Genomic DNA, 67,354 nt, shown 5'->3' on the forward strand with positions numbered 1-67,354 from the left:
GAGCGCTGATGGCGAGGTACTGTTCAGCTGGTCATTAACAATGTTATTCAAACAGCCAATCGCATGGCAGCAACTCGACTCATTCAGACACAGAGACACGGCCAAGACGACCTGTGATTGGTTGTTGAGCAAACCTCTCCTCTGAATTTCTGCTGCGACATTCAGACATCTGCAGCAGCTGTTTGATGATATCATGATGATGTCATGTCAACATGGACCAGAACCTCTGAGGAATGTTTCCGGCCCCGCCTTGAATCTGAGCTGCGAAGAATCGAAGCAGCTCTGAAGAAAAGGTGTACCTAATATATTGGCACAGACCGTATGTACTCAAACGCCATGAGCCCAGACGTCTGTGCACGCCTGCGTCGCTCATCAGCTGGCCTCCAGAAGTCACCCAACCGGCAGAGAGGAAGGCGGGGCCTAAAGAGCAAAGCAGCTTGTTTTAAAGACAAAGAAGGATTATTTAAAGCAGTGAGTCATGCAAAGCTGCTGTAGGAGAGTCAGTTTTCACCGTTATTTCAACAGGAAGCTGCGGGACTGTGTTAGGGTGGTCAGGGTGGGGATGGGGGTGTCACGGGACCGCCGCAGCTCGCCAATGTGTTTATCAGACAGTTCATGTCTGACGTCTGAGAGAAATGACGCAGTGACACACTTCTACTGCTGAGGACGCCGGTGGAGCACACCCGGCTGTTGGAGTGTTGTAACGGCGTCCTGTTGTAACGCTCGCAGCTTCAGAAAAAAGGAAGCCCTCAGCAGGAACACGCCGCTGTGGTTTCATGTTGAAATATAGCAGGAACTCCACTGCAGGCTGCGTGAGCGCAGAGGTGTGGCGCTCATTTCAACACGTCAAGCTCACGTACGGCAACACCATCGCTATCATCATCGTGCTTTCACAGACAGAAAACTGCATCACGCTGCACTTCCTCTAATGTCCACTAGGTGAAAACACAGCAGCTTTAGCTCTGCTCGTCCTAACGCCAAGCGGCTCGGCCTGAAAGCAGACGCGAGGGGAACAGAGTCACACTGCGAGGACAAAAAGAGGAAGCAGAACAGAGCGCGGTGACCTGCAGCCGGCCGTGTAAACGCTGCCTTCCTGGAACTGTGTGATTAAAGTGTGAATCTGCTCTTTTATTTTTGGAGACAGTTAATCAGTAAGAAACCCGTTAGAGACACGAGATGCTGAGCTGGCGGCGAACAGCCTCACGCTTCTGCCCGCAGCCAATCGGGGGAAAGGGAGGAGCCTCTGTGATGTCACCCGTTGGTGGACTGCACCTGTGGAGACATTCTGGACGTCACCGTCTCAGCTTTGGGTAACAAAGGTTGGAGCAGGACATGGTGCACGCTCAGTAAGTGGAGACCCACAGAAGCCACACCCAGCTTTATCAAAAGTCTTGAGCCTCCCCCCCATTTGTTTTTTACCTTTTCCTTCCAAGCAGCCGCACAATGTTTGAAATGTACATGAGCAACGGTTTCTTTCTTTGGACATCGGCTGCTTTTTCACTCCAGTCCGGTCCTCGCACCTGACCACAGAGTTCACCCGCAACTCTGAGCTGTGACCCAATAAAGCACGACCAGCGTTGTGTCCACACACACAACTTAATTTTGTTACCAGCAGCCTGTCACACAAACACAGTTTGACATACAAACAGGATTTTTGCACCAACAAACTGATTCCGAGTGACACAGGAGCTGAGAGACCTTCAGGCTGATGGTCTACTGCTCACTGAAGCCTCATCAGAGACGTCCCAGTGAGGACGTCCCAGTGAAGCGTGGCTGTCGTGGGTCCAGCTGCAGGTCGTCAGTGTTGCCGAGATCTTTGATAAACTGAATTACAAAGTCTGATCCACCAGCAGGAACATCTGGAAACATCTGGTTATCATCAGCTGTGTTTTTTTCTGTTCTCAAACCGATCTCCCTGTTGGAGTTCAGTCTTTGTTCTCCTCGTCTTTCCTCGTTTTGTGCATTTTCCATTGTTTCGGTTCCGGGTCGCTGCTCATTGGTCGACCGGCCAGTGCTACCTAGCCTGACCGGTCTCCCCAATGTGATGTTTGTGTTTTGTATGTACGGTGGGCAGGGCATCTATCTTAATTGCCCCTTACAGTAAATAAAGTCTCTCTGACTGATCCTGACAGAGAACAGAACACAGGCAGAAACATCCAAAGAAGAGCTTTGAGTGATTCTCAGGAAGCCTGGAGATCCTCACAGAGCTGCTCACAGCTCAGATTCACTTTCATGCTCGTTAGCGGTGCATAAACTCTATTTACATGTGTCCATAAATCCTGTTTCCTGTTGACAGAAGTCATAGCTACATGTTCAGCTAGATAAAGAGGATGCACCTTTATGATTTTTGTAAACAAACACTGCAGGGCTGCAAACAGTCACATGACTTCACTGTCATCACCTCTAAAGCTCCGCCCACCTCCTGTAGTCTCACGTCTCCACCTGCTAGCCTGTCCCCTGCTGTGGAAGCGTCTGACGTTCTTGACGAGAGACCTCGGATCAGAAAAAGGGCTTCCAGACGAGGGAACAGGAAGTGCAAACTGCAGGCTGGTGTCAGGCAGAGGCTCGCTGCGTGCTGAGCTCAGCTCGTGTATCGGGCACTGACACAGAGCTCTGAAACACGCAGCGGCTCCATGTCCACTCGACTTCTTTACATTTGTTTGAGTGTGAGACTTCACGTTATGGAAAACTGTGGTGCTGTTCGCTGCCAGCCTCAGAGTAACAGCTGGGCTCTGGCGTCCGGCTCTAATGGGAAACATTTCTCTGTGGTGACGGTGACCAGCGGCCGCCGTCTCTTTTATGAGTGTTCTGGCTTCGGGTGTCTGTGTTTCAGGAAGTAACAAAGAGCTTTGGTTTCGTCTCGTCAGCTGTCTTCTTTTCTTGTATTTTTATTTTCTTCTGCTGGTTCAGAGCGAGCTTCCTGAGCCGCAGAGGAACTGAGCCTTCCCACAGCCGGGAACGTCTCTAAAACTGGAGCTGCCACTTTTACAGAAGTCCTCGCGGCTCTGTGGGCTTTTTCTGACTTTCAAAAATGAGAAACCCCCTGTGGCAAACACACCTGCTGCACAGGACCTCTCACAGCAGCAGCAGCAGATTGTGACACATCCAGGACAAAAAAGGGGAACTTGAAGCAAACGGGGCAGAGTACAAAAATGTGTCCTTGCCGTTATGAAGCAAGCGAACGCTGGCGTGCAGGTCAAACAGCTGCTACCACAGTGTCTCCGCTCCACGCCGCCCTCACCGTAAAAACACAGCAGCCACAGAAACATCCAGAGAAACTAAAGTGCTGGTTTTCCTGCTGCGTGCCATCAGTCAGCAGACGAACGTCTCTGCAGGACTCATCTCTCAGCTGCAGCCTTAAATTGTTTTATCTTTATGTTCTTTATAGACCATCATCATCTGATAACTGGGCTGTGGGTACTTGGTGGTTCTCGGGTGCGTGGCTGGATTTTCCGGTGTGGCCTGGGGTGGCTTCGACCTGTGTCGGGGGGTGGGGCTCTGCTGGGTAGTGGGCGGTTCTTGGGCACCTGGAGCCCTGAGATCCGGATCTGGGTTTGCACTGATGTGACCCCTTAGCAGTGCGCGCTCCTCCTTCCTCCTCCTGCTGCTGGAGTCGTCGCAGAGGCGTGTGGACTCAAGTCCTCGTTAATCTTGGGGGGGCCGTGGATGATCCATCTCTGTCTGCCTCTGGATCCTGGGGGGCGTCGCTGTAGCCTCCCACACACACACTGCTGTTGTTACAGCTGCAGCAGTCGGTGATGATTATTCTGTTCGCACTCATCTCTCAGCTTATTTACTCTTTATTACTCTTATATTTTTACAGCACTGGGACTAAAAGGCTGAAGAACAAACTTCCACCAGCAGAGGCTGTTGGGCTGCAAACACACATTTACAGCAGTGGAGAAAATTTCACCAAACTGGGGACAGAAACTCCAGAGAGCAGTCGAACTCCCCGGGATACTGAACCAAACCACACTGACAGCACAAACACAGAATACCAGAGAAACGTTACAGGCCATCGAGTCTCACCGTGAGCGCCCCTCCATCGGGGGAGAAGGGGGCGGTGCACAGTTCGTCCTCGCCCTGACAGACGCTCCGACTGCCAAAGAGGAACCGTCTGTGATGAAACCGAAACGGGAAGGGTTTGCCCGCCATTCTCTTCATCCAGCAGCAGCTGGTATGAAGGAAAAGTGTTCCCCGAAGCCGGCGTGTCCAAACTGTCCGCTTTCAGTCTTATTTGCACCCCAGGCTCAGAAATAACAAACTGCACCGAATCCTGGACCTCAACCGAACCTGCACCACCCAGAAATATCCCAGCAAGCATCAACATCGCTGCCCCAAACACACAACGACAGGCAGCGCCGAGCGGGACTACGGCGGCTGTAACATGTCCAGACCAGGTGAAAACACGTGTCCACGAAACACCTGAACGCACCAGCAGCACAGGGATTAACCCACACGAGCCCAGAACATCAAACAGACCAACATCACACCAATCCCAGGATCAAACCACATCAATGACCAAACAGCAGAGAGGTGGGTCAGAGGTGGGCCCGGGTCACGAGCTTCGCCGCACTGACACCGCCGCCCTCTGACTTCCTGTCTCAGTCCCGGGGTGCCTCGGCTAGCTGACTGTGATGTTTCTGTTTCACATCTGAGTGCAGCTGCCGATGCTCTGCGTGACGTCGTCGTGGACAAGATTAGTCGTGTTTTTCCAGCATTGACACAGATTTTTGTGACTTTCTCGCAGTGACTTTACCGTCTCACACTTTTGTAGTTTAGGTGACAACACCCGAGTTCCTGCTGCAGCTTCGATGTCATGAAAATTCAAACTGAAGAATTATAGCCTGAACTCTACATTAGGGCTGTGTTACATTAGTGTTTCTCTGCAGATACTTCCAGGAATAACTCATGAACCTCAGACGTGGAAATTAGTCTCTGAGATGGACGGTCAGACATCTACAGGTTAATGATGACTGGGATTAAACCAAATCGGGGCTAAAACAACCAAAAATATCAGCAGACTTAAAGCACCGGAGGCAGCAGACCCGGTTTGGGACAACCGAGCACCAAACAACACGTCACTCATCCAAGACTGTGAGAAGATTCAAGCTAAAACCGCAAAAAGCAAGATGAGCGCCGCCCAGCACGCCAGCTCAGACCAAACTACAGACGTTTGACTCACATGTGAAAGTCTCGCCTTCACCACCAGGCTTGGATGTGTGTGTGTGTGTGTGTGTGTGTGTGTGAGTGTCACTCCTCTGCAGTCTGATAACCAAGTGAGCTAGCATTAGCTGATAACTTAGCATGCTACCCTTTTGTCCAAATATGGTCACTTCCTGCTACAAAAATAACTAAAAACTCAGAATGTGAAATTTAAAAAAAACAAAACCCTGATGCATGACGTCAGAGGCCTATGTCCATCTTTTGTGTACAGTCTGTGTTGCCGGGCTCAGTGCGTAAAGATGTTTTCTTGGCTTGTTGTGTCAGCAGATCACTGATGTGTTCAGTTCAATAAACATCCTAAACTCTGATCTGCTCCTCACAGACAAAACTAGCCTGTGCAGGTAACATTAGTACAGGTACTGTTCCCCTGATAATCCATAATAATCTGAATAAGATGATGCTTCACACTGTGATCGTGGGCATGTCAGCAGCAGGCACACTGCGAGTGTGCTGCAGTAAGTCAGTCTTTACTCAGGTATAGTGCGTGTACACTGCTGTGACACTCTCACAGGGACAAACTTTGAGTTCAGTCATTTCAACATAAACAAGAGTTTAGCAGAACCAGCTGTTCAGGTATCGATCAGCACTGATCGTTATTGTTTCTGAGAATCTTTAACGCTACACCAAGTTCAAAACAAGAAGTGACACGCACACGCACACACACACAGGGAGTGGTCGCACTCCATCTCCAGTTTCCTCCAAACATCAGCGCGCGCGCGCGCACACACACACACACACACACACACACGGGTTATCGATCCGCTGCAGGAGAAAAATCGATCAGCTGACGGGAATTAAAGCCGGAATCAATAACCCGCTAAAGTTTTGACAGAAGGAGGAAACACACACACGCACACACACAAACACACACTCACACGCACTCTCAGCTGATCCGGAGCTCGGAGCGGGTAAAGCTCAGGGACTCACCGGTCATCAGTGCTCCTGTCCGGGCGCGCAGCTCCGCTCAGTCCCGCTCCCTGTGTCGGTGTGTGTGAGTGTGTGCGTGCGAGAGGGACAGCGGATCTCTATCTCAGCGCGAGGCGGGCGGGCGGAGCTTAAGTAGAGGAGGAAGTCCGAGAGGCGAGCGAGAGGAAGTGGAGCAAGTTTAAGGAAGTTTACTCTGAGTGTGTATTTGTTGCGCGCGTGTGTGTTGGGTGGAGGCAACACCGGACTTCTGGTCAGTCCAGAGTTGAGAAATATTTGAAATATTTTCATCCTCTAAAAAAAGTTTCTGAAACAGCATGAGGGTTCAGCCCTGCCCACCTCCTGTTAGACAGACAGGTGTGCTGCACAGGTAAGACACAGGTCCACACTCAGCTGTTCAACAAACATGAACTCAAACTGTAATGAGGTGAAACACGGCCGGCAGGGACACTGACCTCCTGAGGCACAGTTTTTGTGAACTGTGGCAGTTTGTGCATGTAAATGGAGAGTCCTCTTCACACACTGAGGTTAATTATGGAGTTCCACAGGGTTCAGTGCTAGGACCAATTCTGTTTACATTATACATGCTTCCCTTAGGCAGCATCATTAGAAGACATAGCATACATTTACACTGCTATGCAGATGACACCCAGCTCTATTTGTCCATGAAGCCAGATAACACACACCAATTAGTTAAACTGCAGGAATGTCTTAAAGACATAAAGACCTGGATGGCCGCTAACTTTCTGCTTCTTAATTCAGATCAAACTGAGGTTATTGTACTCGGCGCTGAAAATCGTAGAAATATGGTATCTAAGCAGATTCTTACTCTGGATGGCATTACCTTGGCCTCCAGTAACGCTGTGAGGAACCTTGGAGTCATTTTGGACCAGGACGTGTCCTTCAACGCACATATTAAACAAATATGTAAGACTGCGTTCTTCCATTTGTGCAACATCTCTAAAGTTAGAAATATCCTGTCTCAGAGTGACGCTGAAAAACTAGTTCATGCATTTATTACTTCCAGGCTGGACGACTGTAATTCATTATTATCAGGAAGTCCAAAAAACTCCCTGAAAAGCCTTCAGCTGATCCAAAATGCTGCAGCAAGAGTCCTGACAGGGACTAGAAAGAGAGAGCAGATTTCTCCTGTTTTGGCTTCCTGTTAAATCCAGAACTCAAAATCCTGCTCCTCACATACAAGCTCTTAAATAATCAGGCCCCATCTTATCTTAATGACCTTGTAGTACCATATCACCCTATTAGAGCACTTCGCTCTCGCTCTGCAGGCCTACTTGTTGTTCCTAGAGTATTTAAAAGTAGAATGGGAGGCAGAGCCTTCAGTTTTCAGGCCCCTCTTCTGTGGAACCAGCTTCCAGTTTGGATTCAGGAGACAGACACTATCTCTACTTTCAAGATTAGGCTTCAAACTTTCCTATTTGCTAAAGCATATAGTTAGGGCTGGACCAGGTGACCCTGAATCCTCCCTTAGTTATGCTGCAATAGACGTAGGCTGCCGGGGGATTCCCATGATGCATTGAGTTTTTCCTTTCCAGTCACCTTTCTCACTCACTATGTGGCTGTGTCCCAATTAAGAGACTGCACGCTTGAAGTACGCATTTTAAGTGCGGTTACGTCACCGCCACGCGACGACGGCTGTTTTTTTTTTTAAACTTTATTTATCACATTATAGACATACAGTCAAGTAAAACAGGGATCATATAAAAGATAACATTGTGGTAGTACAATGAGGAACAGAAAGAGTGACAAAGACAGTGAGACAAAAGTGAGTACAAAAAATAAAATAAATTAAGGGGAACATAAATAAACAGAAGTTTGCAAGAGCCAAAATCAAGTTAGCAGTTTCAACGCGACGACGGCTGTCCCAATTCGAAGTGTACTCCAAATGCGCCGTTTTTTTTTTCTCCAAACTTTATTGAACTTATAAAGCGAACAGTCAGTCATTCCAGTTCAGTTTGTACAGTAGACATACAAGGCAAATAAGAGTAACAATATACAGCACAATGAAATAAGAAGGATAAATAAATAAAGGATAGAAAAGAAAAAAAGGGGGAATGTGACAGACTTCATAACAACTTTGTATTTGAAAGTTGTGACAGCTCATTCGTTAAACATTTCTGAATGAATTTCAATCAATGATAAACCTTTTTTATTGGAAGTTAATTTAAGAGAGTTTAAGTAATATTCAATTTCAATCAAAAACAAATTAAATGATGGGGTTGAGTTTTGAAATTTACATTTATGTGTGTGGAAGTTCCCTAATAAGATGGAGCGGCCGAAGAGTGAACTGTCAAAAGTACTGAATATGACGTCACTTATTTATGTGCGAATGTTTAATAATTAAAGTCAGTCATATATCCACAAACACAACAAGCTGAAAGTCAGTGATATATGTGTGTGTGTGTATATATATATATATACATACATATATATATGTATGTATATATATATATATATATGTATGTATATATATATATATATATGTATGTATATATATATATATATATATATATATATATATATATACATATACATATATATATATATATATATATATATATATATATATATATATATATATATATATATATATATATATATATACATATATATATATATATACATACATATATATATATATGTATGTATCTCATAATAATCTGACAATACTATAATATTGGCCATATTATATTTACATCACCACAGTGAGATGACTTTAGTCTCATGAACAACATTAACTAATTGTTGTTTACTAGCTGATCTGAAATGACTGTTCAGCACAGACATGAAGCCCAACAATCATGTTTACAGTCCCGTGGTCTCAGCCTCAGATACTCAACTAATCACAGTGATGTCATGACAAAAATGACCAACAAAACATTTTTCTGCTTCATTTCTGTCACACAAAGCTGTGGTTGCTAGGCAACCTGAACAGCGCGACGAAGCGTCCCATTTCACAAGCCTCTCACTTCCGCACTTCTCGTACTTATAGTACGAACCGTACGTAGTACGCGTAGTGTGCGTACTTCAAGCATGCAGTCTCTGAATTGGGACACAGCCTGTGTTAACAGACCTCTCAGCATTGAATCATATCTGTTATTAATCTGTTATTAATCTGTTATTAATCTCTGTCTCTCTTCCACAGAAAAACAGAAGCGTTGAGTTCAGGGCTTCTTAAAAGGAGGAAAAGTCACATGAAGTGAAAAAAAGCATTTTGACCTGTTTAAACTTTGCGTAGTGACTTACTGTCTCGTTTCAGAGCCACACAGTGTTTTCATCTCTGTTAATAACACAGACATTTTTCTTCCAGGCTTTATTCACTGTCAGACCTCAGAGCAGGACAACACAAACTCACGCTGACGGTTTTGTTTCTGCGGCTCCAGAAATGTCAGAGTTTATGTTTCTGAACTCAAAATTTAAACTTTATTAACAAAAGTGTTTAAGACAGGTTATAAAAAACATTTAAACTAGTGTTTGAGTCCATTCATTTAAAGTTCTACCTCAGCAACAGTACAATCAGCTGGTAACTCGGGTACTTTTAGAGTACTTTTACTCTGTGCTGCTCCTTCTGAAATATAAAGAAAGTATGCCGTATATACTGAGTACTTCTACTTTGGATACTCTGAGTACATGTTGCTGATTCTGAGTATTTTCACTCTGTTGGGCTCAGATGAAATATCAGAGTTTTCTTCTTCTGGAACTACTTTGTGTGGTGGATGAAGACGAGTCACTCGTTCACTTCCAGAGGCGGTAGAGTCCCAGAGCGATGGCGAGGCAGGAGAAGAGGGTGGCTGAGGAGGAGCAGAGCGTTCGATCAGCGTTACTGAAACAGTGAAAGTCAGGTCTTCATTCAAACCTCCAAATTAAAAACAGCAAAATTAGATTCTCGTGTTGCTGGAACTTTGATATAAATTCAGAGCCGACGTTTCTAAAGATGAGTTTGGTGTCTGAAGTTTGAAAGAAGCAAGTTCATCATCAGGTTTTAGCACGATAGAAATCAGGTTCTACGTGTGGTCGGAGCGCTGCGGCTCATCCACCTGTGGTGGCTGATGGGTAACAGTCCAGCTTCATGAGTGCTAACATGACGTGCTAACATGGCGTGCTAACGTGGCGTGCTAACGTGGCGTGCCACAGGGCGCGATTTTAGGACCATTTTTATTCCACCTTAAGGCGGCAGGTTTCAGGTTCCTGAGCCGTCAGTGCAGGAGCTCCACAGGGATCCGTTCATGGACCAAACTGTGATGGTTTTAGATCGTGTTCAGCCTTCAGTCCCATCAGGACGCGTCGCCTGCTGACATCACCGTACGATCTGTGACTTGTTACCTCACGCTGCATCATCAGATACGGCTAAACACAGGATGCTACGTCCTCTGATTTCACTGTAACGTTTTTATATGTAGACACTGAATCACACAGGCTGTACACAGCGTGTTGAGAAAGTATTTATACGCCGTGAACTTTGACACATTTAGTCAGAAAGTAGCAGATACCTGTGAAGTGGTACGAAGACGATACATGATGTCCAAATAAAAATGTGAAGTGTGTTTGTATCCAGCCCCTGTACTCAGTGCAATCAGCCCCCCGTAGAAGTCGCTTATTAGAGCAGCGGTCTCCAACCTTTTTTGCGCCACGGACCGGTTTATGCCCGACAATATTTTCACGGACCGGCCTTTAAGGTGTCGCGGATAAATACAACGAAATAAAACCAGTAAAACACAGGAAAACCGAGTAAACGATAACAAAATAACGCTGAAAACCAAACATTTCACACCTGAGCCTCAACTCTCGCGGCCCGGTACCAAACGACTCACGGACCGGTACCGGTCCGAGGCCCGGGGGTTGGGGCCCGCTGCTTTAGAGCACAGAGTCCACCTGTGTGTGATTTAGTCTCATTATAAACACACCTGCTCTGTGAAGGCCTCACAGGTTTGTTAGAGAGCATCAGTGAAGGCACCACACAGCTCAGGGATGAAGACGAGTTAGCTTATATAAAATATCCTGAGCTTTGAACATCTCTCTGTTCAATCCATCATCCAAAAATGGAAAAAGTTTCCTACAACTGCAAACCTACCAAGACACAGAGCGAGCACGGCGAGCACTGGTCAGAGAAGCTTCCACGAGGCCCACGGTCACTCTGGAGGAGCTGCAGAAACCCACAGCTCAGAGAGAGAGTCTGTCCACAGGACAACTGGAAGTCATGGACAGCACAGATCTATGTGGAGATATGGAAGAGTGGCAAGAAGAAGCCCTTGTTGACAGAAAGACATAAAAAGTCTCGTCTGCAGTTTGCCAGGAGTCGTGCAGGGACACAGCAAACTTGGGAGATGGTGCTCTGCTCAGACGAGACCAAAGCTCGAGGACTTGAGACTGGGAAGCCTCAACATACAGCAAGAGCTCCAGAGGGACCTGGATCAGAGTACTCGTGTTAGGACGGTCAAAGTCCAGACCTGAAGCCGACCGAGCGTCTGTGGCGACACTTAGAAACCGCTGTTCACAGACGCTCTGCGTCCGGTCTGGCTGAAGTCGAGCTGCTTTAAAACAAAGAACAGGCAGAAATGTAGCCTGCAGCTGCGCAGAGCTGGTGGAGACGAACCGCAAAGGAAACGTGGCTCAAAGTACGACACGGGCTGGATACAAACGCACACTGCGTGAAGCGTGCATCGTTTTCACACCACTTCAGTTATGTGCTGCTTTGTCACAGAAATTAAAGTTTGTGGTTGTAAAGTGACACAATGTGTAAAAGTTCACAGGGTAGCAACACACTTACACATGTACATACAGCTGCACTCTGTGTACTACAGCGCCCCCTGCTGTCCACACAGATAAGAAAACTGGTGTTTCTCTGAGGACAGATGTAAAATGTTGTGCTGACAGGCAGCGTCAGACTAAAGTGTTCGTCTTCACGCCATCGCAGACGCACAGAAGCACGGCTGCCGTCTCACCTGCCAGGTAGCGGATCGTCTGCAGTTTCAGGGACTCCAGCAGCGTCTTCAGCGAGGCCACCTGCAGGTCCAGCTTCCTGTTGATCTCCATGTTGTCGTTTTCCAGCTCGGATCTCTGAGCACGAGACACACGTGATGTGATGTCATCAGTTAAAACAACCAATGGCCCTGCAGAGCTACAAACCAACGGGTACTTTACAGCATCAGTACTGCAGCTGTTGTTTTCACCTTGTGATGAAAGTCTGACGTGGCCTCCATCAGCTTCTTCTCCTGCTCAGTGAACTGAGACAAAAACATGAAAGCAGCTTCAGAGACGCGTCACGTGCCCACCTTCCTTTAAATTTACCCAAACGGAACCTTTAAGCAGCCGAGGCGAGTGGCGAGCGGCCGGACGAACCGCCCGATGCGTTTTGCTAAAGCTCCGCTGTTCCTGTGGTAAATTCCTCGCGAGCCTCACCATGTCGGAGACCCTGCTCCTCTCCAGGTTGATGTCCAGTTTGGTTTCTGCCATCATTTTCTTGCTCTCCTCCTGGAGATAAAACACATCAGCAGACACGTCGTGTTACAGCAGGGACCTCACCCAGGGTCTGGATGTTTCAGCCTGGTCAAGCCCACATGGGATCATCACTCTCACCTTCAGCCGGTTCTGGAGCTGCTCCAGCTCTCGCTTCATTTTCTGCAGGAACAAAAAGATTTTTAGAAAGTCGGGACGCTGCAGAGACGATCCAGAACAACCTGCAGATGCTTTTGTCTCTTTGTTAATCTAAAGACTAGGACGAGAGTCCAGCACGTGTAACATCATCAGACACATTGTGGCTGATTGTGACGCAGAAGAGGACCGAGAACAGAGCCCTGTGGGACGCCTGCACCAACTCTTCTTCTTCTTTAGTCCTAACCCGGAGTTATGGTCCCAGGAACCAGAAGCTTCATTACGTCCATTAAGGTGCACTGACAGGTCGAAATGTGAGCTCCACCATCAGCTGATGAACTTCCTACAAAAACTTCCACATATTTAACAAATCCGAGTAACACCCTAACTGTGACAGACTCGAGGAGGTGTCCAGATGTTAGGCAGGAATAATGGACGATTGGAGAAACTGAGAAGTAAAGCCGACGTACCGTGTTCTCCGATCGCAGGTTAGCGAACTCGCTCTTCTCCAGGATCACCATGTCCTTCCTGACGGAGTCCAGGTGAGCCATGATCTGCTGCAGGGCGATCTCCTAAAGAAAGAAAAGTCTGTAACTCTGTGGAAACAGCTCGAGGGTGGAGCTCGTCTCTGGTTCCCACCTGATGGGATTTGGTCACCATGTCTTTGTAAACGACATCCATGTTGGCCGTGGCGAGAGTGACCAGAGCTGAGACGATCAACTCCGCCTGGTTCTTCTCGAAACCTGCACAAAAATATTCGATGAGCACTCCGTGCTACAGCCGGTACTACACGCCGACACGCCTGACAGTGACCTCACCGCTGCTCTGCAGCTCTGTGACCATGGCGTGGGAATCGAACGTCAGTTTGCGCTGCTCCAGCGGCGTCAGCTCAACCTTCCTCACATCGAAGGTCGTCAGCGGGGCCCCCACATGGAGACCTTTAAAACACACACACACAGGCCACGCCCCTAACAATGCAGACATTAAACTTTGATACAATTTAACCAGGTGAGCTAGATCACAGTGTAAACGCTTCTGGAGCTGGACTCTGATTGGCTGTCCTTCATTACTGACTGGGTCCAGATTTATGACCGAAGTATGAACTAGTAAACACAGAAACGTCACAGTGACCGGAAACCAGCGTGTCTGCGGTGATTTGGTGAGTCTGTCAGATTTTTGGGGTCCTCTGCTTCAGCCTCACCTCTCCACGTGACCACCCGCTGCCGGAAACACCTCCTCATGAGCACGTTCATCCCGGAAGCTGCTGTGATTTCAGAGTTTTTGTGACGTTTACTTACAAACTTTGAGTGTTTACGCACAAATACACACAGCGCTCACAAACCGGAAACTGTCACACCGAGGAAGGAGCAGGCCCTACCCATGCTGCATTCAGGGACTGTGGGTCACAGAAAACACCGTGACAGTTGAGGAGACAGCGCCCCCGGCTGGTGCAGACTGGTGAGGGTGTCAGCGCCGTCGGTGCTTCTTCAGTTTGAACTGAAGCACTCAGATGTTTACATGCAACAAACTTTATGCAAAAACAGTTAAAGATGATGAAATATGACAGATCAGTGTATTTGCTGGAAGTGTTCAGATATTAATTTGCCATGAGCAGGACGAGTCCATCAGAGGGACTGCTCAAAGACAGAGGCTGACGTGGTTTGGACATCTACAGAGGAGACAGGGTGGAGGCAGGAGGAGGAGAGGAGGAGCTCAGGGGAGGTTCATGGATGTAGTGAAGGAGGACATGCAGAGGGTTGGTGTGACAGAGGAGGATGCTGGGATAGAGGAGATGGAGGTGGATGATCAGATGTGGTGCAGAAAGAGGAACTAAGGGACAAAAAGTCTAAGAACATTTAAGAAAAGAGAAGTAAAATCAGAAATTACAAAACTATTTAAAAACAGAAATAAAGAGAAGTTTAAATAGTTTTCATTTTCTTCTCTGAAACTTAAGTTTTTCTTTTAATGAACTGAAAGGTTTTAAACGCGGGAGGAAACTTCAGTGTGTGACGTTTAAGTCTAGCACAGACGAAGCTCAGAATTCCGACTTTACCTGTCGACATTTAAAGCATCATTATAAAAGCGAACTTTTTTTTTTTTTACATAAATATCTAAACAAAACCGAAACAGGACTGAGGACTCTGTTCAAACTCTGTTAAAAAAAAAAACAACAACAACAAATAATTAAAGTTCACTGAGGAACTGTCCTCCTCGGCTTTGTCAATAAAGTTTGAAGCAGACGTCAGCAGGCCGACTGTCATGGCGGCGGACAGCTGCAGCTGGTTCTCGGCGTTAGCTGTGGGAGTTTCTCTGCTGAAGTGCTTCTTCATCAGCGCGTAGTGAGTCCCAAGTCTTCCTCAGTGTCACCGCGGTTATTAGCCACGTTAACGTCATTTCCTGTACGCGATAACAGTGAGGGGTCTGCGCGGGTGCGTGCGGGAAGCTGTGCGCGGATGAGATCGTTTAGTGTGACTTCGTGTGAAATCCGAGTTTGTTTGAACTTGAACCCGAGCCGTCATCAGCTGCAGGCTGGGCTTCAGGGATACGCCGTTTTTCTTTAGAGCTTCGTTTTGGCGCTGCTTGATGACGTTTCACACAGGTGATTGACCGTACAGGTACACCCGGGATGCAACGGGCGTCATAAGTCACTCTGCCGGGTCTACTGAGCTTTAATGAGTGTCAGGAGGCTCAGAGCCCGCGAACGTCTCATGAAGCGCAGTGCCGCGTCTGTGAGGACCGGATCCCTGCGGGAAATCTCCCGATTAAAACCATCGCGCGTGTCTTTCTGTGAGCACAGCGGATGAATCGGATCTTTTTAAATAAGCGGAGTCAGTTTAAAACACTGACACATTCGGCATGAATCCAGCCCAGCTAACACCTCTGTGCTCTGTAAAACACCTAATAAAGGGGTCCACAGTGTACTGAGAGGTGAGCCGGTGACCTTTAACCCTGAGACATGTGACCTTTGTGTCCATGTGAAGTTAAGAAATGAGAGTGTTTGAGTACATTAGCTCAGATTGATCCTCTGACAGTTGAGGTGTTACTGACAGAGCGCACACCTGCTGTCCTTGAGATGAACATGTGTATGGTCACTGTTGGTGCAGGTGGTGCTCCTCAGGTGGAGGTCAAACGTGTTTAAAGCTGAAGCCTCTATCTGTCCAGCTTGGTCTGTTAAACTGGTGTGTGTGTGTGTGTGTGTGTCTTCAGCCGGTCGACGGACTTTGAGGTGCACAGGAACTGGTTGGCCATCACGCACAGCCTGCCCGTGTCCAGGTGGTACTATGAGGTGAGGGAGGAGGAGCCCACACTCACCTGTAAAATAAAAGCACCTGTGGGAGGCGGTGGGAAAGCTCGCTGATGTTTCACGAGGCGCTTTCTCTCCTGCAGAACACGTCCGAGTGGACCCTGGACTACCCGCCGCTGTTCGCCTGGTTCGAGTTCGGGCTGTCTCAGGTGGCGCGCAGCTTTGACGCAAACATGCTGCAGGTGGAGAACCTGAACTACGCCAGCCCGGCCACGGTGCTGTTCCAGAGGCTGTCGGTGATCGTCACCGACGTGGTTTTCATCTACGCCGCCAGAGAGTGAGTGTGTCCCCGGGAAACAGCTGGAGCTTCTGACACAGCTGTTTCCTGCGTCCTGATTGGCTCTGTCCTCCTCCTCCAGGTGCTGCAGGTGCGTTCGGGAGCCAAAGGGATCTCGGGACATTTTGAGCCAGCCGTCCTTCGTCCTGGCCGTGCTGCTGCTGTGGAACTTCGGCCTCCTCCTCGTCGATCGTATCCTGCAGCTCTGCCTGTGCATTAAACTGCCGGCCTCCGCGCGGCGGCGGCGTGAACGCCACCCTGGAAAAGTTTTTAATGCGGTCAGAGGGAAACGGAGCTGAACGCGTCCTGCTCAACATCCACTAATCTGACATTTAAAGAACAATTAGGTGTTTGTCATGAACTCTTTACAGTGAAGCAAGGCTGTAATCCCACTAATTAAGTGTGCCTATGCCAAAAGGCACACTTATTACTATTGCTCGGATTTATTATTCTTATTATTATTAAGTGTGCCTATGCCAAAAGGCGAACTGAATTTCAGGTAAGACGTTATTAACTGCACTCTATTTGGGTCAGATATAAACCGAGTTTAGGTGTAGTTTATTTTCGTTGTGCTGACAGTTACAATAACTGTACTGCGTGCTAGCTAGCACGACGGAGTTTCTATACAGCTGTGCGCGCTAAGTTACTGATTTTGAACTTTATGACAGCCTCCCCTATTTTCAGGCGAGAATGTAGGGGTGTAAACTTCAAATATCTGCTCGTTTTATCAAGAAGTCCCATATTTTATCAAGAAGTCCCATATCTCTCACGATGTTACTGCTAGCGCCGCATGGCAGCTAGCTGGCTAGGGCGGCTTGGCTGACACCTAGGCCGGGCTGACTGATACCCAGGCCCGCTCACGCTCACGTTTCACCGCCGCATGGCAGCTAGCCGGCTAGCTGGCTAGCGCGGCTTGGCTGCCACCCAGGTCGGGCTGGCTGACACCCAGGCTGGGCTGGCTGACACCCAGGCCCGCTCACGCTGTCGTGTCACCCCTAGTCTTTCGTGATGACTCTTGGTTGGCTGCTGGACTTATTTTTCATTTATATGGGCTGGTGATTCAGTATGAGTGTCCGGTGAACTGAATGTCAGGTAAGACGTTATGTATATGTAAGGTAGTGACTGGAATAAGTCACAAGGTGTCGCTGTTGAGCTGCATATATGTTGTAAATTTTAGCAATTTTGACCATTTGTCCTCTGCAAGGACACCGTAGTTCAGATTTCTCGTTCGCGTGGGCGCCATCTTGGTTCAGTGTTTACTGTGATGTGCAAAGGTAAGCACTGTCAGTGGCGAACTGCATTGGTTTTGTTTAAAAATAAGTGTTCCACTGTGTAAAATAGCGGTTTGTCATTTAAGCCGAGCATATATTTTGTTTATTGAGAGGTTCAGGTATTGTCTGATGAGAGTATGAGACAAAGATATACTTTTCTTTCTTACACTCATATAAAATATTTAGCTTTTATTAAATAGATAACTGAATCTTACAACCAAAGTTTGTATAATAATACACAAGATTGGCTGTAGACCATTGTTAATCATTCAGAACACTGTGTAAAAATAACAAAAAACAAAAAGTGAATGAAAAGTGCATAAATATTTATTTTACGTGTTTGATGTGTGTGGCAGGGCGTGGTCTGCAGTGCCGCTGCAGGGGAGGTGGACCCACCTCAGCGGCATCTGCAGACCACGCCTCTCAGGTGTAAAGTCTGTGCTCTCTCTGCTTGTGTTTTTTTTTTTTTTTTTTTGTGTATGTGTCGGGCTGTGAGATGAAAAGCTACAGCCGGCTGTGTGGGTACAGCAACTATGTGTGAAAAGTGGTCCATAACGTAATGCTTCAAAGTGTGTTCATGCAAACATTGTCGGGTCTGCTTATGAACCTCTGCACACAGCGTCTACAAATTGGGGCTGTACGAAGTCACCTCATCTTTACACAAAACTGTAAGCTGTTATCTGTGAGGCGCGAGCGGTGTTTGGTTTTACCATAGTTCATGGTGGAGAATGGCTGCTCTGCTGAGTTTTGCTCTCTGTAGCCATTTGAATGGCAAACTATATTGATTAGCGGCGGCATAGGCACACTTAAAATTTCTTCAGAAATTTTCGCTTTCTAGTTACACCAAATCTATTTAAGGTGACAAAGTGACGACATTTACATGGAGCAATCCGTCAGCCTGAGCAGTTTCAGCCTGTGATAAAAAGCTCCATCGTCTCTATGCTTGTGTCGTGGATGTTGTGTTCCTAATGTTTTGGTCGAGTGCTGGTTTTTCCTTCACTCCCACCTCAGATATTCACTTCCAGTATAACGGCTTCCTGTTCGGGTTCCTGCTGCTGTCGGTGGCCAAACACCTGCAGGTACAAGCTGTGCTCACACTCAGCTGCCTTCATCCTGAGACTCTCCCAAGCAGCTTAGCGTGATTCACAGCTCAGAATAAGCCTCATTCTCTGTCTGAAATGAGCAGTTTTAGCTCCTCCCCCAAGTGGGTGGAGAATCTGTCCTCTCTCTGTGACATCATACAGTTCCAAGAGTAGAAAAAAGTGATTGTGACGCATCGCCTGTGTGATTCAGTCTCAGCACCTGCAGGGGGCGCTGCTGTTCGCCTTCCTGCTCAACCTGAAGCACATCTACCTGTACGTGGCCCCAGCGTACGGCGTCTACCTGCTGAGGAGTTACTGCTTCACTCAGGACAACAAAGGTGAGGTCCAGCCCATGGCTCCTCCTGCTGGTGTGAGTGGGTACTGCGTCTGTGCCGGACTACTGACCACGTGTTTATTTTGCAGACGGCTCCATCAGGTGGTCGAGTTTCAGCCTGCTGCGCCTGCTGGCTCTGGGCGCCATCGTGACCTCTGTCTGCGCTCTGTCCTTTGGCCCTTTCATCGCCATGGTGAGAGGTCACCGCAGTGTTTGTTTTTTTTGTTTGTTTTGTTTTTTACTGAAGGTCGCTCGACGGCGCCGTGACCTGACGATGCTCGTTTGCCTTTCAGGGGCAGCTCCCTCAGGTGCTCTCCAGGCTCTTCCCCTTTAAGCGTGGTCTCTGTCACGCCTACTGGGCGCCGAACATCTGGGCGCTGTACAACGTGCTGGACAAAACCCTGGCGGTGCTCGGTGAGGCTCCGCCCCCTCTGTTTACAGGACATTAAAACCACGCGTCATGATGTGGAGGAGGCGGATGGAGGTCTGAGCGCTCTGTTTTTTTTTTTTTTTCCTCCAGGTGTTCGCCTGAAGCTGCTCGAGGAGGCGGAGCTTCCCCTGGCGTCCATGACAGGCGGGTTGGTTCAGGAGTTTGAGCACTCGGTCCTTCCCTCCGTGACGCCCGCTGTCACGCTCGTCTGCACGCTGCTGTCCATCCTGGTGAGTCGAGCTGGACGCTGAGACCCTGAGCTGAACCCGATTGTGTTCACGTGTGGGTGTGGTCACGCTTTAACGCCCGATCTCCTCCTCTTCTCTGAAGCCGGCGGCGGCATCCATCTGGCTCCGCCCTCGCGGTGCTCGGGGCTTCCTACGCTGCCTGCTGCTCTGCGCTCTGGGCTCCTTCATGTTTGGCTGGCATGTCCACGAGAAGGCCATCCTCATCGCCATCCTTCCCCTCAGGTGAGCGCCGACCCGTCCTGTCACATGATGATGTCATCAGCTGACGGTGCGGTTTGAACGATTTCGCCTTGTTTCTCTTCCCGCAGCATCCTGGCGGTGGAGAACAGAGAGGATGCTGGGATCTTCCTGATCCTGACCACCACAGGTCACTACTCCCTGTTCCCGCTGCTCTTCACGCCCGCAGGTAAACAGGAAGTAGTTTAATCATTACGTTTGTTCGGCTAGCAGAAACGCGCGAGAGCGCCGCTCGCCAGGGGCTCCAGCGTGCAACAGACTCAACATTACTGCGTTTAGATGATGATGATGATGATGGTGTGTTTTTCAGAGCTGCCCTTTAAGGTGGCGCTCATGCTGATGTTCAGCATCTTCTCCTTCACTGCTCTCAGAAAGCTCCACAGGTAAACACAAACACTACTACAGTATCAGTGTAGTTACTACTTGGATACCTTAAAGTACTTTACTTTTAGTATTTTAGAAGTAATCGGATTACTCTGCCCTCAGTGCTCAGGGGTTTCTGCTCCATCCTCTGGAGGTTATCTACCTGCTGGGGTTGGTTGCCGTGGCGACCGCCTGTGAGGTTGTCTTCCCGCTGTCGCCGTGGCAGCAGAGGCTGCCCTTCCTCCCCCTGCTGGTGACTTCAGTGTACTGCGCCATGGGAGTTTGTTACGCCTTCCTGCGCCTGTATGCCAGCCTGCTGCTGCAACGGGAGGACAAGCCTAAACTGCTGTGACACGTCGCGGGTTCGATCCCCAATACCTCTGCCTCCGAGCAAGGCACCGACATGACTGCTCACGGGGACGGGTGGCAGGAAGTGGCTGAAAGTGAGCTGAGGATGCAGCAGGAGGCGCTCTGAGACGTCCTCTGAGCAGCAGTGAGAGGAGCTGAAGCTCTGACAGAGGCTGGAGCTGCGAGGAAGAACCCAACTGTTACTCCACCCAAAACTGCAGAAAGGGCGAGCGGCAGTGAGAGAGTCGTGTTGGTGCAAAGAACTCGAGTGGACCAAAAGCTGCACCCACAATGTTTTTAGCAGCTTTGTCTGATTGTTTAATAAAAAGATGAACAAATCTGTGTGTGTGTGTGTGTGTTGCACTCTGACTTTGATAAAGGGCCAAAGATTCAGATGTTGTTCCCTCAGCAGGTCTGAGTTTGGCATCCTGCTGTATAAGAACTCCTCGTTTGTGTATTCATTTGTCCAAAGGCACAACCACTTATCAACTACTCACAAAAGCACAGCGCTCATCTTTGATGAGGCAGAAACACGACCAGTTCAGTCAGTCCCCGTATGTATCTGCAGATTTACAACCACAGTAACATCAGCGCAGCTGAAAACTGTCGAAGACAAGAAACAAAACAAGTGACAGGATCACTTCAACATTCAAACATCTTTATACGCTAAAATATATAATCAAGCTAAAACATAATTAAATGAGGCAGAGGTGGGGAGACCAAAAAAACAGGAACAGGAAACTTTAAATGTGCACCAACAGCTGTTTCAGCACATGAACTGAATCCCCCACTACCAGGCTTTATGATATTTAAGCTTTAGCTAATAATCATCCACCCAGCAGGCTCCTGGGTGGTTCCTCAGGGGTTCCACTGGACTTACTGTAAATCAGAAGCTGGACTTCACCACGTTGGATTTGAAGAATAAAAAACAAATCTGCAACAGGCAGACCCCTTCACCTGACTCTCAATTGATTTTAATCATGTGCTTCATGAGAGACACAAAACTGAACTACTCATCATTATCAGTAAGTCCATCCAGCTGCTCTGAGATTGTAAACAGCTGGAGTGCCATCGCGTTATTGGATCAAAGTACAAAACTTTATTGTTTTTGACATTTTTGCCAGCAAAGTATCGATAAAGGTTCTTAAAAAATGAAAACACAGTGTTTGGGTTTTTTATACATTCTTTAATGGGGCTAAATGAACAGCACACAGTTTGCTTAAAAGATTTATTGATAAGGCAGCACAATACGTGAGTGGTTAGGACTGAAGATTTTACAGGACACATTTTCACCATAAAAATCTGTTGCACAGTAGGACCTGTTAGCTTAGCCAGACATCCTCAGACCCTCCTGACGTGGTCACACATGTCACCTTGTAAAAATAAAAACATTTAAAACATTCAATCGAGCGACCTGTCGCGCAAAACTAGGCCGGTAGTGTGCTTGGCCTTTAAACTTATAGCATATGTATTGCTGTGAGAGTCCACTAGAGGGTGCAGTGGAAAAAGTGATTTATAAAAAAAACCACCTGATTCGTGCAGCTGAGCTGATCATTATGCCGACCGTGTTTTGCAAAAATCGATAAAAAGGTTATGATCGATATCTTGTAGACTGTGCATGCAGCCACCTCTGTTTTTTTTCCCCTTTTCCCAAATTTTGCTTATGTCTGATTTATTTTTCACACGTAGGTGAATGCAAACTTCATCTAAACGCCTGCTGTTGGTGTGTATCCTGTGGATGGATACTCTTAATTTATGCTAACGTTACTCAGTGTGCTGACACGTCCATCATCCTGTTATTATACCTAATCCTTCTCATTAACCTGCTCTCTTCTTTTTGATTTATTATTAGTGCTGACTAGCTGCAGATGAACCACCACACAGGGAAGGCGGAGCATGAAGGTTGGCAGTTAGCGTCTTAGTCATCCTCCCTCACTGGTGTTACGTTTTGTTGCTTTTGTAGTTCTCTGTATTATGAGTTGAGCTGGGAGTTACCCACAGTCTTCAGTTTTTGGTTAGATAGGAAGCAGATGGTTGGTTCACAGCCTTCTTTGTCTTTTGTTTATCTGTTTTTCCTTTGAAAGTAACTTTATTTTCATTATTATAACAGCAGCAGCATGGTGACAACTCATATTAGGTTTTCTGTGTGCCTTTGAATTTGAAGTTATAACATGTTTGGGGGCTTGTCCGGGACACAGGACCTCTCATACCTTACAACACTGTACAGTCTATACAGCAGGTGTCTTCCTGTTTAAACTCTACTCTACCCCAAAGGTTTTTTCTCCTGAAATGACCAGAAAACTTGTTTTTGATATACGGTTTTAATAACAGTGATAAAATCATTGGATATGTTGTATATTTGAGATTCCTCTGTTGAACTGTCCTCCACCCTTCATTAATGACACATCCTCAGGTATAATAATTCCACTCCAAAATGGTGGAAATGTGCGCCTGTTCACTACGTTTAACTGAAGACAGCAGGGCATTCATCTACATAAACCTGCTGAACCTTTCAGTAGATTCAGAAGAAAGTGATCAGTGGGTAAAAAGTTGTTTCATCTGTAGGTAGTGCTACTGAAACCAGTGCAGGAATGAATAAAAGTGCAATTCCAACAATGGCCACTAGATGCCATCTCTAATTCGCATTCAAAAAGCACAATTTCATTGAGTCCTTTTTTGGTCTCTTTCACTAAATCTGAGGAAGTGTGCGGGTGCTCACATCTTCATTAATATCATGTTGAGGCTTTGATGTGTTAGCTTGGTTCACTGGGAGGAGTACAAAGCTTCTCTCTGAGAAGCAGAGCAGTAGATAGTGGCATACAAATGAGGTCAAGCATAGTACTTGAGTAAATGTGCTTAGTCCTCCACTGTGAGTGAGATGATAGGTTGTTCTGCCCTCAGGCGCCCCAGTTTGGTCCGGCCTGACCCGAGTGGACCTTTGGACTGGCCTGCTGCCAATTGAGCTGATGGAGCAGCTTTGGTCCCTGAATGCACCGCTTCGCTCTGATATGGAAAGTGGATTTATCGACCCCACAGACTGTGTGTTAAACACATCACGGCTGCAAGATGTGTTTGAAACATTTAGTTTTGTCCTCAAAGACAGGAACCTGTGTGGGGGTGAAAGATGATGAAGCCTCCTCCAGAGGAAGAATCAGATCCTTTGGCAGCATTAAGAGGATCAGCTGTACGGTAATCTCCCGGCTCACAGAGACAGCACCTTCTCCAAATCACTGTCTCAGTATTACAAAACTATTAGCACACAAGTCGCTGTAGCAGTATTCTCAGACATGGATGCATAGCCACAGTTCAGGTCCTTTTACTGTGCTTCTGTCTCAGTATTGATGGACTGTTTGTTTGCAGAAAGTGTAGCTTGATGCTTTTCTTATAGATCAAAGTCAGATGAATAAATCTGGGGCGAAAATCTTTGATGTTGAGATGTTGAAAAGATTTAAAGTTTTTCTGAAAGCTCGTAGTAATTAGAAGAATTATTACTATTAGTTATTATCATCATTATTATTATTGGTAGTTGTTTTTATTAATGCTGCTGTTAAAACTCAACCTCAGGTATCTCAACTTTCTGATTCTCAGTCCAGCGTCAGTGCGACACATTTTCTAAATAGTTGAAGCAGAAATTAGCAAAATGTTGGATGAAATGAGGTTCTCTATGGCAAAGGAATATGAAGACCTTGTTCCCACTGCAGTGGTGTTGGTTCCATACATATAGCACATACAAGAGAAAGACTTGGTGGCACCACAAACTCCTGGTCCAGGGGGACCTACAGCAGGAGGGGGTTGGCAGATGCAGCTCACAGAGTCCATCGTGACCTTCTTCACATGAAAATCAGCCAGGCTTCCTCTCTGTAATGTTAAACCTGTCCAAACGGCCAATCATAGCTCACTGCTTCCACGTTTCTCTCATTGGTTGTTCCCCGTCCGGCCCTCAATAATGATCAGTAAGACCGGCGTCAGGTCCATCAGGGTCTTCAGCATGTCCATGATATCTTCGTGGTCTTTGGCTCCCTCGATGAACTCCTCCAGGGTCAGCTCACCTGCAGGGTCAGAGGTCAGAATCCATAATTTAATAAACAAAATGCCTCTTAAACACAACACAGACCAAAATGTGGAAGAGCTGCCCATCAATTATATAGTGGGAAGTCGTTTGGGGTGTAGGTCGGATCTTCAACTGTGTCGTTTACTAATTATTTGGTTGATTGTTGGCTGTCATGCGACTTTGGTCCAGATCTGGCAGAGAGGAGTTACAGAGTTTACTATCTGAGCTGGGCTCAGCTGTCTTCATTACCTTCTCCTTTCACATCAATCCTCTCAAATATGAGCGAGACGATTTCCTCGGGGTCGATGTCTTTGTTCCGTGTGATGTCTTGGATGGCCTGCAGATGGAGACACCAAGGACAAATAACAAGGTTCTCAATAAGTTTCTGAATCATGAAGATGAGTCAGCATTCAGTAAAATAATCTCTGACTGAGCTTAACGTTTTGTATCGGTCAGTTTCAGGTTTTTTATAACTAGTAATGGGTACCGGTATCCCGTGCCATGATGGCACCGGTTGTGACATAAACGGTACTAACCAGACCGAAAAGCAGCGCACATTTCGGTGCTTTTTTCCCCCTGAGCTGTGATACACTTCTAGCCAATCATTTTACGTTTCTGAGGATAGTAGGCGGGGCCAGGTACGTACGTTCTTTTAGAGCAGAGCTACAGATTAAAAATGCCCAAGGTGAAGCGGTCAAAGTCTGGCTGTACTTCACAGCAAAAGATGCAAACTCAGCAGCAACAAGTGCTTTAAGCTGATACTGTGATACTGTCAAAGGAGGTAACACCTCAAATCCGATGAAACACCTGGCGACGCATAGCGTTTTTTTAAAAGCAGAGAAATGCGCCGTATTTGATAGCTTGCTGCGAGACCTCACACCGAGCACATCTACTGCGGGTGTGGTGCCCGTTATCAGACCCGGAGTTAGCAACATCCCCCAAAAACCCGAAGAGTAGAGTCCTGGCCCCTAGCCCTGCCAGTGTAGCAGTAATGATGAGGATGATGATGCAGCAGCAGCCGTTCCTCTGCGTGAGTAGCTTCATGTTGTTCGTGTGTAATTTACGTTGAGTAGGCTAACCACGTTATTACATTAATGCATGTAAGGTGAACTAGCAAACATCATCATAGCTACATGCGGCTGTCTTCTTGTTTGATGGCAGATACTCCCTTCACCCTGGCCAAAAAGGCTAAAATGACCAAAGAAAAAGTGGAAAACAGTTAAACATGAGAGGTTTTTGGACAAAGTTTGTGTTTTTTCCATTGTTTAAGCACTGCTTCCAGCCAAGAGTGATGCCATATATGCCCCATAGCTGCAGAAAAGGCTAACATTGTTATCTTTTTACAAAAAAACAAACAAACAGCTGAACATGAGAGGTTTTTGGACAAAGTTTGTGTTTTTTCCATTGTTTAAGCACTGCTTCCAGCCAAGAGTGATGCCATATATGCCCCATAGCTGCAGAAAAGGCTAACATTGTTATCTTTTTACAAAAAAACAGCTGAACATGAGAGGTTTTTGGACCCATTTGTGTTCTCCATTCTTTAAGCACCGGTTCGAGCACCGTTTAAGCACCGGCACAGTTTCAAAACTACTGGTTTGGCACCGGTATCGGATAAAACCTAAACGATACCCATCCCTATTCATAACTGCTGCTGCAGGGATCGCTCAGTCCAAAGAAGAAGAACCAATGATGTCACGAGGTTCTTCTTCACCACCATGGCCGGTGAAAGCCTGAAACAAACACGTGTTCCTGTCAGGAGCGATTCAGCTGTAAAAGATCAAAGAATCCACGTTAGGATGCAAACAGAGGACCTGGAGGGGGCGTGGTGGTCTCACCAGCTGTTTGCTAAGTTGTTCATGTTCAGGTTGGAAGGAACCCTTTTATAATGCTAACTCATATTTCGTATCTGACGAGTGAGCATTCGGCCACCAGTCTGGTTACTCTGCAGGGAACGACCAGTACTGTGGTTTAGCTCACGGTATCCGTGTCCGAGGCTCCGAGATTACCAACTCCAGAAGCTGAATCAGATGTTTCCGATACTTTAAAGATGTCCTGGTAAATGTAATCTTGTTCTCCATGTTCTCTGGTCCACGACTGGTCAGAACACAAAGGGAACGGCTTGTTCCACTTTCAGCAGTTTCCTTGACTGATTGATTGAGCTCAGAGGATTAGCAGCGGTCTAAGTTCAGAGCTAATCCAGCCCTGTTCTCTGTGCTGCTGATTCAGGATCCATGTGGAGAGGGACGCTCTTGATTTCAGTCCAACTTTCCTGTAAAGCTGGAAATATTGCAGATGTCTAGTGTGTGAGTTTGAAACCAGTTTTCTATAAATACATAAACCTTTCTGTGGGACTAAGACAAAATGTAATTGCTGCACCGACCTTAAAAGACACCATGACATCATTTGAAGCTTGAAGCAGTCGACGCAGTGTCAGCGGGATTAAACTGTCTTAAGATAGAAGCTGAGCAGGCAGCATTAAAAAGCTCAAAGACAGGAGAAGATTAAGCCTGTGTCAGCGTGGTGGTCCGTTCATTACCGTGAAGATGGTCTCCAGCTCTTCCTTGTCGATCTTTCCGTTGCCGTCCTGGTCGAACAGTTTGAAGTACCACTTCAGTTTCTGGTTGATTTCTCCCTTCAGCATCAGGCTGATGGCTGCGATGTACTCCACAAAGTTAATGTAGCCATCCTGCAGACACGAAGCAGGGAGTTAAAACCGCACCAACGAGGGGGCGTTCAGGGACATCCTGTAAGATTCACACCTCAGTTTTAATATGGACGTTTGTTCAGCTTCACAAAACCAAAGCAGAGCAAACGTGACAGACAGAGAGTCTGATGCTGTGGTTCAGCTGTGCAATAATTCTGCACATTAAAAACTGTAGGTTTATGTTACTGTAATACTTACAGGGGTTTTATGACCAGTTTCCACAACAGCAAAACTCGTAGATGAGACTAACAATCATCAGCATTCTTGGGTTGCACATTCACCGATCATCTGACACTGAATCCCAGCTCCTGATTGGTCAGACTGCGGCTTCAGTCCATCACGTGGTGCTCAGTTTGAGGACTCAAAGTGCTTTTTTCACCACGCAGGTTGGAGGAGCCCAGGATCGAACCACCAACCATCCACATTATAAAACCACCTCCTAAAGTCTCCACACAGAGCTCAACCATTCATGCCTCCAGGCCTCTGTGGGAGGACCTCTTACACCTGAACATCCACCCAGTTCCAGCTTTATTGAAATGTGGACTACTTGTTGTAATAAATGGTTAAAATGCCTCCTGCTCTTTATATTTTACACATGTCGTTGCTGCAGGCTGAAGCCTTTAATCCAGAGGTGGCAGAAGTACAGATACCCGGGTTTAAAAATACTGCGGTAAAAGCTGAAGGGTGAAAAAGTACCGAGTCTGAAATGTACTCAGAGTCAGAAAGGACAAAGCGAACTGAACCTTGTGCTATATTAAGAAAATAATAAAATAATTTTAGTACATGAGATCATTTACCTGGAGATCTCCTGCTGCCCTTCACCTAATCACAGCATCCTCACACACACAGCTCTGCATGCTGATGGAGCAGGAAGTCCTGCCTCTCCCGGTCGAGCGAGCGCTCTGCACCACAGAGCGATTTTAACGTTTCCATGAAAGCTTTGAGTTTAAAGACTCGTGTTCACAGTATGAGCAACATTTCACATGTGCTGACGTCTGGTTTCATGTTGACAAGAATCAACCTCCAGACTGAAACATGGAGCTGCAGTTCATCTGGTGTCCAGCAGGGGCAGCAGAGTCAGTCCCATAGACTGCCATGTTAAACCTGACAGCAGAATAAACATGTTTGCAGCCTGATACACAAACTGGTCTCTGTGGAGAACTTTTAAACTGCATTCAGAATTAAGGTTGGTGTTATTAGAGGCGTGGCCTCTGTGACTGACAGGTGGATGGTGGCACTTTGATGACATCATGTGACCAATAGCACGGCTGCTGTGAGTTTCTAGGAGTTTATTCTGACTGACTCTTACATGTAACCACGACTACACCATCACCTACGTTAATATTTCAAAACGAGGGATTTCTGATTTGAAGATTCATGTGGTCGCATAGCAACAGCTGCCCAGGCGACACACTGTCAACAGGTTTCTGTGTAAAACTTTATATTCAGCCTTGTATGTGAACATCGACCACAAGCTTCTGTGTCCACTACTTTAAAAACATAGCCTTTAGATATCTGATGACTGGTTTTGGTACATCCTGCATCCACAGTCAGATTTATCAATAAGGAAAGCCCGGTCAGCATTATTGATTTTTGATTGGGCTCATTCACAAGCTGCAGAGCTCTCAGCTCAGCCCTACAAGCAGTAGGTCGAGTTTTCTCTCATAAATCAGACGTTTTCATTTCAAAGCACGTCCCATGTAGAGTCTTTCTTTCTTTAAGCTGAGCTTTCATGTGACCTTTAACCCCACTTTAGTAACACTCGTCTCAAATTGATATCAAAGCCTCATAACCAGCTGTCATACTACCAGCCTGATATAACAGGTTATATGTCATTATTAGATGTTTTGGTCTAATAAGGTGCAGGAAAGCAAATCAGCTCTAAACCCGTCGACGTGTCACTGCTGTCAGATTACTTTTACTTTCCTGCAGAAGCCGCGTCCTATAAACATGGAAGAACAGGCTGGGCAAACTGACGTGGAACGCACCCCGTCCATGTCGAAGGTGAAGAAGACCTGCTCCACGTAGCGGTTGGCGTCCTCGTTCATGCCCTTCAGGTTGAGTATGGCCTTCAGCTCGAACAGCGTGATGAGGCCTGACGGAGACTCCTTCATGAACTTGTTGTACCAGTGGTGCATGTCCTCTGCCAGGATGTCGTCCAGGGTCGAGCCGTGGTTCCCCATGGCGGAGGAGACCAAGGCCCGGTGCGCTGCTTGTTAAAGGCGGTCTGCAGTCCTGCGATCCTCCTCAGGACAGGAAACCCCACAGAAGACGATTAGGCTGCAGGCGGAGGCTCGAGGTGGCCCACATCCAGGCTGCCGTGACTCTGCAGGCACCGAGCGAACCTCAGGACTCTGTAACCCTCTTAGGTCCTGCAGGAAGAACCAAAGAAGCACTGAAAATAACTCCCTAATGAGATCACCACAGGGCTGTGCTGTGGAGGCCGATCCAGGACAGGAGGGCGGGATGGCCCTGGAAGCAGAATTATGTAACCGGCTCACCTGGCAGGCTGCGTTCACACAGAGAGGTTTCCCACGCAGGACGTTCCTCGCTGCTCAGCTGAGGGGAAAAGTTCAGAAACACACGAGAACCAAGGAGAAAGACGCCCACGCCAGAGAACAAGCAGACCACTGAAGACCAAGACCAGCTGCTCCCACGGTGCAGGGATCCAGAAACGTCTGTGACTATTTTTCTCCTTCTTTCACACGAGCAGGAAGTGAAGGAGGCACGAGAACTGATGACTTCAAAGCAGTTACTTTGGTTTAGTTTCTTTCAAAGCTCTGCTGCGTGTCAGTTTCTGTTCTGGAAAGTTTGCTTTAAGTAAGTTACCCATGGCCGTTTCCTTAATTATTCCACCCAACGCCTGAAACCACGGCCCGAGCATCAGCGGCCTCAAGCAGAGACGCACGGCGCTCTAATCAGATCATCCAGGCAGCGGCTCGACCTGCCGGCAGGTTAAATCAGAGCTGAGACGTCCTGTTGGTCACACTTTCATCAAACAAGAAAAATAAACACAAAATGTCGTTTCTGGTCACTTTGACCTGATCAGTGAGTTTCTCCTTAAACTCATGGATGTCATTTTTGTTTAGTCTCTTTATTATTGTTGAATCGTGACCTCTGACCTTAGCTCAGACATGTGAAGCCTGCAGGTCTTCTTCTGGGTTCTTCTCTGAAGAGTAATTTTGGTCAGCCGGTCACTCCTGGGAAGGTTCACCCACTGTGGGTTTTCTCCCACTGTGGATCACTGGAGTCAGACTGATGATGTCACTGACTCTGGTGCTTCTTTACAGCAGGAAGTGTCTGAGATCTTTGGCCTGCTTCACGTTGTCACACTGTTTCACATCACTGAAGGCTCAGATGTGAAGATTAAATCTGGCCCGAGTCTTACTGAGGTTGGTCAGGACGCCATGTTCATCATCTCATCGTGATGTGATTTCATGATGTCTCTAAATTTTGAGAGGATTTTTTTTTTCTTGTGTTTTGACCTTGGAAGTTTTTACCTGCTGCTGAATGAGCGTACGAAGTTCCATTAGTTTGTCATTATTATCAGGAAGTCCTAAAAACTCCCTGAAAAGCCTTCAGCTGATCCAAAATGCTGCAGCAAGAGTCCTGACAGGGACTAGAAAGAGAGAGCAGATTTCTCCTGTTTTGGCTTCCTGTTAAATCCAGAATTCAAAATCCTGCTCCTCACATACAAGGTCTTAAATAATCAGGCCCCATCTTATCTTAATGACCTTGTAGTACCATATCACCCTATTAGAGCGCTTCGCTCTCGCTCTGCAGGCCTACTTGTTGTTCCTAGAGTATTTAAAAGTAGAATGGGAGGCAGAGCCTTCAGTTTTCAGGCCCCTCTTCTGTGGAACCAGCTTCCAGTTTGGATTCGGGAGACAGACACTATCTCTACTTTCAAGATTAGGCTTCAAACTTTCCTTTTTGCTAAAGCATATAGTTAGGGCTGGACCAGGTGACCCTGAATCCTCCCTTAGTTATGCTGCAATAGACGTAGGCTGCCGGGGGATTCCCATGATGCATTGAGTTTTCCCTTTCTAGTCTCCTTTCTCACTCACTATGTATTAACAGACCTCTCTGCATTGAATCATATCTGTTATTAACCTCTGTCTCTCTTCCACAGCATGTCTTTATCCTGTCTTCCTTCTCTCACCCCAATTGGTCGCAGCAGATGGCCCCGCCCCTCCCTGAGCCTGGTTCTGCCGGAGGTTTCTTCCTGTTAAAAGGGAGTTTTTCCTTCCCACTGTTTCCTCCTCACACGTTGTGTACCATTGTAATAGATTAACCTATTGGTTATCGGGCGATCGTGGCTCAAGAGTTGGGAGTTCGCCTTGTAATCGGAAGGTTGCCGGTTTGAGCCCCGGCTTGGACAGTCTCGGTCGTTGTGTCCTTGGGCAAGACACTTCACCCGTTGCCTACTGGTGGTGGTCAGAGGGCCCGGTGGCGCCAGTGTCCGGCAGCCTCGCCTCTGTCAGTGCGCCCCAGGGTGGGTGTGGCTACGATGTAGCTGCCATCACCAGTGTGTGGATGGGTGGATGACTGGATATGTAAAGTGCTTTGGGGTCCTTAGGGACGAGTAAAGCGCTATATAAATACAGGCCATTTACCATATTGTTAATTTGGAGACTACGATGAGTCTTTATTTGTAAAGATAAAACTTTTTAAAATACAGTTAAAAGTCTCAAATTTCTACTCTGTGCTTCACCAGAGCTCAGTGGGCCAGACTTGTACAGCTGACATCCACCTTCATGTGTTTAACGCCCCTGATAAGGTTGCATTATCAGGGGCGTGTCCTGTTTGACTGACAGGTAGCTTCGTCATCGCGCTGCAGCTGTGACACGGAAAAATCAGAAGTCATTAGCAACTCTTTATTTCTTTGAGCACTGCCAGATAAAATAAAACAGAGCAGATCATCATTATGGTAGCAAAAGTATTTTAATTTCATCATCAGAAGCACTTTGTGACGTCACCGCCTCCTCAGGCTGCGTGTCGCCATCCAATCAAAACCTCGGAGGTTCCCAGAAATCAGTCAAACCTAACGAGGCTTCGAGGGTTCCCTCACAGCTGTGGCTTTAAACACAGACACAAACCATTTATCATCATCATCATCATCATCATGGTAGGCAGCACACAGTAAGAACAGACAGGTCACAGTATATATGGCTAAACAGGAAGAATGCAGTGTTGTGGTGTGGAAAGGCGTTGAGTGGAAACGAACAAGCTCGGCTGGACCTTCGCACGATTGGCCGAGCGTCTTCGCTCATTCGCAGATGGCGGGCGGCGCCTCAGAGTTTCTAAATATTCGCCTCCTGAGCGTCTGCAGGCCTCTTCAGTCAGGTGTAGCTGATACGGGGTTTCTCTCCCAGCACTCCAGGGGCTCGTCGACGCGTGGTCCTCATCGGGCTGAGCTTGTTGCTTCCTGCGGGGGAAACGTTGCAGTTTTTCAGTACATGTACACAAAGTACACAGAGTACTGCACTGATGTCACTCTGGAAGGAGAACAGGTACTTCACCTCGCTCTGTTCTTCTTCTTTGCCGTCTGTCAGTGTAGCGTCTTCGGTCGGGTCCTGTTTCTGCGTCTCTGGCGACCTCGGCTCCTCCTCCTTCTTCTCTGATGATGATGGTGCCTCCTCCTCCTCTTCTTCTGCAGACCCTTTCTCTCCCTCCTGCACATCACCGTCGCCGCTCTTTGGCTCTTCCTCTTCGTGAGTTTGGTTTTTCTCAGCAGCTGTTGGGGCGTCTGTTTGATCCTCCTTCTTGAACACGTCACCCTCACTGCCCTGCTCGCCGTCCTGCTTGCCGCCTGCTGCAGTTTTGTCAGCGGGGTCAGTTGTGGAGCTCACCTGTGTGTCTGATGCATCTTTGGCCTCCACCTCTCCACTGCTGGATGTCCTGTGGCGGCGTGATGGCGGACGGCGGCGGATGGAGTGGCGAGCTCTGCCCTGGAGGAGAACCAAAGGGTGATCAACTGAGTGTTTAGGCTGGCCGGCGCAGGTATTTACAGGTCACTGAATGCATCACATGAACGCCTTGGAGGGGTCTCACCTTGTTGATGCTCTGCAGGACCGATCCCTCCGCCACAGTGGCAGGTTCCTCAAAAGAGGCGGGGCCTTCCGTTTCAGTTACAGGAGAGGTGACTGGGCTGGTGGGGGTTGCTGAGGACGAGGTGGTTACTGAGGTAGCAGGTGGGGCGGAGCCAGGGGAGGGCAGGGGGAAGTTGAGAGGCAGCATCCTGATGCCAGGGCTCTTCATAGGAGGACCCGTGGGCGAGAGCACGAGTTCAGCCTGCAAAGTGATGTCAGAGCGATGTCAGAACGATGTCAGAGTGATGTCAGAGTGATGTCGGTGCATGTTTACACCAGCAGGGGGCAGCAGAAACCTGCTGGACTCACCTGGATTTTCTCAATTAGACCAGAGTTCCTCTTGACTTTGACAGGTGACGTCGGGGCACCTGCAGGAGGCTGACACACACACACACACACACACACACAGGTGCGTTTATTTCGTAGATCTTCATGTAAATGTGGAGACCAGACGAGGAGCTCCTCGGGAACGTGACCTCAGCTCTCGATTGTCATGTTTAATTTTTGTGCCTTTTTTCCGTCACCACACCAGAAGAACGTGAAACTGTATAAAACTAAAGTGTTCAGTCACAGTTCGTGGATTTTCTTTGACAATATATCCCATCATGCTCTTGAGTTACCTCTGAAGGGTGCGTGGACTCGAGCAACGACGATTATTGGCTCAAACTTAAATATTACAAACAGTGCAACTAAATTGCAGATATAAAGGCCCAGTTTACAACAACAGACACCTCGAGGTGCTGATTGTTGTAGGAAAGAGACTCTGACGATCAGAGCAAGCACTTGGCAACAGTGGGAAGAAAAAAGTGCCATTTAACAAGAAGAAATGTCCTGCAGAACCAGCATCAGGATCTGTGTCTACTTCCTGTTTGTATCGAGAGTGACGAACTGGGCGGCTGCGGTGAAGAGAGGATGCTCCACCTACCTATCTGTGGTCATGAGTCAGTGACAGGGAACACAGCGGTGTTTCCCCCACAGGTCGCAGGGCTCAGCCTTGGAGAAGCTGCGACTCCTTGGAATGAAAATGAGCCGGATGAGGTGGTCTGGACACCCAGTCCGGCGTAGTCTGTGTTTAATATGGCTTTTGTGTTGTTAACATGTTTAATGTTTTGTATTTTCTTCTATTTGATCTCAAAAAGCTCCTAAAACAGTCAGTGATCACTGTTGACCTCCCTCGGCTTTTATTACCGCTAATCATTTATTTAAGCTCAGTTTTTAAAACCTTAGGATGTAACTACAGCCCAGCCCATGCAGCAGTATATGAATGACTAACCTCGTATTGTGGATGGATTATCTCAGTTGTTCTCCTGGCTGAAGTTTGGTCCTTTTACAGCATCCTGCCATGCGATTACATTTGTTCCTGACCACCGAGAACACTCACGTTAACTTTTATCGAGTGGAAAAAAAGTTAGCTTGTTTATATTATGCTAACATAGCTGTGTCGCTAGCGGTCACGTAGCACATCATTATATACCAGCTAGCCCAACTTCAGTAACCCTACAAACGTCACTGCTGTTTAGTTTTCTGTCTTCATTTATGCTGGAAGTGATAGCAGAGCTGTACGTTTTAATTTGTTTCCAAAACCCCGCAGTCAGGACATGCTATATTGTATTTAGATAGAAGCTAGCGAGCTAACTCCCTGCTAACTTCTAACTCTAATGTCATAAATTCCGTTTTCATGGATGCCTGGATGTTAAACTCGATTGTTACACCTGGTAGAGCAGAACGCTGATCATTTTATTAAAGATGAAAGACTTTAGACAGTTTTTCAACTCTCAGTAATGCCATAGTGATCGTTTGAGATATGGACCTGCAGCGGAGTTTAGGCCCAGACACGGCTAGTGACGTCAGACTTAACGACCGGATCGGCTGTGATTCAGGTCTATGCTGACCAAACCACGGAGAGGACGGAGCACGGCACGAAAGTTGCCATTGACGGTGGTTATCAGTGAAGATGTTTGAGGCGTTTTTGTCTTTTTCTGCTTCCTTTGCAGAAGCGCTTCACACTTCCTGAGCCTGGTTCTGCCGCAGGTTTCTTCCTGTTACAGGACAGTTTTTCCTTCTCACTGTCGCCATGTGCTGCTCTGAGGCGGCGGCCTGAATGGTGGAGTTTCTCTGTTTTATTGTGATTTAAGACTAAATAAAATAAAAAATCTGTTGTATTGAACTAAATAGTTTTGTCATTTTTTCTGAGTCATAAATCAGTAATTTCATCATTTTTAACTGTTTCCTGCCATTTGTGTTGTTTTTGTGTTTGTGTAGTCTTTGTTTTAACTGAACCTTCACACATCAGTGCCCCACCAGACCATCGGCTGGCTTTGAACATGTTTCAGGCGTCTTCATAGTTTTGTCATGTTCCCTAATCTCATCTCTGTCTCACCTCCTGCTCGCCTCCCTGGGGTTTGGACAGCTGTAGAGTGCGTGGCGGTCGCCGTCTGACCGGCTTCTCCTGGTAAACGACAAAAACAGCAGTTAAAAAAAAGACCATTACTCCCAGTATGGACACCTGTCCTAAAAGGTTGCCAGTTTGATTCCCTGAATCAGTCAGATCCTATCACCATGTGTGAGTCTGATATGAGTTACTGATTCTTCCCGAGTCCATAAATCTGACTGTTAGCAGATGATAGCAGGTCTGCACTGGACGTGTCTACGTCCTGGTGTGTGTAGCGTACGTGCTGGCTGTTGTCACACTCACCTGTTCATTCCCGGCGGGGCTTTGTGGCGGAGCCGCACCTTTGAACCTCCTGGCGAGTTCAGCCACGGAGCGCTGCGACGTAGCCTGCTCCTGAGGACGGAGAGGAGAGACCAGGTGAGCAAGCAGGTGAAGGCGGTGATGATATCAGTAACGATAGACACGAGCGATGTGTCTGCAGCAGATTTCATCGTGTTAAAGATTTTTAGGATTGGAGTTTGTCTCTGTGTGACGCTTCGTCCACTCTGAGGTCATCACGCCCGGATCTTTCCTGTGCGCGCTGCAGCAGGACGGACGGTAAGAACATCTGTCCTACCTGCAGCTTTCAAATGGTGAACTGACAGGTGTTGAGGTAAAGTCAACGCGTCACTGCTCATTGATGAGCCGTCCAATCACGAGTCTGTAATCTGAGGAAGGTGTAACTTGGTATCCTGATCATTTTGGTTCATTTATTCCTGAGAATAAAAAGTGAGGAACTGGAGTCGGCTTTAGACCCCGCCCCCACAGAGGCATACGTAAAGTAGTGCAAACATGATTTGTGGGAGCAGTGGAGTCCGTGTGGCAGCGTGTCAGCAGCGTAACCGTGTTAGGATGGAGGCGTGTCAGCTCGTTCGCTCAGAGCTGTTTCTTCTACAACAGATGAGACCGAAGTGGAGATGTTTGTTCATATGTAGCACGTTTCTACTCTGTCTGAACACACCTTTATTTCTCTACGTGAGCTCTGTCTATCACATGGATGCACGTGGAGCAGCTTGGGGTTAGTATGTTGCCAGCATGCAGACTGGGATCAAACCACCAACCTCCTGAGTACCAGTTGACACGCTCTACCACCTGAGCTACAGCCACGTCCATGAAGCCCAAACCAAACACCTCAGACGAGCTGTCAGCCGATGGTCTGAGTGAACTCCTCCGTATGAGTCCAATCTGTCCCACAGCTGAAGCTGGGACCAGATCCAAACTTCAACAGAACGACTGAAAAAGAACGGAGCTGCTGCAGAGCTCAGAGAGCCGTGCATGAATGAATGCTGCAAGCCTTAAAGTGGGCGTGGTTTCTTGGTCACATGGCCCTAAACTTTATTTATGAGCTATGTTTTCAGTTTTAAAGTCACGCTGTCGTCAAACCCTCGTGTTTTGCTGGATAATGTTACTTTGAGACTTTGAGTTGCAGAGATTCAGTTGATGGTTTCGTGTTCCTGCATTAGAGAACGCGCCCACGGTTCTTCAGCTCAGAGGAATGTTAAAAGCTTTAAAAATAAATACACGCCGACATGTGAACAACAAGAAAACACCCACTCTTCACGGACGACGCGTCGATCCTGGCGGTGTTCCATTTGACTGACAGCAACCAACAAAAACACAGCCCTCAAACAGGGAGATGGGACTGCCCGTCCTCACAGAGCTGAAACACACATGGGTCCCCACAAAGGCAGGTATTCAGGGACACACCAACACAGCTGTTGACGTGTGGTTGATCCGGGCTGAAGGCCTCACATTGCTGACATTCAACAGATAATGAAATCACATCGCCTCAAGGACACACACACACACACACACACACACACACACACACACACATGCCCTCTCAGAGTCGTGTGCATTGTTTCCATGGTGTGTGTTTGACCCATAAACTGAAGTTAGAAAGTGATGAAAAAAGCAAAACAGCCGTTAAACCACTTCCTCTTTGCTGTTGTGTGTCTGTGTGTGTGTGTGTCTGTGTGTGTGTGTGTGTGTGTGTGTGTGTGTGTGTGTGTGTGTCTGTGTCTGTGTGTGTGTGTGTGTGTGTCTGTGTGTGTGTGTGTCTGTGTGTGTGTGTGTGTGTGTGTGTGTGTCTGTGTCTGTGTCTGTGTGTGTGTGTGTGTGTGTCTGTGTCTGAGTGTGTGTGTGTGTGTGTGTGTGTGTGTGTGTGTCTGTGTCTGTGTGTGTGTGTGTGTGTGTGTGTGTGTGTGTGTGTGTGTGTCTGTGTGTGTGTGTGTGTGTGTGTGTCTGTGTCTGTGTGTGTGTGTGTCTGTGTCTGAGTGTGTGTGTGTGTGTGTGTGTGTGTGTGTGTGTGTGTGTGTCTGTGTCTGAGTGTGTGTGTGTGTGTGTGTGTGTGTGTGTGTGTGTGTGTGTCTGAGTGTGTGTGTGTGTGTGTGTGTGTCTGTGTGTGTGTGTGTGTGTGTGTGTCTGTGTGTCTGAGTCTGTGTGTCTGTGTGTGTGTGTGTGTCTGAGTGTGTGAGTGTGTCTGAGTGTGTGTGTGTGTGTGTCTGAGTGTGTGAGTGTGTCTGAGTGTGTGTGTGTGTGTGTCTGAGTGTCTGTGTGTGTGTGTCTGTGTGTGTGTGTGTGTCTGAGTGTGTGTGTGTGTCTGAGTGTGTGTGTGTGTGTGTCTGAGTGTGTGAGTGTGTGTGTCTGAGTGTGTGTGTGTACAGCTATGGGGCCCATTGGCAGTTATTGAACCTTCAGGGCTTCGATGGTCTTCTGACTTCATGCAGAGTCCCAGACGTCCTTGAAGATGAAGGTTTTACATCTTCTGCCAAAACTCTGAGGACTCTTTTCATCGTCCACTCACTGTGACGTCACCACAGGTGTCCTCAACGGTAGTTTCTTGGTGGCTCCCATGTTTTATTCTTTCGCAGCAGGAAGTGACCATATTTGGAAAAGAAGGTGGAGTCCTAAGTTATCGGAGGATTAAGTCACTTTTTGAAGCGGGCGTTAGAGGAACTGCAGCGTATGTCACTGACTTTGTGGCTCAACGAGTGTTTTACATGTTTCCATACAAACAAAACGTGATTTGACCGTTGTATTCTCGCCTGATCACTTATGTTATTGATTCTTTTGATCACAATAGAAGAACCACGTGTACAGTTTGGAGGATTAGTTCTTGCTCAGGGAATGACTCTGTAATCCAGCCGGGGTGGAGGCAGCACATAGGATGTGAACTGCAGCGTGCACCGTCACCTTTAGTGTCAGTGGTTACAAACAAATGCTTTGCACCACCAGCCAACATCCAGCTCCACCTCGAGAGCTCTCAGACGTAGAAGTACCAAAAACTGCAGTTCCCCAAACATCCAGCGGGACTCCAGTAATCCTCAGCTCGACAGCATTTAAAGCCTTTCTATTTCTCCCTTTCATAATATCATATTTAAATTTCAGTAAGACTTAAAGCTTGCTTTGTCAGGGGCGTGGCCTCTTTGACTGACAGGTGGATGGAGACACAGGCGGCTGTAGCTGCTAGCTGTCTGCTAGCTTCACCTCAGCTAACTGGACTCTGAATCAGACCTCTATTTGGGCTGTTGGGCGTTTTTAATGATGTCATGGGACCAATAACATGGCTGCTGGGAGGTCACTGTACTAACAGAGCGTACAACAAGCCTGAGCTCCTCGCCACCCTCTCATCTGAATATGGCCACTCCCTGCCCAGAACAACAACAACATGATGGCGGCTAAAATGCTTTCATACACAACATGCAGCTGCACTGGGACCATGTGCAGGTGAAGGTGCTCTGAGCACAGAGTCAGTAATCCAGCCCTGATGTCAGGAAGGCCTACGTGACTCTCCACATCCTGTGAGGACAGAGCAGACTACGGTTCGTTGTTAACTGATAACTATTTTTAAAGCAGAGATAAGTTCTGGGCCTTCGTGGAATCGTACGAGCTGCAGTTTGCACACGCTCAGTGCACGCCACCTCACCGAACCTGCAGGGTTGTCACTGCGTCAGTAAAGCCAGAATGAGCAGAAATATGTGGACGCCACACTGGCCGCCTGCTCAGAGTCATGGCGAAATTGCAGCAGTTCCTTTTAAAATGTTCACTCTGCAGTGTGCTCGACTTTGATCTGAACTCCACTGTGATGCAGCAGAACACACACACACACACACACACACACACACACACACACACACACACGTGTAAACCCAGCAGCAGCTGAAAGCAAAGTTTGAGAAGTTTTACCTCCATCCTGCTCGTCGTCTCTCAGCCGCCTCGCTTGTGTCGAGTATGTGTGAAAGAGAGAGAGAGCCAGCCTGCAGGTTAAATATAGAAGCAGAGTCATTTCAGAGCGAGAGAGCGAGAGAGAGAGCTCATGTTCTGTCACATGGTCATCACCTCGCTCTGTTTCTGATCGTCCTGCAGCTTCATGCCCATCAATTAAACCTGGTTTAATTCAGCTCATGCTCATTAACCTGACGTCTCTGAGCTCGGTCTGCACGATCGTCACATTTAAACCCGTGAAACCGCTGAGCGCTCAGAAGTGGAAGGAAGACTTTTGCTCGCAAACACTGTTCTCAGTTAGAGTCATTTTGTTTACAAATGAAGAACTTAAATCTTTCACAACAGAGTCGCTACGAAACACGGTTATCTGATCACATCAGCTCCGACTGCTTCCTGCACCCACTGTGTTCCAATTATTTCCTCTGTGAACATTACACAGCTGCAGCTTGATGGCTAAACCGTCTTTAAGCATTAAATACTGTTTGCAGTTTTGTCATCATTAACACTTTCTTCAACACTTTCTTTTTGTGGATTTTTTAAAAATAAAATCTGACTACAGAGATGAAGCTTTTAAAAATGCATTCCTCCTGATCGCCAGCAGGGGGCGACTGCTCTGGTTGATGGGAAAATGAGCGTTCTGCTCAGTGAACTCTCTCCGGATCACTTTATGGTCTCGCTCTCTGGCTTCAGGTCTGATGCTCCCTTTGGAGATTACGGTCCTATCAGAGTCACAGAGGAGCAGGAAGTGGAAACATTGGGTTCAAGTGGTTCTGCCTTATGATTGGCAGATAGAAAAAGGCACCAAAAAAACAGACAGTTAGCAGCTACAGCTGCCTGCATCGCCATGCACCTTTAATACAAAAAGGCCACGCCCCTTATAATGCAAACTTTACCTTTACAGTGTGTTTTCACCATTATATGGATTATAAACTGGCCCGTGAGGACCCGGAGAAACATTCGGGGTTCTTCTCTATCTGTTGAAGGCTGTTTACCTCAGCTGTCAATGCTGCGTGATGGCTGGAGTTAATGTATGTTGAACCGTTGGAAAGTACTGCTGTTAGCTAATCTTACCATCTTTTAGCTGCTGTTAGCTGCTGTTAGCTGCAATTGGTTTCTGTTAGTCAAAGCTGCACTAACATTTTGGGATGCTTAGCTCAGACTGCATCAGTTTGATGGACAATATAATTACACACTAATCTGGGAGTATAAAATGTTTGTTCATTAAACAGGCTTAAAAATTGACTGAATTTGTAACAGAATCTAAACAGTTGTTATGAAGGAGGAAATTATCTACGGACACCAAACCAGTTTCTGTATCCGGCTGTAAACATGATTATTTCTTTAAAGGTTGAACATGGCAGGCAGCTCTCGCCTCTGTACAGGATGCTGATTGGATGTTGCTGAGCAGGTTGATTAGCAGGTACCTGAGTCTGTGTGGTGCCTTCGTTCAGTCTGTGGAGCTGCTCGACCAAATGTGCTCACCTCAGGCAGCTAAAAGTCGAACTGTGGGGTCAAAGTGCAGGTGCTGGACTCAAGAAATCAGAGTGAGGTCACCAAACGTTTTGTTTACGGCTCACATTTCTGCTCTCGAGCTAAGGTTTTGTTTAGGTTTTTTTTTTATTCACTGTTTACAATATTGAATTTCATCAATAATTTCAGCCTTTAAGAAAAGAAACACCAATAATAATGTTCCATCTCTGACTGATATTTATTCATATTTTTAGCATGTTTGTGTCAGTTTGTCGACCACAGCCTGTATTTTTGTGTAAACAGAGGAAGCTGCAGGACGTCTCCTCGGCTCTGAGAGGAAGTTGGGTCACTCGAGCAGATATTTCTTCTCTCATTTCTCCTTTTTTGTTTCAGCAGTGCTTCCTGAGCTCTTTGCATCACAAGAGAAACCCACGCCTGTGGTGAAGCTGAGGGTGGAGCAGAGAGGAAGATGCTCTGACAGGATTTTTTTCAAAGAGGACTCGTTTCCTCCTGCAGCCGCCATCCAGGCATATGAAACCGTGTTTTCATGTTCAGGACGAACAACAAAGGCCTCAACATCACACTTACTACAGTGTTGTTTTCACTGCATGTCACCGTATCTTCAGACCAATCAGCTTTGGCGGTTTGAGCACTGAGACACAGGACGTGGTTGGAGGGGAGGGGTGAAGCAGACAGGAAGAAGTTTTATGAAGGAGGAGACCTTATAAGGTGAAAGAGACGCTTGCGGAAATGTGACCAAAGAGAAGTTACTCAACCTCAAAACCTCCTTCGTTACAACAGAAAGCGCAGACGTTTCAAATCCAACCCCCGAGAACACGAGGCGTTCACTGACCTGCGGCCTCCTGGTCTGCATCCGATGCACTGATGAAGAACTCGAGGTCCTCCTCAGTGAATACATGTCTGTGCAGCACTCTGGTGATCAGACTAAAGGTTAGCGAGCGCCGCGCTGTGGTAAACACAGTAAACCTGGGGTCAGTGGTGTGGATATGCTGGGAGCCCTCTGCCACACTTTTACAAACCCTCGGTAATGAAAAGAATGAATAATGAAACAGCAGAGCGTCATGACGGAGGAGGACTTCTTCTTTTAGGACGTCAAAGACGTCTTAGCTCTCTAGAACCTCCCTGAAGAAGACACCCTCTTCCTCCCACACCGCCTTCTCACCATCGACACATACACCTCTCTGCATTGAATCATTATCATCCTCCTCAGCGTCCTGTCTTCCTCCCCTCACCCCACCCGGCAGAGAGCCTTCCCTCCCTGAGCCTGGTTCTGCTGGAGTTTTCCCCTCCTACTGTCGCCCAGCGCTTAATCGTGGGACATCATCTGATTGTTTGGGTTTTCTCTGTGTTCTTGTGGAGTCTTTACCTCACAATACAAAGCGTGCGAGGTGATGAGAACTGACGAGTTGTTGGTGATGACAGCTTCAAGGCACTTCCTGTATGGAGAAACTAGTCACAGGCTTTGCTCCTATGAACGCACTGATGTTTTGGACCCTTTCTGTATCATCCTAGGTGTTGTCATGGTAACAGCTGGACGACCAATCATACAGTCTGCCAGCACAAATAAACCAAAGATTCCTGTTTCCATCTTTAATTTTAAACATTTGACTTCCATTGGGCAGAGCGTCATTTCAAGCTGCTTTCCTATTGGCTGGTTGTTAAAGGCGGTCATGCTGCCATCTTTAATCAGAACACCAACATGTCTGGCATCATTGAAGGTGGAACCTTGACCTGTGAAAACTTTCTCCCTCCAAAATCATCCGGTGGCCATTTGATGCATTTAGGAAACATCTGTAAATCGTAGCCTTTGGAAAGTCTAATGCTTCTGTACAGGCTGTGCTCTGTGCTGCCCCCTGCTGGTTAAACACTCGCCTGTCCCTCAGATCAGTGAACTGATAAGATAAGATAAGATAAGATAAGATAAGATAACCTTTATTAGTCCCACACGTGGGAAATTTGTTTTGTCACAGCAGGAAGTGGACAGTGCAAAAGTTATGAGGCAAAAATTATAAATGGATTAATAGATTATTAAAGGTGTTTGCACTCATTTTCATGTTCTTCCACAACAATGAGAAAAAATGAAATAATCTGAAATAATAAATGCTGTTAGCAGAAAATAACCCGTTTGTATGTTATCAGTAGATAAAAGACTACATCAGGAATGATTCAAAGTTATTCTAAAGGTCATTTATGACTCCAAATTGACAACCAGCTTCATTTAAACAGGCTGTACAGACGCAGGTGTGAACGCTCCCAGAGAACCAGCAGATGTCCTTTAAGACCACAACATTTATTATTTTTGGTACATTTAAAGGCAGAAATATTCTATTCACTGAGCTGTTTACATGACTCTGTTTAGTCTGGCAGCTTCAGGCCTCCGTACAGGTGAGGCTCAGTCACTGCAGTGCTCTGGGGCATCTTCATCACAAACCACAGTCTGCCTCACAGCAGATTTTGGACTTCTGAGGCACTTTCAGAGGAAAAAACAAAACCGTGATATTTCTTTGGTAACATCGTGAAAACATGACAATAATGTCATCAACTCACAAACAGCTTTTTACACAGGATGCAGTTCCTGCAGTGAAGTCCTTCACTGCAGTAAAAGTACCACTACAACAGCATTTAAATACTCTGGGAGCCGATGTTGGTGTTAGTTTGCTGGACTGGGGCTGATGGTTGGTCTGGTCGTCCCTGTTTCGGCTCCTCCTCGTCTTTTCTTTGGTGGTATGTAAGGTCTGATCTTCGCTGTCATGCAGAGACACGATCAAACAAGGGAAACCAGCGGCAGCGTAAAGCGTTTGGGTTCCTGGCGTGATGCTCAGTAACGTCCATGTTTCTTCTTGAAGAGCTTGTTAAAGGCGTTTCTCCTTCGGCTGCCGGACGGCTCGCTATCCTCGCCGGCGTCTTCCTCCGTGCCGCCCTTTCTGGTGGGAACCTGGAGCCCCGCCCCCCGGGCGCTACCTGATGAGCTGGAAGAGGTGGACGACGAGAAGACGGCGGTTCCGTCTGTAGCGTCCGATGTGATGCAGAGGGAGCGAGTGGAGCAGGCGGAGGCGAGGACGGAAGCAGAGATGCCCCTCAGCTCCCCGAGGCTGGAGCTCTTCTCTAGACCTCCTCCTCCACCTCCCATACCCAGCCTGGAGCCCGGGTCCTGCAGTGGGTGGAGCCTGGACGTCAGGAGGGAGGACTTTGAGCTGTGCTGACCTCGGGGGTCGCTGTGAGACTGCGGGAGGGCGGAGTCAGAGTCTGAGCGGTTCATGATGTCCCTGAAAGAGAAAATCAGAAACGATGGTTTGCGTGAACGTCACGACTGCTGAGACTCTTCACCGAGACGCTGGTGACAGAGCGTCTCGGTGAAGCTGCAGATGATTGGTCGACTGCTCGAGCTTCTTAGCCACCATTTTTAAAAATCAGAATCCACCTCTGAGCTGCAGTTTGACAGCCATGGCTGGAATAACTGAGTACACAGACCGCTGCAGTCATGGTCGACACATCGGTGACCGCCTGCCGTAACTTAGCTGTCAGCACGACGCTGTAAACATGTGCGCTCGTGTCTGAATCGCTGCAGTCTTATTAGAAACATGGACGATGAACAGAAGAAACCGCCTCCTGCTACGTGTTCATATGTAATGACTGGTTCTCGGACTGGTGGAAACGTGGCGCCGACACAGAAACGACTGACTCGTGCATTTATTACTGCAGAGCAGGAAAATAACGAGTTCGTAAAGCAGAAGCTTTGAATGAGGATGTTTTCTGTTAAGTAGAAGGTAAAGGCAAAGTTAGAGGGAAACAGCAAACCACAGAGACCCTGAAAGATACAACCGGAAAGAACATAAATGTTAATAACAGAGTAGGAAACTCTGCAGGAAACAGTGAAACATTGGGCCTCATTCATCAAAAGCTTTCTCTTTAAGCACCCCTGATCTCTTCTTACCTAAACTCTCAACCTGAACTGTTGAGGTTTGGAAGGAAACAAATTCAGAGAAAGTCCTCAAAACTCTTGGATACTAACTCTAAGAACTAAAGAACGCCCGTAGAAGATCCTAAAATTAAATTCAAAACATTTAAGAGTCTTCATCCATTTATCTGAGGTTGGGCCACGAAGGCAGCAACGTTTTCCCGGGATCGTTGGGAATAAGACACCAAACAGACATCCTGATGAATCAATCCCAACATCTAAAGGAGCAGTGGCTCCACTCAACATGTTAAAGCTTCTAAACATCTTCAACAAAAGGCGCACATACACCAGTCGAGACAATCAGCAACCTGACAACCAAAGACCACCAACTGGTGCACTGCTTGCTGGAGTAATCTCACAGCACCTTTGAGGCCAGTGTTTGAAGCAACTATGAACAAAGGGTAATAAATAATAAATAAATAAATAACAAAGGGTTCTGTTGAAGGATTATATCCATGTTTGCATCAAGAGCCTAGTGACCAGCCTTCAGCTGCAGAGGGTAGAAACACAGATCAACCAGCTTCATGTTCTCCCACAGTTCTCTCTTTGCCATCGTCCAGTTCCCACAAAACTGATGGGACTAAACAATCCAAAGGTCCACCTCACCTCCACCTTCCAATCTGTTGTCAGTGCTTGGGGCAACAACACTCCTCCAACCCAGACGACTATTCCACCATATAAAAAAAAGAAAAAACAAAAGACAACTTAAAATCTGGAGATACTTAAGCATAACTTGGTTTCTCAAACAGAAACACGGTTCTAAAGTTCCTAAAAGGACGACCTACGCTTTGAGCTCCAGTCGATAAACGTCACAGGGCTGAATACAACAGGCAACCCCAGCATTTTCCAAAGGTGTGGACACTCTGGTCACACCAGGTGAGCTCGCAAGTCCTCAGCAAGTCCACAAACACATCGACTGGATGGCCTAACAACCTTTCCAGGGTTCAACAACTTTCAATTACTGTCGACCCTGAGCACTACTATACTTTAAACTCTGAAAGAAAGCGCTCCAGCAGGTGCTGAGGACTACACTCTGACCAAGTCGAGTGAACCACATCTGGTCCAGCAGCAGCTGCTTTTGACCAGAAATACAGACAAAGCTCCAATCTGGTCACATGTCAACTTCACAGCTTTGAACACCACCTGAGGTACATCTGAACACCTTCACCGAGTCCCCTAAACAGAAGCAGGCTGTACTTGCAGACACCTGCAACACGGCCAGAAGAACCACGAGGTTAAAGAGAAGCTTCACTGTTCTACAGCCAGGACGGCGTCCATGTGGTTCCTCCTGAACCTCCCAATACGATGGATTCCAAACTCTAATATACTTTGACAACCTTCCCTTCTTCTATCAGCTGCTCCCTTTAGGCGTCCCCACAGATCACCTGCAGGCCTGCTCACAACAGCCCTCTGCATGTCCTTCACTTTTGACCACCTGAGAATTCAAACTAAAACTTGAACTCGAACCGGCGAGTCTCATAAATTATCTCAAACCGAGCGAGGCCCACTGATTCGACTGCTTCGGTCTCGTTAGTGCATCAGGTTTGGAAAACAGTCATACAGAGAAAAATACCGGAAGCTGCTGGAGCGACAGCGCTGCGCTTGACTTGTCACAGCGCCCCCTCCAGGCGGGAGGCTGGACGTCGCCTCCGCAGAGTGGAAATGGGAAGAACGGAGGAACAGAGCAGAAAAGTGGGCGGTGCCCTCAGCGCATGAAGAAGAGTCAGAAGGTGGAGGAGAGCAGGAGAAGGTGGGGGGGTGAGAAGAGGAGGTGGGGCTGAGGGAGGGGTGAGACAGGGCGGAGGAGAGAGAAGGGGGAGGCACAGGGGGGAACTCCAGGTGGCCAATGGAGCGGCTGCGATTCTGCCGGCCGCTGGGAGGGCGGCACGATGTGAACGGGTCACGTCCTTCCTGTGGAACCAAGCTCCGCCCTTCAACCAACCTCTGAGAGCTGAAAGTGTTCAGGGCGGGGTCTCCGATCCTCTGTCGCAGGGGCATCACACTCTGAGCTGCAGGACAAAGAGAGTGTAGAGTTACAAATGAGACTCTTATTTTGGAAACCAAAATAAATTCAGCTCACAAATAGAAGAAAGCAGTTTTAAACTAAAAAGGGTCAAAGAAAAGGCAGAAAAATGTGCTTGTATTTTGAAATTTAGCAGCCAAACCTTCAAAATAAAATCCGGTGTTTTCTTCAGCTTTCAGAACATTTTTCATGTTTCTTCTTTGAGCTCTTCTGTCGTTCAACCTGAGCTCATTTTATTTTTCTACAAGCGATTTTTTTTGTGTTTTTCAAGCTTTTGCTGCATGAACTGACGTCACAGTCCAGCCGAGTTACAAAACATCAGCTGCTATTAAAGTGGATGTTAGTGAAAGGAAGAGGCAGAAGCAGGTTATTAAAATGAAGTGAGGGCTCCGGGACTTCAGAGAAAAAGCAGAAGAACAAACTGAAGTTTGAATGTCCAACCACACGGGGAGGAAGAAGATGAGGAGGAAGAAGAGAAACACTCGACGAGGCGTTCACAGGGACACTGACCCGGTTTAATATTTTGACACAGTAACTAAAAATCATTAGTGCCAAACGTAATAAACTTACCGATTTTAAAAGAAGTTAAAAAATATTCAGATTCAAATCTGAATATTAATGTTGCCCATTTAGTAAGGCCTTATTTTTGTGCCACTATTCTGAGCGCACATAAAACAATTGCAGGTGCAAGTGTTGCATTTTGAGGAAAAATTTATTTTGAGCGAAGAAAAGCTTACTTTGAGTGAACAAACTTTATTGCTGCGTGCACAAACTGTATTTCAGCTACAATCATACCCCTATAGTTACATTCGTGCCTATAGTTACATTGTAACATCAGTTTCAGGTGGAACAGGCAGCAGCTCCCGTGTGTTACGCAGTCAAACTGTTTAATATTCTGACATTTAATCAAGGATCTAACTTCCTTGATTAAAGGAAAACTTTCTATAGTAAAATGCACTTCAAAGAAAAAGAATCTGTGTTCATGTGAACGTCTTTGCACGACTGATCAATACCTCTGTGTCTGATTGAAAAAGATTATTCAGACTTTGCAGGAATGAAGAAAAATTATTCTGAATTTTTCCTCTGATCAGGTTTCCTTTGAAATGCTTTAAAGGATCTTAAATGTGTTTTAGGTGCTGATTGGTTGGGTTTGTACAGAGGTATGAACCAATCAGAAGAGAGGAAGGCTAAGGAAGGGGTGAGGCCAACCGGATTGTTTCCACGCTGACTGGGTGTCTGCGATGCCACTCAGGGGCCAGAGGTCGCTGACTCGCCGGTCCATCTGCCACGCTGCGTCTGGAAGGAGCCAATCAAGAGACGGCAAGAAAATAAGACCAATCAGAGGAGGAGGCGGAGACAGAGAGGGGACCACAGGTGAGCTGAGAGAAGGTAAGTAATGATTAACTCTGAAGTTTAGGGTTTGTGTTTTTGTTGCATCATGTGACTCTGAAGAAGAAGAAGAGTTGAAGGAAAGTTCCACTGTTCTTAATTCAGGACTTCACCTTAAGATTTCATTCTAACGAAATGATCAGAGAGCAAAAGTGTATGAATCAGAACATCCAAATCTTTGTTCTGAGTGTAGAGATCAGCTGATCTGCAAAAGGCAGCAGGTTAAGAGCCATCAAAGTGATCCTGAGTTAGCTTAACTAAGCTAACTCAGGATCACAGCCGACTTTCCAACTGCTAGTTAAACTGACTCAGGGTTACTGTGATGACGTCACAGAGCAGACTTACACTGCAGCGTCCCCGGAGAAAGGATGTCCTCGTCCATGTCATCTAGGTCATCAGAAAGGAGAAGGTGCTGAGGGGTCGGAGGTCGCAGCCCGAGGAAGGACGGGTCCAGGTTGAGGGCGGTGGCTAGCGCACCGAGGCCTGGATTGGTGACCAAACAGAAGCCCGTCAGAGACTCGATCTGCTGCCAGCGGTGCAGCTTCTCCCGCAGCGCCGCTGTCACCTCAGCCAGGGCCTGTCTGAGGAGGAAGAGAAGCAAAATAAGCTACCTGTGCAGGTAACACAGGTGCGCGTGTAACAGGACGCATCAGCAAATATATGTCCCACAGAGTGAGCACAGAGGAAAGAAACAGGAATATTTATACAGAAAGAATAGTTCAGGGACTCCACAGTCACCTGTCCATCAAGCAGGCCACGCCCCTCCAAATGCCAATTCTAAGCCTTAATTTAATTTAAAACAGGTTATTTAGAAAAATAATCTACATAGACCAAACAGTTTGTGTATCAGGCTGCAAGCATGTTTGTTTCTGCTGTAAAGTTTAACATGGGAGTCTATGAGCACCGACTCACTGCTGCCTCCGCTGGACATCAGAGGAACTGCAGGCTTTGCGCTTACTCACTTGGCGGAGAGGATCTTGTGATCGACGTCATCCAGCGAGGAGCTGTGAGCCACGTGAAACGTGCCGAACAGAGAACTCCTCTTCTTCTTGATCTTCTCTGCCTGAAACACCAGCCTCATCATCATCATCATCAATGTTAGTGTGTGTTTTTTCTCACCGTAATGGTAAACCAATATCAGAATATATCGATTCTGTGCAGTTTACGGTGCTGCTCCTACAAATCTATAAATCTTAGCTCAAATCTCATGACAGCGTCTTCATCATGTGTGCTTTAGCTTGTTTATCTCACAGTCAGGATAACATCAAAATGACAAAATGTAGAAATGATGAGGATCCCGATATGGTTCCTGTATCATGTGTGAGGTGCATTCAAGGCCATCTCCCCATGGAAGTCCCGCTCTGACCTCTTCCAGAGTCTCAACAGTGACCCTCAGCTTGAATATTTGACATCAACTCTTTATCAGTCAGGACTTCCACAGTAGTCACCTCAGCTCCCGTTTAGGAAAGAAAGCTAAATGCATGTTGTAAACTGTTGGCTCAATCCCGGATAAGCCCCCAACTATTTTTAACTAATAACTAATTAACTATAACTATTTTCCAGGAAGTATTTGAGGATAATGAAGGATTTTGCTGCAGGAAACACACTGTCAAACCAGACTAAAGAGCCTGGACGACTTCCGCTTTCAGCTCTCATAGTGCGTCTAAACCAAACATGATACAAAATTTTGGTTCGTATTACACTCGTAAATATCCACTTTCAGACTTATTAAAGTCCTGTGTTTCTGCTCAGGCCCTGTTTCTGTATAAAACGAAATTTGGACGAGTCAGCTCCAGCTTTTCTTGAAAGGCATCAGTGGGCTTGACCGCTTCCCTCATGCATCAGGATGTCCCCGTCTCTCCCTGACTGATGAACTCACCATGAACGACCCAGAGGACACCAACAGGTTTGTCAGGTTTGGACACTTGCTGACTAAGAATTTGATGTTTGCAGGACATCAGAGCAGGTCTTCCAGACAGATCTGAAAGTAGAAGCAGCTCCAGAGGTCCTGGAGACGACCTTGAAGGGGCTCAGGGATGGTTTTTGCTTTCTGGAAAGTTGCTTTTTGGCCATTTTCCACAGCAGGAAGTGTCCCTGAGAGACGTCCATCAGAGAAACGTTAAATTTAAGCCAATTATCTTTGCTTCACTCACCCCCTCTCTGGCCTGTAGCAGCTGCCGCTCAGCGCTCTGTTTCTTGATGTTGTAATACTGAACTTCGATTTCGTGCGTCAGCTGCAGCCACTTCTGCAGCGCCTCCGGCGGGGTCCAGTGGACTCGTGACTCCAGCTCCCGCTCTGCCTTTTTCAGCACCTTGCGGACCTGCGGTGAACACAGAACAAAGATGAGCCGATGAATTGATGGAGGGACGGACGGGCGGTGTTTTAAACGGCCCCACCTGCTCCAGCTCCTCCTCGGCATATTTCTGCCGGCTCCGCTCGTTCTTGTTTCCCTCTCGCAGCTCACGAAGCCGCAGAGCTTCCTCCTTGGCCGAGTTGATCTCGTTCCTCAGCTCCTCCTCCACCTTCACCTTCTCCACCTGGACGCAGCGCTGCTCCTCTTGAGCCTGCTGCAGCCTGCCATGAAAAAACAACGAGAGCAGCAACACGTCGGGTTAAAACGGCGTCACCACTTTCCACCCGTGTCCCATTTCCACAGAGTCAAAGACATTTACGGAGATGAGCGTTCGAATGATGTTTAAGAATCGTCAAAACACGCCAACCTGAAAGGCTCAGCTGAGGTTAGCTGGCTTCTCATGCAACGACAACACGTTCTGGATCAGATTCAGATCTGGGAGTTTGCAAAACATTAATTTAATAATAATGATACTTGTGGCTATGCTGTGGGACAGGAGCTCCAGCAGATTGGAAAACTCACAGGCTGTCACCAAACTGCTCCTGGATCAGTGGAAGAAGTTGGACTTTGACGATGTTCTCAGTGTGTCGAGCCCACAAACTGAGGGCAGCCTGCAGCTGTGAGGAGCTGGAGCAGAGGCTCTGATGAAGGGTAACTTTGATGGTCCCTCACAGAAATGGCAAAAATCCCAAATAAAAACTGAAGAAACTGAAACTTCATGTCTGCATGTCGCAGATTTGCTGAAGCTCACATCTGACTCTCCTCACGGCCCCACAGCCACGTCGTTATGAAGGAGATCAGCATTTCCTGTTAGCACAGGAAGTGAGGTCAGCAGGTTCAGAGCGCTGAACTTTTAGAATGAAACTGTTTTTATTCCTACTCTACTATTTCCTAACCGACCCATTTCCTTATTGACTTTTATTGATGATTAACCTGTGGAATTTCTTACTCATTTTACTGTTTAGTCATAAAAAAAATAAATAGAATCTGGAAAATGTTCACAATTAAGAAGCTTGACTTCCTGTCATGTGACTGATGACTTCCGCATGCCAGCGCAGCAACACAAAGAAGCTGCTGGCCTTCAGTTATCACTGATGGCAGCAGGAGGCGCTGTTCTTCCACCTGAGGAGACGTGTGTGTGTGTGTGTGTGTGTGTGTGTGTGTGTGTGTGTGTGTGTGTGTGTGTGTGTGTGTGTGTGTGTGTTGGGGGGGGGGGGCTATTTTTGGAGAGAGGACAAACAGACAGCAGCTGGGGGATTTCAGACAGGAAACAGAGCCGATGCTTCAATTGATCCCAGCAGATCAGCTGAGTGTGTAAAAGTAGCAACAACAGTAATAACAGCTGTGTGTGTTTTAACTCCTGGTATAAGCTCACACAGGAGCAGTGAGGATAATGACAGTGTGAGTGTGCTCTGAAGCCCCTTCTGAGAAGCAATCAGAGACAGGGGGGAGGAAGAACTCCTCTTTAACACGAACAGCAGAACCAGGATCAAGGAGGAGCAGCTGCATGTTGGAGGGCGTGGGGTTGGCTGTGCTTCACAGCCCCCCCGGCTCTATGAGAGACTGTGCGAGTCGTCCACTAGTGAGACTAGTGAGAGCACACAGTGAGCAGGAGCAACGTCACCGAGAACCACGGCCAGCGAACGCGTCGCTGCATCCACACAGGAAGCTCGTCTGTCTCGTGAAGAAGGTCCAGACCTGCAAACATCTGGAGCTTTATAAGGAACAGCTGGAGTCTGCAGCGTGTGGAGAGCAGCTGACTTTATAAAACAAACACACGATTACTATCAAGATAACTGCTTGCTGCCATGGCAACGCTATCACTTTGATCTGCAATGTGATCGCTGTTACAGCGTGTGTGTGTGTGTGTGTGTGTGTGTGTGTGTGTGTGTGTGTGTGTGTGCGTGCGCAGAGTGAGCTGCTGGGCACTCATGCCCATAAAAGGACTTCAGACAGGACACCTCTGCAGAGGCTGTCCACACACACACACACACACACACACACACACACACACACACACACACACACACACACACACACACACACACACACAGGTTGCTTCCTTGTGCTGTCACAGTTATAATAAAACGAGCTGCTCTGTTTTTTCTCTGGACTTTTTTAAACAACCTGCCAAAACACAGAGCCACTGCTGGGGGCGTGGCCTGTTTGATGACAGGCTGCAGCTGCTAGCTGCGTGCTAGTTCACCTCTGGTCCTCTGGGCCGTCTTTGTGCTGTCAAATAAACCCATAACGTGGCTGCTGTTCAGTTAACGGTTTAGAGCAGGGGTGTCCAACTGCAGGCCTCGAGGGCCGGTGTCCTGCAGGGTTTAGATGTGTCCTTGATCCAACACAGCTGATTTAAAGGGCTAAATGAAAACATGTCTTGAAGTTCTCCAGAGGCCTGGTAACGAACTAATCATGTGATTCAGGAGTGCTGACCCAGGGTGAGATCTAAAACCTGCAGGACACCGGCCCCCGAGGCCTGCAGTTGCCCACCCCTGGTTTAGAGGAAGGATTTTAATTGGATGTTACAGGTCAGCAGGTACCTGCGTACAGTCTGTAACTCCACCCTCTTGTCACAACCCCCCCCCCCCCCAAAACACAACATGGTGGCTAAAATGCTAATGTTGCCTGCTACCATCTTTTATATACAGTCTATAGACCATCAGCTGAGTGTGGGCGTGGTGCTGGAGGACGTACTTCTCCTGCAGGTCGAGCAGGCTTTGCTCCGCCCTCTGCAGGCTCTCCAGGTCCTTCACCAGCTTCCCCAGGTCGTCTCTGGACTTCCGGGTCTGGGCGTAGGCGAACCAGCAGCCGCCAAGCGCCATCAGGATGGACAGACCCAGCACCAGGTCCTTCCAGCGGCTCTGCTGGCCTGCAGACACACAGACATTACACACCAGCAGCACGCGCAGAAACACGCGCACATGCACACGTTGGTGCACACACACCTGGCGGCGGCCCGAACAGCACGATGTCGAGAGCTTTGAGCTGCAGCTTCTGAGCGTGACTCCGGTCTAAAATCTTCAGCACGGACACGGTCAGGGTCGCGTTCTTCACCGCCAACCTGCAGGAAGTGGAAACACACAGCAGACACACACATCGCGCTCTGAATGTTTACACTAAAACGTGCTGAACTTTGTGACCTCGCAGCTGAGGACGGGTCAGGATCAGTGTCTCCGTGTTACTGCTGACTCACGGCGAGCGTCTGTGTTAAATAAAGATCGTCGTGGTTACCTGGGCAGCGCTTGGCCGTCCAGCTGGTGTCTCCTGAAGCTTTCTCTGTACTGACGCAGCTCGACGCTGGCAAGCCAGTCCTCCACCTGCTGCACCGTCCAGTTGTAGACTGAAAACACAGTAAACACACCTGAAGCAGCCGGCATGTGTAAACAAACAGGAAACTGTCAGCGTCGCCGAGTGATGGCGGCTTTAACTCCAGCCTCTCCTCCAAAAATAGAGTTTGACAAACGTTGTGTTTTTGTTGCTGACAAACTGAGCAGGAAGTCGAGGCAGCTTTTTTTCCCCAATTCGTTTCCTGTCTGCCTTCACACCTGCTGATTTTAACTGCAGCTTTTATTTTGATGGGGTCAGACAGGGAAGTACACCGCACATCTTTAACTGGCGCGTGTGCTGGTGTGCGCGTGTGCTCGAGCCTGGTTGGAGGGGAGATGATGGTGCTCCTTCGCTCACACCCACCTTCGGAGCCCTTCCAGGCGTTCCACATGTCCTCCACGCTGATGTGGGCGTCGGCTCGGTGGAAGCTGCTGTGTTTGGCTTTGGGGTTGTGATCCTTCAGATCCTCCCTGAGAAACTGAGAGCAGCTCACAGTTAGAGTCTGAGCCCGCGTGCACGCGTGAAGCTTTCGGAGCCTCGTGTCTCACCTCGTCCGTCTCGGTCGCGTCCACTGTGCCGTCGGCGTCGTCGTCCATCAGCTTGTGGATGCTGCGGATCGCCTCGAAGCTCAGCAGAGAGTTCTCGTCCTCGCAGAGCTGCTGGTCTATCGCGCACAGATCTACGAGAGGAAACATCCGTCACTGAGTCACAGCCGGGACAATCCCCGCCCACCGTGCGTGCTGTTGCGGTGGTCAGAGGTCATCGGGGGTCAAACACAACATCGAGTGACACTTTATTAAAATGAGCCTGTAAAAACGTTTCCCTCCATCTTTGCAGGCACACAACGTCTCTGACTGACCTCCTGCTGCTCAGGTATCATCCACGTGTGACTTCCTGTCCTGGTTTCAGTTCAGCTCTAGAGTGACCACGCCACACGCAGCCAGAGACAGCTGCACGAAGAGTAAACACTCATCGCTCGCACCTGCCATCTTTGTTTGGGTCACAGAACGGAGACGCGTCCCGCAGGAAGTTATTTTAGGTCTGCCTTTAAATCTACTTTCAGTCTTTCTGTAACAGTTTCAGGCTCTGTGGCTGTTTCATCTCCGTCTGTGATTCATTATTCTTTCTGTTTCCACCAAACAACATCACACAACAACTCATGTTCACATGAACGACGACTACGAGGAAGTAGGGAGCAACTGAAAGTGCCACACTCACTTCCTGTTAGCCTCTGCTAGCAGCTAGCGTCTGATCGTCACCAAACATGACAGCAGTGAAAAGTTCATGACTGCATTTGGTCATTTCAGCCTCCGAGAGTCTGTGTGTGTCAGTGTGTGTGTGTGTTTCAGTGTGTGTGTGTGTGTTTCAGTGTGTGTGTTTCAGTGTGTGTGTGTGTGTGTTTGTCTGTGTGTTTCAGTGTGTGTGTGTGTGTTTGTCTGTGTGTGTCAGTGTGTGTGTGTCAGTGTGTGTCAGTGTGTGTGTGTCCCCCCTCATCTTTGTGAGGACCGAAATCTGCATTTTACTATACTTGTGAGAACCAACAGTCACTTGTGAGGACACACACACGCACACACACAGACACACACACAGACACACAAGCTCAGGTTTTCTGTCATTAGCAGTGACACCACAGAAGAAGACCGGGACGAGGTGAAGAGCGCCGGCGTCTGAGGCTTAAGACGAGCAGCTGTGAGGACGGAAATACTCGGATGACTGGGAATAATGAGGATGGAGGTCGAGTCAAAGTTACACAGTCACTACACTTCCCATCATGCATCCTGCACAGCTTCTGCAAACGCATTAAGTGTAACAGCTGCCTTATTACCACCATCACTGCCTGTGGAGCTGAAACACCTTCAGGCTCTCAGTTTTCTCATAGGACCGGAGCACGTTCTCCTCCATCCTCACCATCTCTACTTCCTGTCTGCGATCAGGCTGTGGGCGGAGCCTATCTGTCACCCTGCTTCCTTTGACACTGTTAGCTTGTCATTTTCAGGAAGCTGTGGTGAGCTGCCAACGGCTAGCTCCCACGCTATCAGTGCTGCACAGCTCTGAGACAACGCACGCACACACACACACACACACACACACACACACACCGTCTTGCTGTTTGGTTCCTATGAAGAACACCCACAAACACGCTGACCGCACACAGGAAGTGCCGCCGTCTTTGGCAACAATAGCTGAGCGTCACGTCACCTCTGTCAGCCCGTGAAATAACTCTCGCCTCTTCGTGTTGTCCTGAAACACTGACTGCAGCGTGCTGGCTTGTCTCAGCATGCCGGAGACGGCTCTGAATAACTGCCAATGCTTGATGAAGACATCTCATACTACGATGACAGAACGCCGCTGCTTTACATGACCAACGGAAGAGCGAGCAGCAGATCATCGTTTGTCCTCTGGTCAGACTAGACATGACCCTCGGAGAAAACCTCAACCACTGACACGTCAAACTCCACAAGCAGTTGTTTAAATGGAGGGGGCTTATTCTGCTTGTTACCAGGCCTGTTCTCAGATCTGTAGATCTGCTGTCTGAAACTGGCTGCTTTAGCTCCCGTCTCTTTAAGGCACCCCTCCTTAAAAGCCCACATTCTTATGATTGGCCTGATCCTGAAAACCTGCAGAGGGGCAGGTCCAGACTGCTTATAAAAGATGGATGTAGCTTTCACATCTGAAAATTGAAGCCAGTTTTTCAGTGTCTGCAAGCTTTCTAATGTCCAGCAAGGGGGTGACCCTAAAAGAGAAGTCTTGATTGGAAGTCCATGAGCCAATAGCCTTGAGCTCAGGAAACACCTCATGAGTTTCAGGTCATGTAAGCACAAAAAAACTGATTTGGGTTCAGTTAGCATTTTGAACTAACCTTAGCAAAACAGGTAGCAATGTAGCAGCAAAGGTAACCTTGCTGGGTATCAAGCAATTTTCTCGCATTAGCCAGTAAGCTAGCATTAGTTAGTATGACCTGGAAAAAAACAGGTGTTATTTAATGAAGCCCTGGTCAGTTAGGACAGGAGTCGACTCATGGACGGATTATTAGCCATCTTTATTCTAGCTAATGTTAGCTACACTAGCATGCTTGCTAACCCAGTCATATTAACCCTTGTGTTGTCCTCAGGTCAAATGACCCCAGGTGTATGGGAATCCAGAGGACATTACAAGGGTTAAAAGCTACCTGATGTAATAAACGTACTGTCCTGAGTAGATAAGGTAGGCTAATTCATCCAAAATCTCTAGTATGGTCAGCTACGAGTTTTAAGTGGAATAGCGATCTAACAGCTAGCTATCTAACCTCACCATGATGTTACTTGTATTAAAATCATCAAACAATGTTAATTTTCTCCAGCAAAGATGTACAACTAACATTTACTCTCTACGATAACGGCTAACATGATTAACAAGTAGTTAGCAAGCTAATTATAACGGACTGGGAATGATTCAGGATTTTTCTGCCATCACGATGACTTCTAGCATAATTAATAACAGTATTTTGAGCCACTTTAATTTAAAATGAATGTAATCTACAACATCCTAAGATGGTACAGGAAGTCTTTTAATTTGACAAGTAATCAGGATCCCCGGTTTGTTTAAAAAATAAAGGTTTGTTTTGTAAACAGTTAAATAAGAGGTGGCTGACATCATTCATATACACATGAACATAAGAGCGCTTCATACCTGAGGTTGTGTCGCTGGTGGACACCACATGATGATGATGCTGCTCTGGGTGGGCGTAGTCACTGCTTCTATCCAATCCATGATGCGCCTCAACACGCATGCTCAGCAGACACACACCTGCCAGCCACACACACACACACGCCATATCTGAGGAGGAAGCAGAAGAAGCCTTTCAGAATAAAAACTGAAACGCGTGGTTGAGTATGAGCCGCTGACAGGTGAGTGGATGGTGCATGTTCATCATGGATCGATCTGTAAACTAACGAGTCTCCAGCAGCTGCTGTCCCGGGGTGCGAAGACACGAGCGCTTTCGGGAAACACCTGTTCATGCAGATAATCAGTCCCTCAGCCAATCAGCTGCACCACAATGAAATGTTCTGAAAGCTGACATTGTCTCGTCAAACAGCACCACAGTGCCTGTGAACACACACTTAGCAAACAACACCAGACTTCATTCAAACTGTGTTCACGTTAGATTTTATTCTGAAACTCCCAATCTTTGTATTTTAGGAGAACAGCACTGAGTGGAAAACTGACAATTTGGCTAATTTAGGACTGCGTTTATTCAAGTGAACTTCTTACTTTCTGGTTCTATTTTCATCAAACAAAAACACTGTACATACACACTGAGGGCTGGTTTCCCACACATTCATTATTATATAATACTATATATAATAATACACATCTGCTCAAATACAACCAGACCAGACTCCATTCAAATTTCGGCCACTTTTAGAAGATTTATCTGGCTGTGGTTTGGCAGCTAAAACGGAGCACACGAGGCTGTTTTAGGTGAAGCCTGGTTTGTGCTTCTCCCGTGAGGACTGGGATTATTGATCTGATCGTTTTACGCACAAAGCTGAGTTTGATTAAGGAGGAGGCGTTCACGGCCCGGTGCTCATCTCTCTCAGCTGAGCTAGTCTTTTTCGCCGCGTTTTAAACACAGCAGCACGTGACCCCATCGCTGATCTATCGATACTTTGCCGCTTCAGCAATCACATGCTGCTTCCCGCGAGAACTTTAATTAACGTTTGTTTAAAAGGGTCAGAGGTCACACAGCTGTTCGGTTTCCCACCCGCTCGGTTTAAACCCCGAAAGTTTCACAAACAACTAAAATCAGCTGAAAGTGAACGCCACGCACCTCTAACACATCGATCCCATCTGATCAGCTGTGATCGATCCGGACAGAGAGAATCACGCAGCCTGCTCCGCACTCCTCCACCCTCCGACTCCAACTCCACAAACTGCAGTTGCTGAGAGCACGAAGATATCCGCCTGTGCCGCGTTCACGGACCCACAGAGAGCTCCGAATTCAAAAACCTCAGGATATACATATATTTTTTAAATCAAAAGGCAGCGCCCAGTTGCTTCTGCAGGGTGACAGCGCCACTCTGAGGTCAGTCAGAGGAAGTGCAGCTCGCCCAGCGGTCACATCAGTGCTGACAGGAAGCGTAACCTCGAAATAACGCGTCACCAGAACACCAGAAATGAAAGCAGACTCCGCCAAAGTGCTGAATATACAAGTGAGACCAAAGAAGAAGAGGGTTCATCTCCGTCTCCCTGTCAGCTTCACCTGCAGCTTTTTGGCCAATCAGATCCCAGAAAACAGCCTCACGCTTCCTGAGAGGTCAAAGTGCAACCTGTTTCACTGCTGACACTTCACTAGTATCACCAGCCTGGAGCTGCTTTCAGCCTTCATGGATTCAAGGAGCTGCTGGAGGTCAGGGTCCATGTTGATCTGACATCATCACACATGCTGTTGTAGCCATCATGACAGTAAAGCTCCTCTACTGGTCTATGGAGGCCATCTGAGTGCAGCACATTCACCTCTGACCTCGTGTCTGCGCTGCAAAATGAGCCCGTCATGTGATTGGCTGATACTACAAGTGGCAGGTTATTTAAGCTGAGATGAACTCAGTTCTTATCCTTCTGTGACTGTCGGCTCAGCACCAGCTTCACTTCCTCTTCAAATGAACTTTTAACACACACACACACACACACACACACACACACACACACACACACACACACACACACACACACACACACACACACACACACACACACACACACACACACACACACACACACACACACGAATAAATACCCAGAGCAGGATGTTTGAACCCACTGAACCTTTATTGATGTTTGGAACCCAAATGACAGTAAAACTCAGGCAATTAACGATCAATGAGATCAATCAGTATTCACACAAACAGCTTTCAGATGCTTTTATTGATCCAAAGAGAAAGAAAAACGGAAAGAGGGCGGGCTCCTCGGTAGACGAGTCCACGACGCCTCCCGCTCAGACGATGCTTACCTTCAACACCTGCGAGGGCCCATCGATAAACCAATCAATCATCAATAATCTATGTACAGGGGTAACAGCTGATTCAATCACTGTAACACCAGAGTTACCAAAAATACTTTAATGTATAAATTAGGTCATGTACAGGTTCACTGAGGCAGCCGCACGGCCGCGAGTCCAAATACAAAAATGTATTCAAGTACAGACGCAGAGGACGAGTCCCTGCAGCTAAAAACCGCCTCCACCTCACAACGCCGCCGCCTCCTCACCTGCCTCCGTCTTCACTTCAGGAGGCTCCCCGCTCTCATTCTGCACCTCCTGTTTCACTGAGGTGGCGGCGGCAGCAGCAGCGGCAGCAACAGCACAGGAAGTGACCTCCTCCTGCTTTTCTTCCGTCTTCACGAAGGCGCCCAGCGGGTGGTCGGTCAGCAGCTTACTGGGCGACGGCGTGACGTCGACATACGACGATGTCTGAGGAGACAAATGAGAGCGGCGCAAAGAAAAACATGTGAGTTTATACCAGAGAAGAAGAAAGAGGAGGAAGGAGGAGGTGAGGGAGGAGGTGAGGGAGGAGGTGAGACTTACGTTCTTATAATCCTCGAAGCAGGAGGGGTGGAAGTTCTGTGGAGGGAAAACAAACAGCTGGTCACTCGCTTTGTTCTTATTGGTCATCTTACTGATTAGAAGTGGATGGGTGGAGCCTCGGCACACCTTGTCATCGACCTTGACGGCGTTCTTCAGGAACCAGTCCTCCTCCTCCTCCACCCAGTACGTCTCAAAGGGCTCCTGACAGATCTCACAGCTCTGCAGGGAGGAAGGAAGCATTTTTATTGGGCGAGCCTGTGATGTCACCGACAAGCAGGTTGGCTGTCGATTGGCCGTCCGCCGTACTCACCTCTCCCACCTGGTCCTTGGTGGCTCTCACGATCTGGAACTCCTTCTCCTTGGCAGCCGCCTGGCTCTTCTGCACCTCCTCCTCGTTCTCCTTCTCGAAGAACTGGCTCTTGGCGCGCTCCTCCAGGTCGGCGATCTCCTCGAACTCGATCCAGTCCTGCACGACAAACGTATCGTTACATCAGAGCGCTCCACAGGGAGCTAGGCGCCGCGCCCCATGAGGCGTGTTCGTTCTCACCGTGAGGCTGTAGTACCAGCGGCGGTGCGTGACCTTCTTGCTCGCCACTTTGCCGGCGTGGTTCTGCCTGAAGTGCCAGTCCAGGTGGTCAGCGTACATGTCGGTCTGGGCGGCGGTGAAGCGCATGCTGCACAGGCAGCACTGGTTCCCTGAGTACAGCTTCGTCACCACGCTCTCGTAGCGCCTGCGAGAGGGGCGGGGCAAAGTGAGTCACAGCAGAACAAAGTAACCTCGACGATGAGGACAGGCAAAGACTCACTGTTTCATATCGTCGATGCTGAAGCTGGTGAGGTCCAGCACGTCGTCCTCGCCCTCGCCCTCACCCTCACCCTCCACCTCCTGCTCCTCCTCTTCCTCCTCCTCTGGTGGCGGTGCCGGCAGAGGTACAGAAGACGATTCTGGAAAAAAAAACAAACACATCAAACTCGACTGAAGAAGAAGGTTAAAGGCGACAGAGGGAGGGGCTTCACTGACCGCTGCTGGAGGCGGGCGCGGCGTCGGGCTGCGAGGGTTTGATGATGCCGGTGGAGAGGAGCTTGGACAGCAGGTCGTTCACGTCCACCTGACCGAAGTGGTTCTCCGGAGGGACAACCTGCGGATCTACGCAAATACCAACAACCAGTCACGATTTCTGACCTTAAACTCGAGAGCGTTAAAGCTGACCGACACAAACGCCACGCAAACTTACTCTGCTGTCCGAAAGGCACGGCGGTCTGAGGTAGGAAGGGCTGGGCCATGGCTCCCATCACGCTCACCTGAAAACAGCACAGGTACAAACACTCAGATCATTCCCCAGGAACTCGCCCTGCTCAACAACGTGGCCTCTGCACCAATCAGAGCCACCAGCTCAGAGGATCAACTGCACATCTTCCTGCCATTTCTGCACCTCACTCCTACCTGACACGTTCACTTGTTTGCTCAGCAGCGTCTGCTGCCACCTTCTGGCAGTAGTGGGGCTAATTTAATGATAAATGTCCTGAACCGGCGCAACAGCACGCTCTGTAGCATTAACTCCGCCCTCTGCACAGCCTGATACCTTTAAATGTAGTTTTTTTTTTTTTTTAAATTCTCTTTAAAAAAAGAAAAACAATTAAAAAGGAAAATTAATCATCACAGAGGTCAAAGGTCCAGAAACTTGTGACCATGCAGAACAGTAACACTTGCAGTCCATCTGTGCTGCATGCTGCATGCCTGCTGGGCCTACCCGATTGGCTGTTTTATATGGAAGAACTCCATTCGCTCCAACTGACCTGGAGTAGTTGCAGAAGTTAGCAACATAGGCTGGCTGTGCCTCAGCGATAGATGTAGGTTTTAAAGTTTCATTGTTTCTAAATAAAACTCAGGTGCATGTATCGCATGAGGAGACTCAGGCACTGCGATTATACAGGATTAGCATGCTAGCATGCTGTTAGCAGGCCAATAACGGCTCTTTTAGCTGCGTCTCCATGTATCACATCAACTCTGACTTAACTGATGCCTAAGTGTTTGGTTGCCCCAAACTACAGTCACAGCTGCTCAGCTGTGGGTGGAGCTCCAGTTGCTCTGAATTTGACACTGGACTGAACTGAGGCAGCTCTGATTGAAACCTGTCTGAAACTACCTCTGTTCTTATTGGTCTAGATCCTGTGATGTCCTGTGCGTTGCTTACCGGCTGCTGTAAGCCAACAGCGGGTGCCCCGGGGTTGTAGAAGGGGGCGGGTCCTGGCTGACTGAACGGCTGCACATGGAAGTTTCCGGCTTGCTGCATGTTCTGTTGCGCCGGGAACGCCGCTGGTGCTGCAGGGAACTGAGGATTGATGGGGTCCGGGAAACGCTGGGGGGGCATGGCGAAGTTCTGCTGGGGGGCCATGGGGGTTTCGTACATGGGCGGGCCCATCTGTCTCATGAGGGGCTGCAGGTTGTGTTGGGGTTCGAAGCGCAGGTGGCCCTGCCCGGGGAAGTGCTCGAAGTGCGGGGGGCCTCCCTGATGTGGCACGTCATACCGGGGGCCCGGTTGGCCCGGCCCCTCGAAGTGTCCAGGGCCATCAAACCTCGTGGGGCCCTCGAAGCGTGCTGGCCGCTGCTGGAAGCCCATGGGGGCGGATCCAGGGCCGGGACCCATGTTGTTTAAGTGACGTGGTGCTTCGAAGCGCTGCAGCGGGCCCTCTGAGTGGCTGGGTGCCGGCACCTCAAATCGTGTCTGTAGTGCGACAGGAGCCCCGAACCTGCCGGGCCCCTGAGGGGGGCCCTCAAACCGCCCTATTCGTTCTCCGCCTCTCATCGGGCCATGACTGATGTGTCCGGGACCGTCCACCCTCTCCGCCATTGTGTGATGAGTTGGTCCGGCACCCTCGAACCTGCTGGGGGCTGGGTGGTGAGGCCCCTCACACTGCAGTGAGTCATCGAACCGCCCAGGGCCACCGCCGCCTTCATACCATCCTGGGGCGTGAGGCCTAGAAGAGCCCATATGACCGGGGCCATTGTAGCGTGCAGGGGGGTGTCCCCCGTCGTGAGGTGGTGTGTGTCCGGGTGACCCGCCGTGCTGTCGGACCGAAGATTGCGGCCCTCCACGGGGGAGTGGCGCCTTCAGGATGGATTTGGTTGAAGCATGAGGCGGCGGGGCATCAAGGGGCCCGTCGTCCGAGTGCTCGCTGTTTGGGCTCTCAAAGCGCGCTATCGGGCTCATGTCAGCAGAGTCTTTCTGTAACGGTGATAGCCGTTCGCGCTCGAAGCGTGTCGCCGTGGCGTCCAGGCCAGCTGGGCTCGGGGAGTTCCTGTGGACCACTGTGCCCGAAGGAGGGGGCACCTCCGGCCTGCGGGCGTCAGCAGGTGGGCCGTACCGCCGTGGGACATTGTAGCTGCTCTTTTGCTCCTCGCGGTCGTTATAATGCTGCCGCTCTGTCAGCGGCGAGGTCCACTCTCTCTCATCTGGAAACCACAGAAGAAGAAATGCTGTGAACGCTGCCGCTTCCTGTCAGCTGATAAATTACAGTTTGAGCTTCATCTGTCTGAATGTGAGGGTGACACTACAGAACTGCAGAGGTGGCCGACTACGACTCCCACAATGCCTTGAAAGGCTGGCGGTGAGAGGGAGTGTCTAATTAGCGGTTAGCTGATGATGTAATCGGGGCTCCTGACTGAATGTGTAGGACTCGTTAGAAATGTCTAACCCTGCTGAAGTATCCCTGATCGACACCCTGACACCCCGCCGCTCCAGAACCTGACCTCTGACCTCTCTGTGGATAAAGATGACAGATAACAGGTAACCTTCACGCCACTTGAACACGTGAACGCAGCGCAGCATGGTGGCGGCGTGCACTCACTTGTCTCTCTGTGGTCGGGTCTCTTCGTGAAGCGAAGACCTGGCTTCAGCGCTGGAAACTCTTTGCCGTGGTTGTACTCCTCAACCATGGGGGCGAGCGGCGCCCGATGCTCCTCGCACTCTTTGCTCCGCCTCTCGCCTGAAAAGGGCAGCAGATGTGTTTTTGTTTAAGTAATAAAGCTCTGTTCTCTGGCTAATTTATTGATCATGTGACGCTCACCTGGCCTGTCTCGCGGGCCTCGGTTGTATTTATGTGGCGGCGGATGTCCGCCGCTCTGACCGCCACCCATCTTCTCGCTGTGCCCTGGTTTGTCGGTGATCTCGGGAGTCTCCTCCCCCTCCCACTCCTCTCCGGCAGGTCGGTGATTGACCTGAGTCTTCCTCAGCTTCGACTTGTGCTCGTAGTATGACAGCTCCGCCGGGTCCATGCCTTCGTGGGGGCGGGGCTGAGATGAGGGAGTGCTCAGCAGTGGCGGCTGCTTCTTGACGGGGAAGTCTGATTCGTCCCAGCTGTCTTTGCGCAGCTGGATCTCCTCCTGATACTGGTACAGCTGTTTGATCTGGTGAGCCATATTGAGGAACTCCTCGCGGGAGATCTCGCCACTCTCCATGCGCTTGCTCGCCTGCAGACATGTCATAGTCACATGATATTTAGTGACATGGTAACCCCCCCCCACTGATCATAACAAGTGGAAAACCAGTGAAACAGCTTTATCCTGCATGTGAGCGGGTCAGTGAACGTACCCTCCTCAGCAGGTCCTTCTTGGAGGCGGAGTTCAGGACATCGGGGATCTGCAGGTTGGCGTCGACGCTGAGCCGGTGCTTCGGGGTTCGGGGGGTGCTGGGGCGGTTTGGCGTGCTGTACGGTTTGTGTCTCTGAGGCGTGGGCTTGGCGTGCACGTCGCCCGACAGCTTCATGCTGAGGAGGAAAACGATTTGCGTTTTTTAAAGTTTTAAAACTTTTGAATAATATTTCTGATGCGTTTGATGAACTCACTGTTTACTCTCCTCCCAGCCGCTCCTCCAGCGGTGAGGGGCGTCCTTCATCTCCTTGCAGCCTCCGTCGTGGCTGCGTGGCGAGTGAGAGTCTCTGGTCTCGGAGTGGCGTTCCTCCCCGGGTCTCTTGGACCTTCTGCTCTCAGATTGGCTTTTGGGGGTGGGACGGTCCTCCCGACCGGGCTTGCTGTGCAGCAGGTCGAGCCTCCGTGGTTTTCCAGCTTTGTGCAAAGGTGATGGCGAGGACGAGCTGCTGCGGGCTCTGCCCTTTGGCGAGCGTCTGTCCTTCCTCTTTGGGGAGCCGGCGGGGGATCGCGACCTAGACCGCGAGCGAGTGCGCTTCCTTGCATGCGTTCTGGCGTTGCCAGCGGTCTTATCAGCAGCCTTGTCACGCTCGTGTTTGGCGACCGAACCATTCACCAGTTTGCCTTTGAACCTCTGAGGCTCCGCCCCCCGTGCAGCATCCTCCCGCTCCTCATCACCACATCGCTTCTTCTCCTTCTGCTCACCGTCCTTGCCCTCGCCCACCTTGTCCTGCGTGCGTTTCCTCAGCCGCGGGTCTTTCTTCGTGCCGCTCTGAAGCGCTGCCTCCGCTGCTTTGGTTTTACTCGGCCCACTCTTCGCCATTGGAGACGGCGATTTGGATTTGGGTTTCTCCTGTGGAGCGTCTTTCTTCTGCATCCTGGCTTTCTCCAAAGCGAGAGTGTGACTTCCTGTGGTGGGTGGAGTCTCTCTTTTTGTTGTGGCAGGCTGGTCTTTAGGTAGGGGGCCAGTGGGCGGGCGGTTCAGCCGGGGGTCTCTGACGGACGACTTTGAATCGCTCTGAGGGGGTACCCAGGGTCGGACCACGGGAGCGGGTTGGCTGATGAGCTTGGGCGCCGGGCTCATTGCTGATGAAGTGGAGATCGCCGTCGCTGCTGGTAATGTGAAGCCGCTGACCTGTAACCATGTGACAGAGCTGCCTGTTAAATATGTGCAAGTTTCTACACAACAAACCTGACAGCAGATAAACTCCGCTTTAAGGTGTCGCAGATAAATACAGGAAAGTAAAACCAGTACAAAACAAAAACAACAAGTCCTAACACACGGGAAAAGACCCGAGGAAACAGCGTTAACGACAAAAACCCTGAAAACCATAAATGTCACACCCGAGCCTCGACTCTCACGGCCCTGGGACTAGGGCTGAACGATATATCGCATTTGCGATAATATCGCGACATGATCAAGTGCAATTTTCTA

General features: G+C 48.3%; 7 protein-coding genes across 12 annotated transcripts in view; 1 reads left to right on the plus strand and 6 right to left on the minus strand.

The window, feature by feature from the left end:
* Positions 1-6,293, minus strand: part of rhogb (ras homolog family member Gb) — a 12,521-nt gene extending 6,228 nt beyond the window's left edge. Inside the window, exon 1 of the mRNA XM_086308003.1 lies at positions 6,154-6,293. The gene's annotated coding sequence lies outside the window, so the exon portion shown is untranslated. The remainder of the gene's footprint in view (positions 1-6,153) is intronic.
* Positions 6,294-8,835: 2,542 nt separating this feature from the next.
* On the minus strand, positions 8,836-15,253 carry ccdc90b (coiled-coil domain containing 90B). 2 transcript variants are annotated; one of them, XM_086308007.1, is made up of 9 exons: positions 13,964-14,672; positions 13,581-13,700; positions 13,402-13,505; positions 13,233-13,334; positions 12,748-12,789; positions 12,571-12,642; positions 12,342-12,395; positions 12,114-12,228; positions 8,836-9,962 (listed from the first exon to the last, which is right to left on the minus strand). In XM_086308007.1, the coding sequence occupies exons 1-9, from the start codon at positions 14,013-14,015 to the stop codon at positions 9,907-9,909; spliced, it is 717 nt and encodes a 238-aa protein (XP_086164133.1). In that variant the 5' UTR covers positions 14,016-14,672; the 3' UTR covers positions 8,836-9,906. The 2 variants fall into 2 exon arrangements, with proteins under 2 accessions (XP_086164133.1, XP_086164134.1); XM_086308008.1 differs by lacking the exon at positions 8,836-9,962 and having other exon boundaries at positions 12,151-12,228; positions 12,471-12,642; positions 13,964-15,253.
* On the plus strand, positions 14,978-21,014 carry alg8 (ALG8 alpha-1,3-glucosyltransferase). 2 transcript variants are annotated; one of them, XM_086308004.1, is made up of 13 exons: positions 14,978-15,101; positions 15,970-16,048; positions 16,150-16,343; positions 16,426-16,535; positions 18,626-18,693; positions 18,908-19,034; positions 19,120-19,223; positions 19,324-19,444; positions 19,551-19,690; positions 19,791-19,930; positions 20,017-20,114; positions 20,256-20,328; positions 20,432-21,014. In XM_086308004.1, exons 1-13 carry the CDS (start codon positions 15,022-15,024, stop codon positions 20,658-20,660), a joined length of 1,563 nt encoding a protein of 520 aa, XP_086164130.1. In that variant the 5' UTR covers positions 14,978-15,021; the 3' UTR covers positions 20,661-21,014. The 2 variants fall into 2 exon arrangements, with proteins under 2 accessions (XP_086164130.1, XP_086164132.1); XM_086308006.1 differs by lacking the exon at positions 14,978-15,101 and adding an exon at positions 15,163-15,690.
* A 794-nt stretch (positions 21,015-21,808) lies between these two features.
* Positions 21,809-29,792, minus strand: guca1d (guanylate cyclase activator 1d). The gene is made up of 4 exons (XM_086308009.1): positions 29,400-29,792; positions 27,244-27,393; positions 24,957-25,044; positions 21,809-24,705 (listed from the first exon to the last, which is right to left on the minus strand). The coding sequence occupies exons 1-4, from the start codon at positions 29,592-29,594 to the stop codon at positions 24,572-24,574; spliced, it is 567 nt and encodes a 188-aa protein (XP_086164135.1). The 5' UTR covers positions 29,595-29,792; the 3' UTR covers positions 21,809-24,571.
* Positions 29,793-32,274: 2,482 nt separating this feature from the next.
* Positions 32,275-40,195, minus strand: dub (duboraya). The gene is made up of 7 exons (XM_086308010.1): positions 40,123-40,195; positions 36,199-36,288; positions 35,884-35,952; positions 33,813-33,881; positions 33,466-33,705; positions 32,934-33,362; positions 32,275-32,839 (listed from the first exon to the last, which is right to left on the minus strand). The coding sequence occupies exons 1-7, from the start codon at positions 40,126-40,128 to the stop codon at positions 32,816-32,818; spliced, it is 927 nt and encodes a 308-aa protein (XP_086164136.1). The 5' UTR covers positions 40,129-40,195; the 3' UTR covers positions 32,275-32,815.
* A 3,373-nt stretch (positions 40,196-43,568) lies between these two features.
* Positions 43,569-59,668, minus strand: LOC147320226 (stromal interaction molecule 1-like). Of its 3 annotated transcripts, none has more exons than XM_086308012.1 (14): positions 59,520-59,668; positions 58,379-58,525; positions 55,258-55,388; positions 55,073-55,187; positions 54,614-54,722; positions 54,328-54,443; positions 54,077-54,251; positions 51,420-51,597; positions 51,176-51,343; positions 49,985-50,085; positions 49,368-49,603; positions 48,843-48,929; positions 47,553-47,619; positions 43,569-44,918 (listed from the first exon to the last, which is right to left on the minus strand). In XM_086308012.1, the coding sequence occupies exons 2-14, from the start codon at positions 58,521-58,523 to the stop codon at positions 44,471-44,473; spliced, it is 2,076 nt and encodes a 691-aa protein (XP_086164138.1). In that variant the 5' UTR covers positions 58,524-58,525; positions 59,520-59,668; the 3' UTR covers positions 43,569-44,470. The 3 variants fall into 3 exon arrangements, with proteins under 3 accessions (XP_086164138.1, XP_086164137.1, XP_086164139.1); XM_086308011.1 differs by having other exon boundaries at positions 47,184-47,619; XM_086308013.1 differs by lacking the exon at positions 48,843-48,929.
* Positions 59,669-60,594: 926 nt separating this feature from the next.
* The window catches only part of pcf11 (PCF11 cleavage and polyadenylation factor subunit), a 13,014-nt gene continuing 6,254 nt past the window's right edge, over positions 60,595-67,354 (minus strand). Inside the window, exons 5-18 of one of the 2 annotated variants that reach the window (XM_086308014.1) lie at positions 66,117-67,054; positions 65,864-66,038; positions 65,340-65,742; positions 65,121-65,258; positions 64,968-65,033; positions 63,467-64,725; positions 62,507-62,573; positions 62,293-62,418; positions 62,078-62,216; positions 61,819-62,002; positions 61,582-61,737; positions 61,398-61,490; positions 61,272-61,307; positions 60,595-61,157 (exon numbers count right to left, since the gene is read on the minus strand). In XM_086308014.1, coding sequence (XP_086164140.1) covers positions 60,933-61,157; positions 61,272-61,307; positions 61,398-61,490; positions 61,582-61,737; positions 61,819-62,002; positions 62,078-62,216; positions 62,293-62,418; positions 62,507-62,573; positions 63,467-64,725; positions 64,968-65,033; positions 65,121-65,258; positions 65,340-65,742; positions 65,864-66,038; positions 66,117-67,054 — 4,005 coding nt within the window. In that variant the 3' untranslated portion in view covers positions 60,595-60,932. The remainder of the gene's footprint in view (positions 61,158-61,271; positions 61,308-61,397; positions 61,491-61,581; positions 61,738-61,818; positions 62,003-62,077; positions 62,217-62,292; positions 62,419-62,506; positions 62,574-63,466; positions 64,726-64,967; positions 65,034-65,120; positions 65,259-65,339; positions 65,743-65,863; positions 66,039-66,116; positions 67,055-67,354) is intronic. The other variant, XM_086308015.1, reaches the window with a different exon arrangement.

This window comes from Aulonocara sp. 'chitande type north' Nkhata Bay, linkage group LG10, assembly GCF_057382095.1.
Source record: "Aulonocara sp. 'chitande type north' Nkhata Bay isolate Kocher_YH1m ecotype deep benthic linkage group LG10, A_spYH_male_GT1.1, whole genome shotgun sequence".
Taxonomy (NCBI): Eukaryota; Metazoa; Chordata; class Actinopteri; order Cichliformes; family Cichlidae; genus Aulonocara; species Aulonocara sp. 'chitande type north' Nkhata Bay.

Excerpts from the sequence above, each read along its gene's own strand:
- ccdc90b (XM_086308007.1), bottom strand. The coding sequence starts at position 14,015 with ATGAACGTGCTCATGAGGAGGTGTTTCCGGCAGCGGGTGGTCACGTGG. Across the intron at positions 13,506-13,580 it reads CACAGAGCTGCAGAGCAGCG|GTTTCGAGAAGAACCAGGCG; the intron begins GTGAGGTCACTG and ends ATTTTTGTGCAG. Across the intron at positions 13,335-13,401 it reads TGGTGACCAAATCCCATCAG|GAGATCGCCCTGCAGCAGAT; the intron begins GTGGGAACCAGA and ends TTCTTTCTTTAG.
- alg8 (XM_086308004.1), top strand. The coding sequence starts at position 15,022 with ATGGCGGCGGACAGCTGCAGCTGGTTCTCGGCGTTAGCTGTGGGAGTT. Across the intron at positions 19,035-19,119 it reads CTTCACTCAGGACAACAAAG|ACGGCTCCATCAGGTGGTCG; the intron begins GTGAGGTCCAGC and ends TTTATTTTGCAG. Across the intron at positions 19,931-20,016 it reads ATCGCCATCCTTCCCCTCAG|CATCCTGGCGGTGGAGAACA; the intron begins GTGAGCGCCGAC and ends CTCTTCCCGCAG.
- guca1d (XM_086308009.1), bottom strand. The coding sequence starts at position 29,594 with ATGGGGAACCACGGCTCGACCCTGGACGACATCCTGGCAGAGGACATG. Across the intron at positions 25,045-27,243 it reads AGCTGGAGACCATCTTCACG|GCCATCCAAGACATCACACG; the intron begins GTAATGAACGGA and ends CTCCATCTGCAG. Across the intron at positions 24,706-24,956 it reads GATTGATGTGAAAGGAGAAG|GTGAGCTGACCCTGGAGGAG; the intron begins GTAATGAAGACA and ends CTGACCCTGCAG.
- dub (XM_086308010.1), bottom strand. Across the intron at positions 33,882-35,883 it reads CCCAGGGAGGCGAGCAGGAG|CCTCCTGCAGGTGCCCCGAC; the intron begins GTGAGACAGAGA and ends TGTGTGTGTCAG. Across the intron at positions 33,363-33,465 it reads TCCTGCAGAGCATCAACAAG|GGCAGAGCTCGCCACTCCAT; the intron begins GTGAGACCCCTC and ends GTTCTCCTCCAG.
- LOC147320226 (XM_086308011.1), bottom strand. The coding sequence starts at position 58,523 with ATGGCGTGTGTGTGTGTGTGGCTGGCAGGTGTGTGTCTGCTGAGCATG. Across the intron at positions 54,252-54,327 it reads GCTGTTCGGGCCGCCGCCAG|GCCAGCAGAGCCGCTGGAAG; the intron begins GTGTGTGTGCAC and ends GTGTGTCTGCAG. Across the intron at positions 48,930-49,367 it reads TTCTCCGGGGACGCTGCAGT|ACGCAGCGTGGCAGATGGAC; the intron begins GTAAGTCTGCTC and ends GGCTCCTTCCAG.